At 39.1% G+C, this 72,089-nt stretch overlaps 3 protein-coding genes across 4 annotated transcripts; 2 read left to right on the top strand and 1 right to left on the bottom strand.

Moving 5' to 3' along the window:
* Positions 1-30,385: 30,385 nt before the first annotated feature.
* On the bottom strand, positions 30,386-40,301 carry sar1b (secretion associated, Ras related GTPase 1B). Its single transcript, XM_042432037.1, has 7 exons — positions 40,130-40,301; positions 37,125-37,200; positions 34,532-34,651; positions 34,220-34,285; positions 33,809-33,912; positions 32,884-33,015; positions 30,386-32,180 (listed from the first exon to the last, which is right to left on the bottom strand). The coding sequence occupies exons 2-7, from the start codon at positions 37,180-37,182 to the stop codon at positions 32,064-32,066; spliced, it is 597 nt and encodes a 198-aa protein (XP_042287971.1). The 5' UTR covers positions 37,183-37,200; positions 40,130-40,301; the 3' UTR covers positions 30,386-32,063.
* A 1,164-nt stretch (positions 40,302-41,465) lies between these two features.
* sec24a (SEC24 homolog A, COPII coat complex component) lies at positions 41,466-62,722 on the top strand. 2 transcript variants are annotated; one of them, XM_042431389.1, is made up of 23 exons: positions 41,466-41,842; positions 44,836-45,459; positions 47,781-47,960; positions 49,326-49,388; positions 50,396-50,562; positions 51,140-51,327; positions 51,646-51,748; positions 52,112-52,238; positions 52,783-52,892; positions 53,142-53,254; positions 53,507-53,625; positions 54,003-54,058; positions 54,394-54,600; positions 54,789-54,912; positions 55,494-55,652; positions 55,903-56,076; positions 56,170-56,280; positions 58,284-58,459; positions 58,718-58,855; positions 59,106-59,210; positions 60,225-60,317; positions 60,509-60,612; positions 61,328-62,722. In XM_042431389.1, the coding sequence occupies exons 1-23, from the start codon at positions 41,788-41,790 to the stop codon at positions 61,440-61,442; spliced, it is 3,411 nt and encodes a 1,136-aa protein (XP_042287323.1). In that variant the 5' UTR covers positions 41,466-41,787; the 3' UTR covers positions 61,443-62,722. The 2 variants fall into 2 exon arrangements, with proteins under 2 accessions (XP_042287323.1, XP_042287324.1); XM_042431390.1 differs by lacking the exon at positions 49,326-49,388.
* A 1,515-nt stretch (positions 62,723-64,237) lies between these two features.
* On the top strand, positions 64,238-71,010 carry camlg (calcium modulating ligand). Its single transcript, XM_042432345.1, has 4 exons — positions 64,238-64,579; positions 65,829-66,292; positions 66,581-66,646; positions 67,569-71,010. The coding sequence occupies exons 1-4, from the start codon at positions 64,429-64,431 to the stop codon at positions 67,758-67,760; spliced, it is 873 nt and encodes a 290-aa protein (XP_042288279.1). The 5' UTR covers positions 64,238-64,428; the 3' UTR covers positions 67,761-71,010.
* Positions 71,011-72,089: the final 1,079 nt, after the last annotated feature.

Raw genomic sequence — 72,089 nt, 5'->3', positions numbered from 1 at the left:
TTGGCAAACTTCACTGTTTGAAATCCTACATGACTACTACTGAGCATGTTTCTTCTCTCAGTATGACCATATGACCATCAGCACTGGGTTTAATAGTCTCTACTCTCTAATAATTAATGCTCATTTGAACTTCTTTAAGTTACCAGATGAGTGGGACAGGTCGGATAATAGTAGTCCCTTCTTGTATTAACTACAAGAAGGGACTTTCCTTTCATTTTCTCAGCCTTCTTGGAGCCAAGACCCCACCCATCTGGACCCAAATTAGGGTGAAATGAAGCATCAAAAGTGATCTTTAAGGGCTGCTTGAAGCAGGCCTCAAGAACAGACACTTAAAGAGAGGTGCAGGTCCAATCTACTTCCTCTGTTTTTTCTGTACGGACAGCTTCTAACCTGCCTGAAGTGACCACGCCAAAGAACAGATCCGTGTAATCAAGGCAGCATATTTACATCTTATCTACACACATACACATGCTCCGTCTCCGGTTTTTCAAGATGAGGAATGTTAGACAAGGAACTCTGCCAGCGCTGCCCAGGTCAGCTCGGTTTTAATCCAGTTTCCGAACCTTGGTCGACCCAGCTCGAGTTCACGGTTCAGTCAGAAATGCCGTAAGCTCAGGCACGGCAGCGCAATGTTATGTGACCTCCTCTACTGCAGGGGGCACTGTTAAATAAACTACACCACCACCAATAAACCCAACCTGGATTCTCCCAGATCTGCATTCACTGGGGTTCACATAGGAAAAAAACCTGTCGCCTCAGCAACAGGCTGGTCATTAAACACACACATATTAACCCCCTTCAGAAAAAGCCAAATGCTGCTGAACTGAACTTGCAACATACAGCTCACACACACAACCACACACACACAAACCAGAGCTGGTATAACAGGGTTATAATGTACAAGATGACTAGTTTTTTATGTATATGTGCGGTCCTGACTGCATCAGGAAGTATGAGTTTACTCAGAGTGAAATGCCCTCTAACAGCAGGAGAGTATTATTACTGGTGACAGCGAAGCGTCTCTGTCTCCTTTGTCCTTCAGGTGTAGCCATCGTAGAAGATTCACATTGTTGGTCCTCCACACATAAGGCTTCCTTCTCTTTTTCGCCATAGAGAGGAAAAGTCTGGAAAAAACCCTGTTTTGAAAGACAGGAAGTGTGCAGAATATTGTCTAAAGCTGAATTTTGTAAAACAGCATAAATAAAGGACAGGTGGAGGATCCTGGACTTCTATGTTGGCTACCGCTATTACAACCCCCATGGAAACTGACCATAACGACACATACAACAACAATAACAGCAACAAAGCTTGTGTTTCGAGGTGAGGACGCGGTGAAGTTATCGATACATCCCACGAATCCTCCACCGGGTGGTTGTTACCATTCATGTGTTGCTAAGACAGAAAAATGTAATGTTGGTTTCAATATTCAATGTTCAGAGTAGCCTGACTTTGTAGACAGTGGTATTAGACAAGGCCTCACATGTATGGCCTTAACATGTAGTAGCAAATGCTAAGGCTGCACAGTACTGGCAGAAAAAAAAGATTTTGGCTGAATTTCCTCCACAGAAATTTGTGGAGGTGTTTAAGTGAGATTCTGAAGATTATCTCCTGTTTTAAGCCAGCGCCGTGGTACCTTGTCAGGAAAATTGCCATTTTGATGATTGCAAATTAGAATTTTATTTTTTTTTCCACTAGATACCGTGCAGCCTTAGTAAACACAAACTGGTTATTATTCTATATTTACAGTGTGGCTTCAATGCCCTCTCCTTCCGCTTCGTAGATACTGTAGACTGGAGTCTTTTGCAGGTTCTTTTTATCAATATCCACTAGAATACAACTTCAAAGCATCGCTGTCCTCTGTGTGGTACGCCGGTGTGGGTGTTGGCTGACAGCCCAAAATGTGCTCTGATGATCTTTGAATATTGCAACTCTGTCAGGTCAGATATCCACATGATATGTGATCCGGATTAGGTTTTTTTTCTGTTTTTTTTTTTGTTTTTTTGTTTTTTTTCAGGGTTTAATCTGTAACATCAGTCAAGAGTGCAGCATCAGTGTCATTATCAGCAGAAGATCTGGTGAAATATTGGAGGTTTTTGTTCTTCTGTGCCAGCTTACCGCGCAATTAAGAGTGCATGGGCAAGACATTATGCGTAATGGATAAATATACAATTTTCTAAGTGATGAGCTGGTGCATGTGTCGGAACAAAACCCTCTCCTCCAGGTGTTGGCATGAATCCTACACCAGAGAAATAAGCTGGTGGGCATCGTAAATGTAATGGTAGGTCAGAAACACACCTACACACACATCCAGCGGAGCGCCGCATTCCATCTAGACTGCTGCTGAAAAGCTGGTTAAAGGCCAACACTGATTGCTGCAGGTAATTGGAACCTCGCCTACAATTCACACAGCTGCTGTCTACTGTACCGACACTGTTGTAAAACTCCTTGGAAAGACATCACTGCACAAGTAGGGCTGGGTTCCTCAGAACTTCCTCAGCTGGGCAAAGATCATGTTTAAAGCAGGAAGGCAGGTTAGGACCATCCACTGACAAAACACTGGTAAATTTTTGTTGTACAAAGCCATTTGTGCAACGCAACCATCTGTTTGACTTTCACAGAAAAACTAAAAATAGCTCCTCGATTCCAGGTGTCACACCAGGTGAATGAAACCGCAACCGCAAGACAAAACATGATTATTGCGCTGAGGTGGTTTTGAGGAACCAGAAGGGCATCAGGATGCTGTTCATAGGCTGTCTCTCTTTCTCTGTGGTTGCTCCTTCATCCAATAAGAAAGTGGTTTGAGGCTGTCGTCAGGTCAGTGAAGCCAGGATTGAACAATGCCTTCTTCTCACACCATGTTTTTTTTTCCCCCCACAAAGTGAGCATTCAATTAAGCAAGTGTGATGACATAAAACACCTGCTGGGCTCAAGTGACAGCTGTCATTATCCTTAACAAAGGCCAGTGGGATTATTAATAATACTGGATGATGTATATTGGATTTTAAATGTATCTACAACTGAAATCTCTAATTGTTGAATTGAGAGATGGCTCAAAATGACAGAGAACTTTCACTGTTTAATCCATTTGGAAACGCAGACTGACTTTTAGTCGTGTCATTGAGCGAGATCCACTGACTGCTCAGTGCTTCCTGTTTGTGATATCATTGTCTAGTCCTTGCTTTATTGTCCTACGCCAGCCATACAAACCCACCCACCTACCGACCACTGGAGTTTATACACATTTACAATAATGTATAATACTGTTCAACTACTACTACTACTACTAGACATTTTCCTTTTCCGTGTTTTGAAAAAGCCTTTGCAAGCTGTTTTTTTTTTTTTTCTTTTTTTTTTTTTTTTTTGGTAACGCTTTAGCTGGCCGTCGTGGCTCGTATCAAACTAGAAAGCTGACTCATTATCTGCTTCCTCTGTTTTTACTGGCGCTTTGCTCTCCTCTCCGTTACAGCAAAGTTATGGCTTCAAGGTCTCAACATCCACAACCCAGACACACTGCACAGATCGGAGGTTTAGTTATGCAAACACTTCTCACAGGCAAAGATGCTGTGGAGGCAAAACAAGCTCAGTTGTTGAGTTAAATCTGAATCAAAGAAAGTGATTTGAATCAGAGGGCTTTTTTTTCCCATTCATTCATGAAGTTGCGGCGTAGCTAACTGGCACACAAAGATTAACAGACGCAAATACAGCCGGTTTGAACCTAGAAGGTCAGTTAGGAGAACTAGCTTTCTACTATTTTCTGATATTTTATAAACCAAACAATTATCCAAGTAGTTGCAGCCCTGCAGAGATTACACACTTCTGTTGGAACAACACTTCTGTTGCTTGTTGCTCTTTTTTTTGTGGGGCTATTAATGGCTTTATTGGACAGCAACAGTGGCAAGATGACAGGAAATGAGAGGAAAAAGAGATGGGGAATGCCAACTAAGCAACTAAAACCCCTTGATCGGCACCTCCTCCACCTCTAGGCAACCAGGAAACCCCACAGATTATTTGACGATATTTCCTAAACCACTCATTTCACCACCCGACACTTGATTTCTAAGAAATACATAAATCACATTAGGGCTGCAACGACCAGTAATTTTCAGTATCGGTTAATCTGTGGATTTTAAAGTGTCTCTGGCTCCACCTACTAAGGTTCAACACAACCAGTCAGATCACTTCAGCCTCCAGAGCAGCTCCAAGAAATGTTTATACGACTAAAGCTCCCATCTGCACAAACTGCGCACCTTACTCTGCCTCCGCCATCTAACATCTTCCTCCTCCTTCCACCAGCAGCAAAATATCCTCTTCTGCTCCATCCTGAATCCCTTAAAAAAAAAAAAAAAAACAACCTCCCCTCCTGTTGTGTCCCTCCTGCCCACAACTCCTCCTTTCTCCCTTTCTCCTCTCCTGTCCGGTGATCAGCCTCCTTGGCCGGCACATGGCTCTTTTCAAAACGCTTTTGAAGCATAGGACGATCAAAAAAAAAAAAAAAAAAAAAAAAGAGAGAGAGAAAAAAAAAAAGTCAAAGAAGAAAAAGGGATGTCTGTAGCTTTAAGGACAAATAATGACAGGCACATGTTGTGGAAGTACGTGTGAGGAGGGAAAACATTGCACTCTGCATTGCTTTGCTCTGGCCTGGAGAGAGAGGGGGAGAGAGGGAGAAGAGAGATGGATAGAAAAGAGAGGAGAGGAGGGAGATGTTTACTGAACCGAAGCCAGAAAGGCAGACAGAGAAAGAGTACAACTTGTTCTTTCCCCTGCGTTCTGTTTGCAGCTTGTCCGCACAGTCAAGTTAACAAGCAGCTAATATAAACAACACCAGGCCCTTCCCTTCTCTATGCCGTCTCTCGCCTCCTCATCTCCCCCCCCACCCCCTCTCTCTCTCTCTCTCTTTCTCTCTGTACTTTCTCTGGTCTCAGTCTCTCCACAGCCGGGTCTCCATCCAAATATTTCCTTTACAAACTGTAACAATCGAATCAGGAAAGCAGAACGGAAACAGGTCAAATTTGCATGAAATGGCATGGACAGCCTAGAAAACGATTCAATTTTGTTGCAGAAATTTATTAACATCTACCATGACTTTCAACATAAATAACTCTCTTATTTGTATTCATACAAAAAACCAAACAGCAAAGATCAATGACAAGTCTTAAAAGAGAAGACTGGCAATATTCTTTAATTTTCCTTCTGGGTGACATGTTCCTTCATCATAATGAACATGGCCACTGCAGTTTATTTTGAGTCAATCCCACAGACAGAGTGCCAGACAGAAACACATCTTTTATTAAAATATGTTGACAGGAAGAAAATTATGAACTATCCCCTGTTTTATCCTTTAAAAATCAATCCACCCAAGCAAGTTTTTGGCTATCTAACTTGAAACCTGGATGGAAACATCGCTTGACTACGCTCTTTTTCTCCTCTTTCATTCTCTCACAACATAATCAGTCCAATTTCTCTGTTTTTTTCCACCCATTTACCGTTCCTCACTCACAATCTGAGCAATTTATTCAACTGCCCTTTACATCTGGTTTTACCATTAGGCTCCTGGGAGGTTCAGACTCTGCTCAGATGTATATCATTGCAGACAAATTGAGGTATAAATGCAACCAAGACCCACTGAAGAGCCAAAGCCGCTCTCTCTCTCTCTCTCTCTCTCTCTCTCTCTCTCTCTCTCTCCCTCTCCCACCGCTGGTCAAAGCTACATTTGGTCACATTAAATTTAAATCCTGCTAGAGCTACGCAAAGTGAACAGTTCACATGTTTCACAGTTTGAAAGCCATACCATAGTGCTGCTTGTCATCCTGCTGCAGGATGTAAATATAACAAAAGGTCGTGGGTGGAAATGTGTTTTAAGACGGAAAGAGTGATTTCAGTGCATGCACTGGAGACACTTTACTTCCAGGTGTAAATGTAATCTGGATAAATCACGTCTAGACACAGTCTGGATTTAAGATGCATGTTAAGACCATCTGTGCTGTATTTCTGTCTCTGCTCTCTCCCATTTGTAATTTCACCGCTCTTTCTATCCCTGATTTGTTTCTCTCCCCTGATTTTTTTTTTTTTTTTTTTTTTACCCATATCTGTCTCCCTCCCTTTACTGGTCTTCTTTGCTGTTTTCATAAACTGACTTCTTCTCTCTCTCTCTCACATACAAAACAAACGTTTATCTTCTTCCTCTGAGGCAAATATGTATTTATTTGCCTCCACTGTCCAATCTTTACTTCAAGCAGGGAAGGATTATGTGTTTTGATTACATAAATTGGGGAAAGTGCAGTCCCTCTGTATGCTTGTGTGTGTTTCTCTGATAATACTGGCTGTGTGTATGCAGACAGGTGTGTATGCTGTGTGTGTGAGTGAAAGCACACAGTTATCCTGGTCTTGTGTGTGTGTGTGTGTGTGTGTGTGTGTGTGTGTGTGTGTGTGTGTGTGTGTGTGTGTGTGTGTGTGTGTGTGACGAGAGCGACTCTGGGTTAAATGTAGTTAAAACTGTACAGCAGTTCATCTGCTTTCCCAGTAAGGTGACCGACCTTTGTTCTCCTAACCTCCTTTTCTTCCTCCTCCTCCTCCTCCTCCTCTCTTTCATTTACCTCTTAGACTTTGTCCATACCACTCCGGCTAAATTTTGAAAACACTGTTCACACATTTAGGTCATTGTCCTCTAATTCTGCATCCACAATGAAACAACTGACAAAAAAAAAATGCAAAATCAGCTAAATCGCCGCTTCTTCATCCTCTTTCAGTCAGCAAACAATAAACTGCATCCCAGCCAACATCTGGTCAGCAGTGGGACAGACGGTCTGGTTAAACCTCAGTCCTGTCCCTTCTTTCTCTACGTTAACACTTACACTTTGTTTTAATACTGATAAACTCACAGTTAAGTCATTCTCACTTAAATATTTTTCAGTTTCTGTTGAATTTCTACGCTGCGCTGAGACAAACTCAGACTTTATTTGTACAGCAGCTTTCCTACAGGTTCCTGCAAAAATCAAAGTGCTTTACAGGTGACTGACAACCTGATAATAAGATAGCACAAACATAAACAGGATAAGAGTTTGAGACTAGTGCACACAAGAAATAAAATGGTTAAAAAGTAAACCAACAAAATAGATTTAAAATAAAAAAAATAGATAAATAAAATGGATAAGAGAGAATAAAAACATTTTAAAACATGAATACAATAAATGATTAAATGAAATAAATGACGGCCACAATAATAACTTTATGTCCTCTGACAAAATCAGCAGAAATACAGGCTAATAACGACAGCTGTGCGGAGTGATTGGATATATTGACGTCTCACATTACTGATCACAGAGAAGGTTGGAGGCAACAGAAACTTTTTTTTTGCTCCTAACAGGCTTAGATCATCCAAAAAGTTAAGTTTTCCACATGCAAAGTGAAAGCATTCATCCACTCTGGTGACCATTTTCAGTTGAGTGAAACACCAGCTCAGAGTGGACGAGGAGCCAAAACGGAGAGAAAACAAAAAAGTGTTTTCAGATTCAGCCAGTTTACTGTGGATGTATCTGTGTGATGCATTTCACTCTTTCCTCCATCTTTCCACCGACTTTCCTTCCCTCTGATGCTTTTTGTATTTTCTGCTCCACTTCGTGTCTTCTTTCGCTCTTTCCTCCCTTCGTTCTTCGTCCCATCTTCTCCTCCGTGCAGAGCAGGCAGTTTCTGACACTCATAAATAACAAATAGAATTCTCGCTCCTGTCTCTCATGATCTGCGATTCACAAAGTTTTCTCCCTCAGGTTTTAAAAAAAAAAAAAAACATTATAAAACAAGAATTCAGTGGAGTTTTGGTGTTCAAAATTTCAGCAACTTTTAACAAGCAACTTTTTTGTTATAACTTCTCAGTACTTTCTCCTATAAGCACTTATGAATATCCTATTTTTATGTTAATCCGTTATTTTAAGCACTTATATGTCCTTGTTGGTTGAAATAAGGTTAATTAATCGAGCTGATTCTTGTTTGAACAGTCTCTCCCTTCTCTCTGCTCTCTCAAGACATTTTTTAAACATTATCGGGTGTCATTCTGCAACAACAAATTGTTTAGGCACTATTTGAATACCAATCAGCATCGTCCAATCAAAGCAGAGCTGGACACCAGCTTCTCCTCCTCCTCCTCCTGTCTTATTTGTCCTTATGAAAAAGGTGTTAAAATCTCTGCTGTCGTGTCCAGTTTCTCCTCTACTCTGCATCAGTTCTTCAATACAATAATATGAATGTTGCAGGAGTTTATCCTTCTGTATTCTTTGTTTCAAAGAATGTTGTGCCATTTGTTAATAGCAAAGAGAACTATTGAACATATATGAAAAAGAAGAGCTATTTTAAATTATTTTTTGGCTTTTTTTGCTATATTTATTTTCTTGTATTAGAATCTTCTTTGTAGGAGGGAAAAATCAAAAAATGTATTTTTCATTAGTGCGAAAAACCTATTTTCTTCCTTTTTGTACAATTTCGATGTTTTAAGCGAGACTTTGAAAAGCAATATGATGATGATGACGATGTTTCCTGTGACTGTATCTGCATGCTGTTTGTGTTGCCTTAATGATGGCTGCATCCCACTATGACCCCGCCCACTCACAACCTGTCTGCCCCTACCCTCCCCCCTCCCTCTCCCCCCCCCTCCCCAACTCTGACCACACACTCCCCCCTAACTCCCACCCTCATCTGGTGGAGTCCCAGTCCCATCTGATCCAGTCCAGACCAATCCAGTCCAGTCCAGTGCAGTCAATAAAGCAGTGCTTTCTGTGTACCCAAAACTCTCTGCCTCTCTGTTCATCACACAAACATACAAGCTGAAGTCTCACCGGTAAACTGACAAAATGCTCTTGTCACTCTTTTTAGTCCTGGTTAACATATATATTCATAAATAGACCTGAATTATCTTAATAATAAATATCTTTGTAAATTCAGCAGAAAAACTTAGGTTTTCATGCAGCAAAAGATTTTTGGTTCTATGGGTTTAGGTACAATATACTGCATGTGTAAGGTAATATTTCTATGTGGTTTCTGAAAGTTCATCTGTGAAACTTTTACAGATTTTTACATTATTCACAAACTGAAAATGAGAATACATGTCATAAGATTTCAGGCTAAATTAATGGTGTTTAGGGTGTTTTTACTGCTCTCAAATGTAAAAATGGGTCCAATTTGACTTAGACAGTATGTAAAGGTAAAAACATGAACAAAAATTACATTACCAAGACTTTCCCAAGAGCTGGTTTTTGACCAAACTAAACAAACTGCCAAGAAAGTCTTTGATCAGGAAGGCTGCCAAGAACCTCAAAACCACTTTGACAAGACTCCTGTGATTTTCTTTCTTTTTTTATTATATTAGAGTAACTTTACCAGAACAGAACCGCCCTTCACAAATTTCAGAAGTCAGCCTCTCCTGAAAAACAACACATGGCAGCAGCCAGGCGTCTGTCAAAAGACGTGTGAAAGACTTGAGAGCCTGACGCAAAAGACTCTGAGAACTGATGAGTGAAAATTCTAAACAATTCAGCTGTAGTGCAAAGTGTGTCTGTGAACCGGACAAAGCTTATCAACCCTCCAACACCATCCGTACCTCAAAGCGTGATCAGACTTGGCCAGAGGTCCAAGAGGAACAATGTGGGAATCCAAACAGGCAAATCTCGAGGAGAGAGCATGTTTGTAAGTGCCAAAGGCCTGAGAGTGAGGCCAACCATCTCTGCTCCAACAGGACTCAAACATGCTGCCAAATCAACGCTGGAGTGGCTTCACAACAAGAATGTGCAAGTCCTTCAGCAGCCTCAAAGCCCAGACTTGAATCCCAGAGAAAATCTGTGGAATGACTTCAAGATCGAGCCATATTGGCAAAATCTAAATGTGCCAAGCTGGTGCAGATGTTCCCAAGAAGAGTTGAAGCTGTGAATTATCACTGAATCAATACTGCTTTACATTTTTTGTCCCATTTCCCATATTATATTACATCAAGGAATATTTAAAGTATGGAGATGCATTTTAAATTATTTTTGAATCCAGGCTGTAGCATTATAAAATGCAGGGAAAAGGCTGGGGTATTAAATACTTTATGAAGGCCCATTAAATACAGACACTACTCTTGTGGGTTTCCCACAGGGCCTAAAAGAGAAAAACAAGGGTTGATTAATCGACTTCTCTTCTTTTTCTGTTTTAGTCCTCTTTTTAGCCATGCTAACGGAACAGCTCCAGGGACGTCATACGGTCAGTCAACCGCATCTAGACTGAAATATCTCAATAGCTACTGGATGGATTGTCATGAAATTTTATACAGACAGTTTTGGTCACCAGAGGATGAATTTTACTGACTTACCCCTCAACTCTTCCCCTAGTGCTATCATCAGGTCAGAATTTCAATTTGTCCAATACTTTTACTACTACTGTTACTTAATAGTACTAAATATTAAACCTCCTTAAAGGATTTGGCTGGTGATTTTCTATATTTTTCTTATTGTCAATAAATCTCATGTTTGGAGCCAAACCAACAATGAACTCATCCTACTTACAAGTATTGTGTGTGTATCCAGAGCCTAATATATCGTATTCCTCTGTGCTGTAGACTTTCGTTGTTGTCCAAAAACTATTAAAAACACATCAATGAGCCACTCCGCTGCACTGGGTGACACAAAAATTATAGTTGACTTTGTGCTACATCGTAAATTTCTCAGAGAACTTCAGTAAAAAGTCAAGAGGTTGTGATATGTAGCACAACAAGCTAGCAAAACACTGTATACGTAACGCATTTCCACACATGTGCAGTGTTGTCTGCCTTACATGGAACTACTCTCCTGAGACTGAAAATGTGATTGATGTTTTCAGTCTGTGGAGCCATTTCTAAACAAACCATTGTGCCCAAACTCTTTGTGGTGAAGGAACATGTCACCCAGTGCAGCAGTGTGGCTCGTTGATGTGTTTTAAATCATTTTACTGCACAGAAGAAAACAATATATCAAGCTTTGGATAAACACACAATACTTAATCCCCTAAGCAGGATGAGTTCATTGTTGGTTTTGTTTTGCTCTGTACATGATTTGTTGACAATAAGATAAAGCCGTATCCTTTAACATCAGCATGTTAGCATACTAGAACACCTCAAAGCACTTCTGTGCAGCCTCGCAGAGCAGCCAGCATGACTTCAGACTCTTGTTCTTGTTTATTTACTAAAGCTCCATTTTCTCTCATAATTTGACCATCTCCTCCTGACTCTTTCTATCTCACTTCTGACTGCCTTATAATCTAAAACCTTCCATTGTATTCAGATAGACCTCAACTCTCCCATCTGTCATCAATTCCCACAAACACACCCTGGAAACAAGCCATACAAACAGACATATTCAAAATAATGGAGATAAATTTAGCAGCACAAAGCAAAAGCACCTGGTTAGACTTCATGCACCTGGCTTTCCTCACAAAGCTCTCATTTTCATTCTTTTCCTCTGGGGAGCTTTTGAAAATCATTTTGTTTTGCAATCTAAATGTTATTTTTCCAGGCTATTGTCAAGGCTTAACGGGCTAAATCTGCTGCACAGTTACACTACTAACCCACTATCCGACCGCAACTTCAGGGACCTCAAAATGGAGCTTTGGATTCCATTTTCTCTTGCATAAATTTGAGGTTTTTCAGCTTCACAACCTCATCTGGTGTTTGCAGAAACAGCAGAATGAAGTTTCAGAGTCAAGTTTGCAATGGGGACTCAGGAGTACTTTTTCATCCACCTGCCATAGTGCCTGTTTTTTTTTTTTTTTTTACAAGCAGCAGTTATTTAAGCTGTGGTAGGCAATTTTTTTTAATGTGAAAATGCACCTGTGTTATCAGCCTAAATCACAAAGTAAGGCTGCAACACAGAAGAACATCACATTTTCTCCCAATACCACACACTCTGGTGTCTGCTATGAGCATTTGTTCCCCCACAGGAAGTGAAAGAATGAAACTGTCTCCTATAGCTGAAATCACATTAAACCTTTTGCTTCTTTTAGTCCCTTTGGATTTCTTTGGCATGAACATGGATGGATTGGATGGTTTCTTTGTTATGGAGGTTAGATTTCATAATGAGTTGAGTTTAAGTCAATTAAACATCTAAATCTTATAACCTTTGACATCTACAGTAGCTCATTACATCACAGGCATCAGAGCAACACTGAAACTGTACAGCATTGTACTGAACTCATAGATCATTTTGCCACAGAACAATTCCCACTTGCAAAAAAAATAAATATGTGACACGGAAAGTTCAGCCATGTTTTCAAAAAACATATTTTATTACATAGTTCTAGTGGTGTGCAGCCATGCAGGTAGTTTTGGTTTTATTTCACCAGGTTTTGAGATTACAAAACGACATCAACAGCAACATCTCTTACCAAAATCATTTTTTGGAACTACTTCTACTGAAGAAGCAGTCCCTCTGAAAACTCCTGACAGCAGGGATTATGGATTATCTGTAGTAGTAGGGGCACCGTTTCTGGAAACAAACACAGCTGTAGAATTTTTTTTTAATGCTGTGAGCACCACAAGCAAAATTCCATTCACACCACTGTATTGGGGTGAAGGTTTTGACAGATATCTCAAAACCTGAACAAATGAAATCAAAACCATCTGCATGATATACACCGTACTACTAGAGATAAGTGAAAACATGTGTTGGTTTGGTTTTTTTTTTTATTTGTTTGAGGTGACCATTTAAGGAACGTGTTGGGAAAAAACCCGAAGGACAAAAAGGGACTAATTCTCCACAGTCACCTCAACCTTTTATTATAAAACATTTAAATCTGACGGGAAGAATCTTGATTTAGTTGCAGTTGTTTAGTTTAAGTGTTTGAATCTAGACAGTTCATGTGAACCTCTCCTCTTATTTGAAATGGAGAAATGTGGCAATACCAAGTAATTTTGCAGGTTTGTCTATTAAATGGTATAATCAGTTACTTGCGGCAGCTTTCATGCAGTCTGTCGACTGATCTTTTATCCCCACGGTGCAGAAATTTAAGCTTGATTGACTGAAGTGGCAGAAACCCATGAGAGAAATCCACTGGGATCACCGGCTGATAACTGAAGATTGATTAAGTCTCTTAAACTCTGAAGATCGTGGATTTAATTAAAAAAAAAAAAAAAAAAAACTGACCATGCTTCCTGCACAGCCACTTCCCTCATTTGACCCATTGAAGGCTCACAGGATACCAGAACATTTTTGCTTCCCGTTAGATAATTTTATTTCACCAGAAATTTGTGCATTTTACTGGTGAATCACTTCTGTTTCCTGACCTGAAAGAAGGGATTTCAGCATTTCTCGGTTCCTGTCATTATATTATGCTTACAGCTAACTGTCTTCACATGTGTCAGTGAGAAATGCAAAGTATTATGGGTCATCAGCTAGCTCATTAGCCTTCTAGAAAAGACACATGGGTCAATGAGGAATGCTAATAAGCTTTGTGCTAGTCCAAACGATACAAGGCAGGAACTAGTTTCCTCCACGATGTGACAAGTGGCTGGCAAAGAAAAATGACAGATGAAAATTTAAAATGTCAAGGCATCCATTTAACAGCCTTTTCATGCTGGCAGCCAGTTAATCTGACACATTGTTGAAGAATCAATAGAGAACAGAAAGCCGTTTGGATAAACTGTTGGCAGCTGACATTCACCACTGTGAAACCGTGAAATCCACATCAGTTTCAGGACGTCCAGCAAACGACAGAGGAAGGAGGTGGGCGGCTCTGCCCGGGGGGGTTTGCACAATTCTTTCTGTTACAATCTGATATACTGTCCTTCACGCACACACACGCACGCACAGCGACTCCATATACACACCAGCACATCATCATAGTCCTGACACAAGCACTTGAACTCTCTTTTCTCTCTTTTTCATTCCCTTCTCCCGGGAGATCCTTATCGACTACAGTAACACATCCACACCAGACCAGTATTTTCACATGTCAGGTGTTGAAACCATCCAGTACAACAGCAGGCTGAAATGTCAAGAGGCCACTGGGGTTTAGTGTGTTCCTGATGAATTATAAGTCATCTTGCTCCTCTTAAAGCAACAAACAATGGACTCAGCAGAGGACTTGGCTTGAAAAGAAGAAGGGAAAAAAAAGACGCCAGACCCTGTGGACATGAAAGATAGTTTGTTTTTGTTTCTCTTTTCCAAGTCCGGACCACTCTGCAGTAAGTGACGCAGTGTTTCCCGTACGAGATTCCTTTTAAATACTTAGTAGAGTCAAAGGGGGGTGGAGGTGAGGTGAGAAAGAGGGATAGCTATGAAAAAATAATACCAGACAGAGAGAGCAAAGTCAGATTGAAAGACCAGTGTGTCTGCAAGTTTTAGTTCCGTAACTACAAATATATTTTAATATAGACACGAAAGATATGCAAATATATAAAAACACGGTCCATAAAACTTTTTTTGATAAAACCTATGATAAACTATACTGAACTGTTACTAAAAAAATGATGTAATCGTAGTCTTTCTGTTCCCATGTGATGCAAGCGACAGGAAAGGATTGAACTGAGAAAACTGAGGAACGCAGATTTAACTCCAATCAATTTATTTGCTAGTTATGCCAATATATCTATGAAAAGCTATGACTGGTCATGCCCTACTAAAAAAGACAGACAGACAGACAGCTTATGGTCATGATTCATTTCTGTTCAACATGGCAATACAGTTTGTGAGCAGATTGATTTGACATGTCGCCACTGCATTATCTCATAATAACAAACCAATTCGAGACGAAAATAAAATAAAACTAAACTTGGCATTCACTGTGACGGATTGCATAACTCAAGCAAGTTTTAAGAGTCTGTTAATAGATTTTCATATTGTATGGAAAAGGATTGTAACCAATAGATGCCAGGAAACATAAAAAAAACTACATTCAAATTTTTAAAGCACAGCATCATGGTCTCTCTGGTGCCTGAGCACTATAAATTAAAATGACAGCGTTTGAACATTTGCCTTTCAAAGCTCTGTTATTGGTGTTTTTATACATAAACTGACAGCTGGTTGTTTCAATGTATAGGCCTAATATTAAAATATTTAAGCTGTGTGATAATGCAAGGCCTGTCTATGGCTGTCTCATTTTTTCATTGTTCCAATTTTATTGGGTCAAAACCTTAAACTTGAATGGTTTCGGAAACAAGTCTCAACTTAACCTCTTAACATCCAGCGGGTCACTGGCAACCTGCTTAAGCCAGTTGTAAGCGGTTTAGCATCACACAGTAATGAGTAAAAGCAATTGGCACAATTTGGCCACTTTTGGAGAGGTTTGGGGAAACCAGTGATACCACAAACTAAAAACTCCCTAGCTCCTATAAGGTTAGGCCTAGAGGTCTGGAATTTTATACAGATGTGGTTGACAAGATGTAGAAGGTATGTGGTGATTTGCATGGTTCTGGCATAAAGCATGTCCTAGTTATTGTTATTCAAATATGACTAAAAACACTTTTTTGAGCCATATTTGAACTGATGTAATTTTGGTTGTGTTTTAGCCACATGCTAAAGATGTTACCTTTCAAATGAAGCCTAATGCATGCATTTTGGCCTCACAATTATTATGTTATAAGCGTTTCCATTTGGGTATACCAAATAGGTGAAAATTCCAAAAAAAAGGGTGGATGTTAAGAGGTTAAGTCAAGTTATCCAGCCACCACCACAAAGTCAAGTCTGAAGATATAATTTTGTGACTTCAGTCTGACCAGAGTCCAAGACTCAGATTTACTGTTACAATTCCTTCCTCGGTTCCTGTTTATATTTTGTTTCCTTTTCTCATTCTGCCTCTGACCCTGCCTTCAGACCCACACACTCTTCCCTTGGTTTTTTCCGTTTTCCACTTGATGCCCCCTGAACTTTCTTGCACCTGTTGCAACTCCCCAATTATCCTCACCTGCTGCTCATTATCTTATCAGCCCCAGTAGCTTATACACCTGTCCTGTACCATCCATTCCCTGCCAGATCATCAAAGTTGCATTCCAGCTGCCTGCACCAGTTATGCTGTTGTTCTGTGACCTGTTCCTGCCTTTACCTGTGGTTTAGACCTTCTTCCTGTTCATAAACTGACTGCTTGCTTTGCCTCTTTGTACTTGTTTGTGTGTTTGGACTGCCTTCTCAATGCTGGGCTGTAAACCTGTTATTTTTGATACTGATTTATTAAAGCCTCTTTTCTTCAACTTGTCCTGCACTGGTGTCTGCAACTGGGTCCTTCTCCTGTTTGCTTCCGTACACAACTGGCATTTACAGCTCTGGTTTGAGCTAAATACGCTCACAAAATTAAAAACAGCTTTCCCGAAACTACTGCACACTACCATAAAACAAGAAGGTGCTGGATGTGAAAAACAGCAATGAACAAGATCAAAACATCTGCACACTTACTTGCAAATGTTTTTTTTTGTTTGTTTGTTTTTTTTAAAAAATCTTTTCATTGTTAATGTACCAAAACATTGGATAAGATACTTCCATCTGTTTAGAAATTATGGGTGATACACACATGCCAGTTTGGAAACCGAAGTGGGAAAACTGGGTGGCCTTCATTACATAACAATACAGTCACAGGATGCAAACTGTGTTTTTGTGAATCTATTGACCATGACTTGTTTCAAAAACTAACTATCTTCTCCTTCACTTAAGAAAAAATATTCAACAAAACATTTTTCAAAGTGAGACTGGCTCTGACAGCCGAGTAACATCAGCACAAAGACGTACCTTCAGGAAAGAACATCATCAGTGCTGTTTACACAGCAGCAGTCACTGATACTGTATACATGCAATGTCTGGAAAAATGTTTACAACAAGATTCACAAACATACAGCAGTACATGAGACTAAGAGGAGAAACAACTCAGGGATAGTCTTTACTGTGTTTGTATACTTTGATTGACATAAACTTTTTGATTCAACTCCATGGTAGATCATCACCCTCTCTGTTATTATGACTTGGTTCAGTAATCTCTCGACAGGCGACAAGAACAGGTTGCAACATATAGTCAAAGTGGCCAGTACGAAACTGCCTGATCTGTCCCATATTTTCCACAGGAGAGTAATTTCAATGGTTGGAGTCGTTTTCCAGCGTCCTCTACATTCTTTGTATGGAGAGTTTGAGCTTCTCCCCTCCAGGCAGAGATTTATACTACCAAAGGCCAAGTCTAACAGGTTGAATAATTATTTTTTCTCTCAGGCCATCAAACTGTTAAATATTCATGACGTATCAGGTCTTGATGAGTTTCCCATGTAACTATTAGGGGGTGATGACACAACCTAGGTTTTATATTGTCACTGGATGTAAAGGTTTCATGTATTTTTTAAAATATTTTTGTATGTTTTATGTACCTTAGTCTGTGTGCTTCAGTCTCTGTGTGTTCTATGTTTTACCAGGCTGCAGGACAAATTCCTCTTCAGGGACAACAAAGTTGAAAGTTGATCATAAAGATGGAAAAAGGCCAAAATTTACTGCAACAGACAGGTTAGGTAGAAACTTTAGCCATATGAAGGACCACAATCGCTTCCTTTCACCTAATGCATGCTGGAATAGCACCCGGCTCCCCAATAACCCTGAAGAAGAATAAACAGATACAGATTAGAAAATGTGTTTGAGAGATCTACCATTATATATTCATTGTTAATTATTATGTGATCCATTGTGACCCTTCATTTTATTCAAACCATTACTCTCATGACTTCTGTATGATTCCTGGTCATATTATTTCATCATCACATTTCATTCTACACATAATATCATGTTGTTCTAGCTGGTAGATTAAAATATATATATATATATATACTCATACATTATGCTGTGGTTGCCTCACATGTTTCAACACGTCTACAGTGTGTAACGAATGAGTGGACAGGACAAAGAACTTACTATATATGTTTTTTTATTGGCCTTTTAGGTTTTAAGTGCACATGCAGTGAATCATACCTGAACAGAGACAATTTAACAATTGTGAATGAGGCACACAAAGATGAACTGAGAAAAGTGTCATTTCCAGGTTGAATTGGATGCTTTGACCTCAGTATATCTGCTTGCAAGTCTAGTTTCTTCAGTTTTTTTTTCTTGTTTAGTGCACACTAGCACTGAAGGAAGATTTCCAGACAATGTGTTGGTTACTGTTGTACAAAAGCAATCATGCCCTTTGAATATTCCTCTCTGCCATTATGTGTACTCAGTTTCACATTGCAGGTATTGCTTCACCTCTGTAGATAATATCACACTGTAAAGTGCTCTCTCAGGCCTTCTTTCCATAACAGTTATTGTCTTGCCATATTCCTTTTTCTCAAAGAGGCAATCACCTTTGTAGAAAAAGGACAACAGGATGTTCTGCTCAGATACAGCTGAGCTCAGATGAAGGGTAGGAGCCAGCCATCTAATGCTGCCTACAGTGAGTATACTGTTATAATTAGGAAGAGGAGGACAGAAGAATATGCACCTGAACCTCATTTGTAATCCAGCGGATGACTGTTTGTTTCCCTCTGGTAAATAATTCAAGTGAAATCTAGTTTTAAAGATGCACATGTATATAAAACAGCTCTCTCCCTGCAGGCATAATGTTGACTGAAGAATCTAAATCATCACAAAGAGAAAATAAAATCTGCCTCCACAGCCCACAGCGGTAAACACAACCCTGATACCAAACAAATGCAATGCTGTCAATTAAAAACCGATTACAATAACATTTAATAATGTAAGTCAGTAAGGAGTTGTGTGTTTCTAATACGGCAAAGATTACTGCCATTGTTGCATGAAACGCCATCCAAAATTTAACATAAAACAAGAAACATAATGGCTGGAGATCAGCGTTGCTACACTCTAAGAGCTTGTGAGCAAAACATTATCATCATGGTTAGTGATTTTGGTGATAAGGCAGATCAAATTTGTCATGCATGTAGGCAGTTTGTTTGACTAAAGGCCACATGACAGTCACAAACAGAGCAGAATAATCTTCCATAACTGATGGCTGATAATGTTATCTCTACACTGTGGGCTTTGTTGTTCTATCAACATAAATGTACAAAGCAGTGTAGAGAAGAGGAAAAACTACAACAAATCTTAATCTTAGTGAATCTTTTGGCTAAACTTGGCCATGGCCATTAGCCAGGTTATCTCTGTCTGTGTGTGTGGCGTACAGTTTAGTAATAATGAGTATTTGAAAAGAGATATTAGATAGTAGGTCTACACTGGCGCTGGCCTCAATTTAACTCAGATGACATCATTGTGTTTAAAAATCGGGGGCGGTGCTGCACAAATAGGGGCTTAGTGTCTTTCCAGCTCATAAACACACACTGAGCTGAATACAGTGGATAGCAACGATCAAAATGACAATGGGTCAGTGATTAGGTTCGAAGATGGGCCAGTTTTTCCCAGCACTGCTTACTGGGAGGCCAACGTTGACATCACAGGCACGGTGAAATCCACCACGCCTGTGATGTCTTTTGATTCATTCAAGAATAAAATTGGTAAGTTGTACCCAGTTTCATGTGAGAACAGATCATTACGATTAGTAAATGAGGGCTAATAAGAGTTACAGCAGCTCATGTTAATACTCATCAGGCAAACAAACAACTCGTATACATGAAGATATCCTTTACACATGTAATTGATGTCTTATTCCACACAATTATGGTTGAAGCAAAGTACTGTTATTGACATAAATCTATTCTGGTCAGATAGGCCATATTATGTTATGTAGCCGTGTTTATATGTTACAAGGTCCTAATTTTTGGAATTTATATGAGCCTTGTGTTTACATTGTTATTTGCCGTACATTTATGAGGGGTAATGTAAATGATTTGATGTAATCTATAAAAGGGAAAAATTCAGCTTTGGTTAGGTGACCAAATATTTATGTTGGAAGGCCAGATTTGGCCCACAAGCCACCATTTTCCTACCACTGTTGGAGGGTTTTCCATGGTGTTTTATAGCGGAGGTGGTCTTAATTTCAGGCGAGATGGACCGCCGAAAAAACAAATACACTTTTAATGAAATAACACATTAACCTTTACTTCACACAGAAAATGCCATATGTATATTTAATGAGTGTGACTCACTCAGGCCATCATCTACTAACTAAATTGATCACGAGACACATTAGAGTCAAGGTCTGAGTGGTTTACTACCTCAGATAAACTATTTTCTTTTGTTTTCTTAAAATAGTCTGGATTCCACATAGAGGTTAAAAAAAAAAGTTTGAACCTCCACACTGTATGAAAGAGAGGGAACTAAAGTTATTAAAGAATAATGAAGAAATTATTGTTCCTGTTTGCATCCCAGGCAGCTTTGGGAACCAATGTTTTGGACAACCAATCGTTTTTTGTCAGTCACAGCAAAAATGAATTGATTTAAAATGAAGTTCAAGGATGAAGATCTTCAACTACCTTCTTCTACTGCCCTCTGGTGGCATCATATGATATGATTTAATAGTTAAACTACACTTTCACAGAGCAATCAGCAAACAGCAAAACTCCCAAATGCAATAAACAGAAAACTATTTATATTGCAAGGGAAAAAATGCATAGAGCTGACGGCACAGATGTGGTAAAGAGGCAAATCTCAGTTATCAGCTTTCTTTACTGTTTCCCACAATACAACTGACCCACATGAACTCTGTGGTACAGTTTATTTTTGCAACATTAAAAGTTTGGATTTGAGAGTATGGGAGATTTGCAGATTATGTTGCAATAGTAGATCACTGACAAATATTCCGTAGTATCTTGAGACATTGACATCAATACTAAAAAAAGTTGTAATTATTTTGATGTGGCCTCCAGTCTTTTTTAAACATTATTTTCATCCTCTAATGTGAACACATTAAAATGTACAACATGTTATCCAACTAAAGACCGATTGACTGATACATTTTCTTATTTTTCAGGTAAGCAGCCATGTATTTACAGCCCCCAGTAGTTCAAAAGTCATTTGCTTTTTATTGTAGTAACACTTTATTTTACAGGTCCCATAATTTCTGTATAGTTTCCTAGGACGTTTAATTTCCTGGGAAGTGTCTCTAAAAAGAGCTACAGTATGTAAGTTGGTACCCGAGGACCCTTCCTAAGAATTTACAGTTACATATCAGCTTCCATTTAAATAATTTAGTAAAGTATGGAACTTATGAGATAAAGCGTTTCCCATATTTTCCGTACGTTTTACCTGCTATCCAAACCTAGTTGCATGTGGCCAAGATTACCTCAGTAAAGGATCTTATTTTCTCAACTTTAAGGTTACTGTATATAAAATAAACAACAACAACAGTAAGGCTGTCCTTCACTCCTTCTGGATTTCTGTCATACCAGTTATTTTAACTGTATTCACCTGTCATTGCAGGTGTAACAGCTAATGTGCTAGCATGATAGCAATGTGGAGAATAATCAACCAGGGACAGATTTTTACGTAACATCTCATGATTTAAATGAAAACTAGACCACGGCCAGATCTTGTAAAAACTTTATTCAGTAGCCGCTTTGCTTTTATACATCAGAGAATGAAAGTTAACTCTCCTTTTCCCCTTTCCCTTTCCCTCTGGGTTTCTTTGATGTGTTTTGTGTCTGTTTATAGAGTTAACTTAACTCTCTCTCCCTCTCTCTCTTGTCTTGTTTCTTTCTCATGTTTAACATTTATGTGTATACATGTAGCTATGTTTGCTGGTTTGTATGTGAGTCTATAAATGAGATGATATTAATTGAGCCTCTTGCATGCCTGTGTTGAGCGTGGGCGTGTGTATGTGTGTGTGTGTGTGTTCAAGAGTCTGGCAGGCAGCATTGTTCACAGCAGTAGTGAAGGACACATCTCCATGGCCTGTGCTGTGTACCTTTCCCTCCCTGCCTGCTACTATAAATAGCTTCCAATGTTTTTAGTTGGTGTGTGTGTGTGTGTGTGTATGTGTGTGTGTGTGTGTGTGTGTGTATGTGTGTGTGTGTGCCCTCGCTTTCAGAGATATTTACCACACTGTTGAGGAAGGTGAAAGGAGACACAGAGAAAGGACGGAAGAATATGAGAGAGAAAATGAGAGATAGAGGGAGAGGTGGTTAAATGAAATAAACAGACTGAACACCTGACCACATACGAATAATAACTTAAAGAAGAAGAAGATTTTTCTTCTTTGCATGTTCAAATCACCTTAGTATTGTCACCTAAAAACTTTATTGGAGCATATCCAAGATATCCATTGGCGCCTCCATGTTTTTTGACCTTGTCTTTATCTGTGACACTACTCTTGAATTTGTTTTGAAGTGTATTATTCCAGCAGATGGTATAAGGAAGCATTACGGAAGAACAGTGTTTGGCATCATTTTCAAGTTTTTTTCACCTTGAAGTTCCCCGGTAATGTGGCTGTTTTGGCCCATTTAAACCCACAGGGACCATGACTGGTGCTTTTAGAGGGACAAGTTAAATTAACCCTGAAACTTGCTTTAAAAATGAATTAAAATATTAATCGATCATCAAAATAGTCGCCTATTCATTTTCTTCCACTGACTAATCAGCTAATCGTACTGCTCAATGTACTTGAGCATAAACTTTGCACACTGTGTAGGCTACCAGTATATTTTTTTAAGCAAGAAGATGATGCAATGTGGTGTCTTGTATTACACCACCATACAGTCTGAATATGTTAACTTTGTCCTCGTTATACCTTTTCCTTTTTAGAAGACCTGTCTGACTTTTCAATCTAACAAACATTTCTTACTCACTCTTAGCCACAGCTATATAAAAATATACTGGTAACCTGATAGTTGATTAATATTTTAATTAATTTTTAGAGCAAAACCATCAACCATTCTCTGTTGCAACTTCTGCAATGTGAGGATTTTTTGCTTTTCTCTGTTTTATATCATTAAATTGAGTATATTTGGTTTTTGGACTGTTGGTTGGACAAAACAAGGCCCTGGACTGAGAGAAAGTGAGGGTAGCATTGTGACAAGTATTTTTCACTATTTTCTGACTAAATTAGTGATTGATTAATCAAGAAAATAATCAGAGGATGAATCTATAATGACAATCTTTAGTTTAGTTTATTTCATTTCACAGAAAAGGTAAAATTCCCATCCAAAAGTATCAGTGCATGTTTCAAATACATGACTTACACATCCCTGTTACCTCTGTAGTGAATAGTTAGCCTATACATTTGTCTACTCTAGTATTTACACATCTTAGTTAATGATTACAGAGCAGCTTAAAAACTAAACAAAGATGAAAATTCAAACAAGCAACTAGCAGACCATCTGCACAGAGTACAAACAATCAAGTAACTTGACTGTCAACCAATGCAAAATGAATTTTAAATTATGACTTTATAGTGTCAGGCAGCACTCAAAGCAACTTCAGTGTTCAAGCAAACAAGGCACAGTACATTGAATCAATATAAACCACACAGCAAGTATATTCACACACATACATCCACGGTGGGCCAACAACCACAAGTGCCACAAGAGAGCAAACAGGAACAGAGAGAAGAGATACATTTAGCTCATGTTATTTGAAGATGAAGGCCGTTCTTCTTTCCTTCATGGAGACAAAGCGGTACACACAGTTTCTATATCAAATAATGTCTCACTGCTTTGGTTTTGCACCTTAACTCCAGATATAGACCCTACATCCCCTCTTCTATGAACTCGACTCTGTTTCTATTAATTGTGAAGCCATAATGCGTAGCCTAACTTTTTTCACATGCACTGTTTATTAACAGTGGTGTGATGGCGACCACGTCCGTTCAGGTTGATACCACACAATCTGTGGTTGATACCTTCTCACTGATTAAAGGACATGAACCTGGCCTGAATTTGGCAAAGGTGCACTATCAGTTTGACCACACACACTGAGTCACATTTAAAACACACTGCAGTGCTGTTTCACACAAAGGAAACTCAATGTGTATGGAAGCAATTAATTGCCATAATAATTTGAATAATATCAACTGAATACCAAATTTTGAAATGTAATCACTACTGAATACGTAATGTTGAAATTTAATTTCCAATGAATTTATTGCACTGAAATATCTGACTTTGAAAACCATCTTTCTCAATTTAGTCAAATTGTGCAATTTCAAAAACTTTATTTCCAGTATATGCTTATTATAGGGTTCTCAAATTCAGATAGAAAATTCACCTGCCCAATATCCAAAAGCTATATTCAAGTCACTCTATTTCAATAAGCTCAATTCAGCAATTTCTAAGTTTTTTAGAAATTGCACACGTAGTCACATAATCAGACCACATAGTCGCAAATAGTGATAATTCAAATTATTATGGTAATGAATTGCTTTCACAAATATGAACACTGGGGAAGAGATGACAGTGATTATGAAATATACAACTGAGATGGAAACTACTAAGTACATTTATACAAGTAGGCTACTGGCCTTTTACTGGTATTTTTCACAGCAGAGATTTTGATTTCCTAGCATAGTTATAATTAAAATGTTGATTAGTCTGCTTCTCCTTTTAATGCTACTATGAAGCTCTACTCCACTGTATTTACTCAATCACATTGTTTTGACAGGCTACTAGTTACTTTTCACATTAAATATCCCCTCCAGATATGTTTTAAGACACATAAAAAATACTCTGCATTGACTAATAATTAGTGTCCACAAAAAAAAAATTCAATAATCTTGCTTTCCCAGGGGGGTCACATGTGGTCCAAACTTGTTGTCACAGGGGCAGTGGCCCCGCTGGGACCCGCCTCCTCAGCCTCAGTGTCCCCTGGTCGTATCTGTGAGCAGGACACTCTGTTCTCTGCTTCATGTTTGCTTTAAACTTGTTGAATGAAGACTGACTGTCATGCTGCTGCTTGTTATTCATTGTGACATGACTTACTGGCATACTGTCGCTGCCGTTTTAGTCATTTAGTTTGCTTTCCTTTTTATATAGTGTTTCTATTATTTTATCTGCCTCCGCTGTTTGTAATAGCTGTTAACGTGCCCACACACACTCTTTTCTCAGTAACAAGGAAGTACATGTACACGCTTCGTCTCTGACGTACTTCCTCACTCAAATTATCTGATCCAGGTTTTTATTTTTAGAAGATCCCAAACAACAAAAGAGTTTATTACGTCACCTGTTTGTGTTTTTATCTTGGTTACTTTTGCACTCTGTCCTTGACATCTCTGTCACTATGTTTTATTTTATTTCATCCTTACCGCGACTGCTTCCACTACGACTGGTGCTACTTATAGAAAAACTACTACTACTGTTACTACTGACTGTACTGCCATCAATGATTATATGCAGGTTCATCCTTACATTGATGAGACTGGGGAGGGTTTTTAAAAAAGCTCTCAAAACTCACCCTTTTAAAGCTGCTTTTAACTAATGTTCAGCTCTTAGTCCAGTTCTTTTTAAGTGAGAGTGTGTTGTTATGTGTTTTTTTATTCTCTTTTGCTGTTTGCATTTGTACTTTTAACACTGTGTCTTTCCTGCTGCTCTGTTGTTATTGTGTGTAACCTCTTTTTGCCAGTTCGTTATAGCTCTACGGTACAGCTCTGCTGGAGCTTGTAGGAATATAGTATCTTGTTCAAGGACACTTCAGCAGGGTGGCAGTCAGTAAGTCTAATTAAAGGATGGTTTCTCTACTCACTGCTGCCCTGCAAACAGGTATCATAAATGTAGGGACACTCAGTATCTTCAGAGTTTAAAGCCCCCTTCCACTCAAATATATATTTTTCTTCTTGTTCTTTCAGTTGGATGTTTGTGATTCACTGTGCAGAATGATCTAAGTGCAGAGTTTGACATTAGAAGGCTGTTTTCACATTCATCTGCAGGAAGTGGAAAGTTTCTCTGTGCTCACCTTAAATTTGAGTGCAAGGCACGTACTTACGAACATCATTTGTGACATTACAATTAGTTTGGAAGACAATCATGATCCAATACACAAATGTGATGTGGAAACTTGAAGCCTTCATTCACTGAAGTAGGAGATATCTTGTGTCCAGTAGTTAAACTTTTGAAATTAACAATATTTGCATATTCATAGATTCTGGTATCTGAAACTATTATTCAAAGCAAAGTATTTTTTATGTGTATTTAAGGGTGCCATTCAGTCAATTCACAGTTTACACCACAAGTCATTCAGTTTTTTTCCCCATACATCTGCATCAGCCAAATCCACAACCACACTGGTGGCCCCAACTGGAATAGACAGGTAATGATCACAAGACAGTTTTGTATTTAGTTTTTTAGTGTCAGTGACATTTGACTGTTTTTGACGGCGATGTAATAGTTATAGTTTTAACATAAGGTGATTCAAGTCCACTGCGTCTTGATTAAAATGAAGGACGCTGCTGCAGGCTTTAAAATATATATTTTTTGCCTCCTTCATTTCTTGCACATATTATCAGGAAAAAAGGGGCAGAGATTTGTCTCAAAGACCCATAATGACATGTGTGATAGTTCCATCTCTTATGAGTGAGAGAGTTTCCAATGTTCAATATTCTTAAATCATTACATCTGCACTGAGAGTCTTGATAAAGTGAACCTAATGACTGCAAGCACAGGGCCCATGGGCCTCATATGCTGAAATGTCTCGTGATTGAAGATTTTCACTCCATCTCAGTCTATTTTCTCAAATTGTACATTCACCTGATTTATAAGAATGGCTTTAAGTGAATAAAGCTGCGCTCGCAACTTTCGGTTTATAAATTGAAAGCGCCTCAGGAGTGTGTGGGCTTCAGCTCCCACGGGGAAAATTTCTTATGTCAGGTTCAAGCACTATAAATAAAGGTATTGATGTTTCCACTCACTCACATTTCTAGGAACATTTTTATTTCTAGATGTGCCTACGTTGCCATGGCTACAGTATATTTACACACAGAAAAAATTGTAAATTGATGGAGCTTCAGGTGAATATTATCTGTCTGCCGTGTTTAAGTATTTTTCAGTAGGTGTTGGTTTCAGCACCTCACAATCACAAACCTTCTCTGACATTCAAACTAAGAACTTGTGACATTTTCATATAATTAAATATCTCTTTTGCTCCTCTCTGTTGCTCATAGATGTCACAACATTCAAACAGCAGAGACCTATCGACCACTGGGAGCTGCCATAAATGTTGTTAGTAGTATTTTCAACAGCCCCAGAAGTCAAATGAACCATAGTTATTAGGCACAAACAAACTGAGCATGAGTGCATGTCTGTGTGTGTGTGTGTGTGTGTGTGTGTGTATTTGTGCTCTCACCATTTTGAGCTATTTTTCTTCAGCAAATTAAATGTGGATTTAAGATGAAGAGCAGCGTTAGGATTAGGTTGAAGGCTTGTTTAAGGGTTAAAGACAGCGATGCGGATTGATATAATGAGTAAATAAATAGTCAAAGGAAAACCCACATGAAGGCAAAACAAAGGTGTGTGTATATAAGGCAGGTTGTGGGTTTGTTAATGTTTTGATGTGAGATCCAAAAATAATATCAAACATTCCCATGATGACTTCCTCAAACTGTGTGTGTGTTTGTGTGCTGAAAATTTCCCCCATCTTATCTTCAACATCTCATCTTGAGCTGACAAAGCAAACTGACTACATTGAATATTTCCTGTTGCTTTTATGTCGCTGGTACGACCGAACACCTGAAAAAGTGCGTGTATGTGTCACATGTAATCAGAGATTGGTGTTTGTGACCTGACTTTCACCAGTGTTAGCTGTGTGTTGGTGTGTTGTACTGCTAAAAGGCAGAACTACATGAACAAAGAAAATGTGTCTTAAATTCATTAATGTTGAAAAATAACAACACGGAGCTCTATATCTCATCATAGGTCACATTGCGTTTGAGTGCGATACTACTTGGCATCTCAGGGCGAAACTCTGAGACACTTCTGCTTTTATGTCAGAGATAAATCACGAATGCATTCTTGATTGTTTTGACAACAATCTACAGATTGATCAAGATAAAGTTCAGTCTCTTATTTTTAGTAGAAATGTGTTTGATTGTGATGTTTAAGAACATTTTATCAGCAGTTAAACCAGATAAATAATCATAAGAAGGCTCCACACGTATCTCAGCATTTATTGTTAAGTGTTGTAAAGATTCTGAAAGTGCTGCTTTTAGTCTACTAATTTTTAATTATAACATGCCTCCTGGCCATCATTTCATTAGCAAAAACCAATAAATTCATCACTTATAAGAGCCCAAGTTGCAAGATAAGGTTGCACCCCTTAAGCTATCCAGCATCTCTTAATTTATAATACAGTACATCTTAAGAGGATTAGTTTCTTTAAAAAAATATATCAGGTGAGCATGTACCGTAGATGTCCAACCCCCTCTTGTGAACTTGTGTATTGTTGTGACTTGGTTGAGGTATTTCTTGAATGCTGATTGGAGGGAAGATGGGACATGGGAGTCAAAGTCACTGGTAATGGGAAATCACCTGCTCTGGTGTCTAGTATCCTAAAATCCTGTTGTGAGGGAGGACAAGCAGTTTCCTCTGCAGAGCTGACCCAAGACTTCACTGTGAGGTAAGACATGATGACACTGCTGCTTTATACACCTGTTCAATCAATTACTTAATAAATACTGCTATTAATACCACTGCAAGTGATTCATTTCCTTGTCCTCACATTCTTATTATCTTATTGTGGGTGATGACTGTTGTATCTGGTGCACTGCTTTGGAAATAACTTCATGTTAATATTATAAATTCTAATATACAGTCAGTGCAGCAACATATTGAGTATGTCTGTCTTTTGTTTGGTGTTTTGCAGACTCATTTTTTAAGAAATGTATTTTTATTACATATTTCAGTGTCTTGTTTTTCTCTAATCGTAATAAAATTCTTCCATCTTTTCCATAAACAACAGTCTTTTCTGTAACAACAGTCCAACCAGCTGAAACTCCTCCTCATCACATATACTTCCATCATGCCAAGTCAGTCTCCACCTGTACCGGGAATAGAAACTCTGTCCTGCACCCAGCAAACCCGCCCAGGGACACCCTCAGCACTGCATCCATACCATGGAGCTCCATTTCTGGGTGCTCATGGCTCCACAATCCCCTCAGATCCATCAAGCCAACAGGACATTTTCCTCAGTCACACAGGCAGTAGTAAGTCCATCCAGACTGTGCTTCAGCCAGGGCAGCCACACGGGTCACAAACCTGTTCAGACATTCGCCACCAACGTCTCGGACCTCAGCCCCAAAGCAGAGCCTCAGTCCCCACTGTGAGTGCAGCCCTGGAGGGGGGAGGCGACAGGGGTAAGAGTGATGGAGCAGCTCAGACAGAGAAGTATCACTGTGGGGTGTGTGGGCATCTGCTGCTGGCTGTTGTCCTGACTGTCTTCTCCCCACTGATAGCTGTGGGAGTCTGCATGGCTGATATCCTGACTGGAAAGTGCTGTGATGTGCATGGAAAAGACATAGACTTTGCAGATGATCTAATGTGAAAGAGAGGAGCTATGCGGGTGTTGTGTGTGTTAGAATGTGGCCGTTTTACCTTTTTTTTTTAATGAATTGTGTAAACATTACTAATAATTATTTTTCATAACATACGTTTTTAGACTGATGTCCTATTTTTAATGCAACAACAACCTCTGCAGAGTAATGCTGCAGGTGGGAGCATCGACAGTTTTTCAAAACTCTCCTTGATGCATTCATTGAACCTCCAACATTCAAGTATTTATAGCTGGCTGGTCAATATTACTGCATTCACAAGTTTTGTTGCTGGAAATGGAAACCTTGTAGACAAACAGTAACACCAGTACGCAATACACTGTGTAAATAATATGGTGCTTTTGCTCGATTCATGTATAATAAAGGTTCCTGTTCAGCCAAAAACTCTCAATTTTTTATGTAAGTACGAGTATGTGGCTGCATCCTGTTATATAACATGTGTCACTACAATAAACAAGTGTATAAGATCCGTGCATTTGCTGTGAAGTTGTGTGATTTTTGTAAAATACTAAAATAAAACCATTGGCTGCTTGAAATGTAAATCTAAAAGAAAATGCACGTGATGCTTAAGGAAACTCACTCCATCAATTTCATTATTGGGATAAAACCAATGGTGTGGGCCTTTCAGACACTGGCACATCTGTAAAACTCTAAATGCAAACTTGAACAGGAGAAAAAGAAATGTCTCCTGTTCAACAATACTGTTCGTCTGTTCTAAAAAACTCCTCTGTTGTCATTCATACTAAATATGATCCTCTGTGTAAAGAATGAAGCTCCTAAAAACACACCTTTACATGAGCACCATCTAGTGGCCTGATAGTGCAGTGCTTGTACTGAGGTACAATATAGAGTTAGTTTGCTTTTTACATAACCTTTACAGTTAACTGTATATGTGCTGCTTTGTAAGCCTACTCCATATTCAAGCTGTCTAACAAAGACATTTCAGCTGCTGTCAATTTAATGTCAAAGAATCAAATATAATCATCTCACCAAAGAACTGTGACCAAAAAAAAACAAACAAAGAACAGCCTGTGTTATGGATCAATGTTAAAGACTGTTATTCATTGCAAACATTTATTACATTTTTTTTAATGATGCAAACAACAGCAAGTCCCACCCCTTGTTGGAACAGCTCATCACGTTGTCATGAGGGAATGAAAGAGACACAAAGGGACAGGGACAGAAAAAGTGTGTATTACGCGCAATTCCATTGTTTCCTTTAAAAAAAAAAAAAACAAACAAACATGACAATCAGCTCTTATTGTAAATTTTGGCATCTTCTTCCAACATGTTGTACTGTCTGGAATAATGGTCATTAAAAATCAAAAGAACAAGGCATGCATAATAGTTTCTGGTAATGCACATAGATAAAAGGATACCACCTATAAGTACAAAATCCATGTACGGTGATCATGTACATTTCATATATATGGTCCCTTTCTTATAGGTGTGTTGGGCCTATCTACCTGTTCCCACTGTGGGACTGTGTCCTCCGTTATCTACGCTTGGTCACTAGATTCACCCTGTAAAAAAAAAGAAAAAAGTCTGTGCTGGAAAATACATCTGTCGATGGACTCCTAATATTGGCGAACACTAGATGTTACAACCATCTGCTTATTCTCCCTTCATCTTTCACCGCATGTTATTTTCAAGCTAGTTATTCCAAATTGTCATTGACTTAAATAGTTTTCTTTGAAGCAACTGACTGTTGTGCTATCTACACGATTTCAACAAACTTTGCTGGGGTTATAGCCAGTATTATTCTCTATTAAAAATCTCTTCCCATTTGCTTTACTACCACCCCATGCTTCTCTTTAAAAAAAAAGGGAGCCCACAGACTACTCGGATCCACTCAGTGCTACTGCGCCCGTGAGATAGAAGTCTGGAACAAAAGTATTTTAACTTCCCAGTAACTTAAAGAGATGGATCTAATTTCTGTCACATTAAGATAAATGCACTGGTTGATTTTAAATGGGTGAAACAGCCGCATGTCTATAATGGGGGCTGTATATGTGGCCACGTTTTATTTATTGAAATCATGTAAAAAAACAAAACAAAACAAAAAAAACAGGACAAACCAAAATGTGGTGATTAAATATAATGTTGAATTAATGTCTCTACTGTTAAAAAAGTGTACCCCAATGTATACAACTATGTTGCTCTGTCATTGCTCAAAATGAGTTGAAGAAAAGGGGGGAGAGGCATCAGGGATTGTTGATATACCAATGGAATCATGTACAGATTTACAGTTAGAATGCATCTATCATCACACTCAACAGATGGCAGGAAGGGAGGGAGAGAGAGGGCAGCAAACGACAGACACAATATAGAAAAGATTCATCCGTTTGAATTTGAACACCCTTTGCTGTAGAACCGATGCTATGTTACTCTCTTAGAAAAAGAAAGAGAGTGTGAAGGAACGAGTGTGTATGTCTATGTATGTGTGTGTGTGTGCACGCGCGTACAGGTATGAATGTTGTAAGTGCGGAACCAAGTGTTCGACCAATAAAAGTCTATTGGGATCAAGTTGTACTGGTTTCTCTGAAGGTGGAGGCAAACTTGTTTAACCGAACATGGGGCTGAGTATGATGGTACTGGTGGCAACGGTGGGCGTCTTGAGTGGTTGGGATTAGCACGCCCCCCTCCCCCCCCGATGGTGGTGGTGTTGTTGGTGTGTTACGGGGTTGGCCGCTTTAGTCGATGTACTGGGAGAGCCAGCGGAAGCCCTCGCCGTAGCCCTGCCTCTTCAACACGCTGCACATGAACACTTCCAGTGGTCTCGTGTTCAGCTCCTTCATGGGAATGTTGCCCTGAGAGAAAAGCAGGAAAAAGTTACACTAAATCCACGTTGTATCCACTCCAATCTGGGCCCTTGTTATAAGGACATTTAAGAAGAGAAATCAACTCTAGTCATGTAGTGTGCCTGAAGTTGTAATTTCCAAAAGAGATCAAGGGCGAGCTCTGGGTTTAAATGCATTTTTTTTGAATATGTAAATGTGCTCAAGCTAAAATGGAGAGTTAAGCTTCTCTCGGCAGAGAGCTACAGAATTAAACTGCTGTAAGACAATACTTTACCCCGCAAACTAAAACTTAATATTTGGTAGATTTCTTTTTAATGCTACACGGCCCTGATGACCCATTTTCTTAATTAGCTTTTACAACGAGTGATGAGTTCTCACAAGAAAACAATATTTCTGGCCGAGTTGGAATCGTTTTGATGATTTTTGGTGTTTTTTTTCTGTGCTATTCCCACTCATTTGAAGTTGGCGGGGCTCTGTTGGAAAAAGGTGATGTCATGTACTTCCATTTACCAATCAGGATTCAGCAATATATGATCAAAACAGTTGTGGGGTTGACTGTTGCTTAATTAGTTATTTTGACAACATAACTGAAAAACCTTCAACCTGACATTTCTTTCAAGGAAGTATTTATTTTATATACCCTTGTCTGACTTATAATAATTAGGATCAGATGCCCCTAAAAAGGGTATAACCTTGATGAATGTCCACTTACCTTGCCTGTCGTCTGTCCATACAATCCAAAAATTTCCCTCAGCCTCTCCTCACTGATGGCTTCTGGTCTGTCGATCTTGTTGCCCAGGATCAGGATAGGCACGTTTCCAATGGTCTCATCTGTCATTAATGCCTGGGAAGGTAGACAAGGTATTACAATGACGCTTTCATTTTTATCCTCATGATGATAAAAGGAAAAAATCTACCCTTGGATACTGTGTTGTCACAAATCATCAACTGAGAGACATTTAATGCCTTCCATGAGTGATTTTGTGAGCGCTAATGAATTTCTCCTTTAAATTGTCATTTTCAAAATTTTCCAGATTTACATTTGTGAAATGAATATGAACTGGACTGAATTGTATCTGTACATGTTAGAGAGCAATCGCATAGCATGATTTTTTGTAGGAGATGCAACAGTGCTGTGATGAGCTGTCACCTTATTCAACTTGCAAAAATGCCCTCAAACAGAGATCGTATTTCATGAGCTATTGCAAGAGCAGAAATTCATATCTTTGCCTCCGCTGCACTGGATTCCTCTTTGCACATTTATTAAAAATTCTCTCTGAAAGGTAAATGTAGAAAAAAAAAACAACCTAGCTCTGTTTCTGAGGGACTGACACTTACTGTAAGTCTGGTTTTAAATCAGCCACTTTATTAAAATGCTTGTAATTACTAATTTGTCATAATCTACTTGGATGGGCAGCATTTCTTCAACAGTAAAAAAAATCCACAGATTCAAAAGTATTAACAAGACAGACAAAAATTTTTCAAAATTGATTGTGAATTAGCGACTAACCTGCCTCTAGACACCAGCAAACGGATATTTGACCCAAAATGTGTGTTGTGAACATTTAGGAGATTTCCGCTGCCAAAAAACACAGCTCTACAACAAAACTGTGACCAAGCAGGTAGCAGGTACTTACATCAAGTTCTGCTTTTGATTCACCCAATCTGGTGTGGTCTGCACAATCCACAAGGAAGACAATACCATTTATGGCAGGGAGGTAGTTTTTCCACACTCTGCGGGCTGTGTGAACACACACACAAACACAAAAACAAACATGAGTTTCTCACTGTCTGGTCTGTCTACTTATAATACACATTATGCATTCACTGACCCTACAATGGTATATCTTATTGACCTCATGTTAGCAAGAGTGTTGGAAGGAAGGAATTTACTTTGTGCGCTCTCTGTCCCCACATGTGGAACTTGCCAGAATTAAAACTGTTAATATCTCAATCCTTTTATTTTCAGCAGTGAAAGAGTGGTATCAGAGCTTCACTAAAACATACGTCGATGAATAAAACTAAAAAAAAAATTAGTAAACACACACCTTGTGCGTGGCCTCCAAGGTCAAAGGTGGTGAAAGTCATGCCAGCAATTGTCAACTCTTCCGAGGCTGGAGGAGGGAAGAAGAGATCACAGGTGAAGTTACTGGCGCAAAAGAGTTTAGAGTGTTGGCTCACATATGAAGCATGATTGAATATATTACCAATACTATACTTATTGTCATATCACATCCGTTCAACAGTGCCTTGTTTAAAAAATGGCAAACATGTCTGTGGATAATCTGCATGGGTGGTTTTGAACACATGACTGAGTGTGCGTGGATGTGCATGTGTGTGACATAGTAGCACCAACTCACTTGGATGTAAAGTTGGCACATGCTGTCCCAATCTGTCATCTTTGAGCATGTGCAGTAGTGTCGTTTTGCCAGCATTGTCCAGGCCAAGAAATACTAACTTGCCGGATTTCTTGTACAGTCCTGAAAGGAAGCCAGGAGAATTTCAGAAAGGAAGCTTGGACACCGTAGATCGAGTTTAGATGGGCTACATTAAAATATTCAATGCTTAGTCTTTGGAAAACCCGTCTGCATTGAAGGTCTGACATGGCTTAAAAACTTAGGTTTGAAAAACAAAAATCAGTCTTTACAGTATAAAAGGTGACACTTGACTGTCAACTGTCAAGCTCAGACCTGTTCTCAGGCATGCACTAGATACTCAGTTCACACACACAGCTGCACAAGTAGAGTGCTCCACCTACTGATTTTGATATGCTCCGATATCTACTACACATTTAAATGAACAAAAAAAAGTTGCCCGAGTTAACTTATGCTCTCATATTCTCTGTTGTGTCTATTTGGAAAAAATACATAGTGATTGATTTGTAATTCCTTGGAGGAGTGGCGTTTGATCACTGATGAAAATACACAAATCCTCACAATAAAACTATCTACTTAAAATGCACTTAAGTGCTTTCTGCTTCAAAGGGAAACGGACATGATTTACACTTTTCAGTCCTCTCAGATTGGTGAACCGACTGACTGAATACAGAAGAAAAGGTTTCAACTAAGATAACGCCTTCCTCAACTTTCCTGTACTTAGAAAGACAAGATTATAAGGCTTTGTGTTTACCCCCCTCTGAGCCAACATAGGGATACCCAGTGGATTTGTGAATTTTTTTGACTGAGTCAGCTCTACTAGAAGTCACCATTGCTCACAGCACTATGCTACCTGTCTGACAGGCAGAACAGGATCGACAGCTTCGCAGGAGCAGCTCTGACATAGAAACTAGAACAGCACACTCTGGAGAGAAGAGCAGCTGGTACACATAAGATTTTCCACTAGATTTCAAATGGACACATTGAATACAGAGACATTTAAAAAGTCAGGGTGAGAAATCACGTCATCTTTCTAAGAGACACTTACTTTGTGTGTCTTTCATGTTCACATAACATATGCCATTTAGTGGATGCCTTTAGTTGAGTCACTTTACAGGAGAATGACTGCATACATCAGTAGCTTGTGTGGCCCGAAAGGTAATCAAACTCATTAGACAGCTTGTGTTAGTGCTCTAACCAAGGACCTAAAAACATCCATTTCAAGCTACACAGTAGCATTTAAAGGAATGGTGGCCACCAGCAATGACGCTGATTCATTCATTTCTTACTACATGGACCACATTACAAGAAACTGTGAAAAGGGGCCTTGTGATGCCTTTGATTAGGAAATAAACTAATGTGTTTTGCCTTACAAAGTGTTTAGCTGAGCAGGCAACATTTGTTGAAAATTAAATGAAATCATATAGCGTGGATCAGCCTTTAAGGAGTAGTGCCTGCTGAACCGTGTGTTTCAGATTTGTGTCTGCAGGTCACAAAGGAAACCAATACTTGTAGAGAAACTCTGTTTCTTCCTATCAAGCTTCTACCACAACTAGGATGGATTTCTAGGAACAAAGCCTACTATTGTGCACAATACTCTGAGCCCCGCTTTTCACTGAACACTCAAAGACCAAGGTCTAAGACGAGGTCTACTGGTCTAAGAAGACCAGTAGCTGGAACAATTAAAGTTGTTCTTGTGATCATTAAAGACATAAATAAGACTCTCACATCATCAACTAAGTTCATCATGTTACTTAAAGAGGACATAATATGCACATTTCCAAGTCTGTATATATATTCTGGGGCTCTACTGGAATATCTTTGCATGATTTACAGTTCAAAAGATTCCTTATTTAACTCATTCAGCCCCTTTACACAGCCCTTCAGTTCAGCCTCTTATCTGAAACAGGTCATTTTAGCTCCTGTCTCTTTAAGGCCCGTCTCCTGATAAGCCCACTCTGTTTTGATTGGTCAGCTTATGATAGGTTAGCTACATCACCAATGATATCTGGCCACTTGGGAGGCCACGTCAACAAACTATGAAACAAACTATAGTAGTAGAATTTCACTACTTTTTTCCATTCTTTACTGGAAATGTCAACTTCTCAAATACATCTGTACATGATTGAGCCAGAATCCGATCTGAAATATGCGAGTGGACAGTGCAAACAACACATGGAAAAACCTTAGCAACCAAGGCTATGGAACAGACGGAGGTGTATGGGCATGCGTGACGATCGACAGGGTAGAAAAAAACGTTGCGAACGAAGTGTTCAGAGCACATTGAAGCCCTGATGTTTGATTTGCAGGGAGCATTTCTACATAGGTTCACCTCAAGTATTGGAACGTTGACCATATTTAACTAGAAATCAAACGTCATAACAGTATATAAATAACAGAAAATCCCAAAAAGCGTGATAGGTCCCCATTAACATTTTAATAGTAGTTCACTGTGGTTCACAATAGGGTAACACCATTTTGATTAAAGACTTAAATACCAAAGCAGTCAAACCTTTCTAAAGCTTTCAAAATTGAGTTAATTAATTATAAGTTAGGATGTTTGATCAACAGTACTCACCTAAAAACTGTAGTACACTATTGAAACCGCTATAAATCCAATCAAATATGAAAGCCATATCCGGAGCTGTTCAATCCTGAAAAACAACAAATAGAAAAAAAAACAAAACACAAAGGTAAGCAAACACATGAATTCACACAGACATCCAGATGCAAGGAGAAACAAAACAGCTGCAATATATTATTTTGGCTGTAACATTCATCGTTAACCTACAGTGAGTGACCAAAATCTCACCAAGACCATGTGACCTGATAGATGTCATCTGATGTTTGTTCCTTTTTCCTTAACAATCCCTCTAAATATTTTAAAATTGTATTTATTTTTGTTATCCACCGAGTTTCCATTCCCTCGGACAGACTTTTTACCTATACTGTGCAGTGTACATCAAGAAACAAGTGTCAGCATTAATTTGAGGTGGAGGGAATCTCTGGAGGGGATTAAGACAGTCTCTTCATCCCCAGCATGGACAAAATACTGAAGCTGCAATAGTTTTCACAGTAGCAGCACTTAAGGGGCACCTTAAGGGCACACCTGTAAAATCTCCACAGATAAACATCGGATGGCAGGGAAAGGTGTAGCGTTAAACTTATCATATGATATATAATGCTAAGATTAAAATTTTTAAATGAAGATAAATTGATAAATTATTGCAATGTATGCATAAGGACACAAACGTTTTAACAGTAATACAGTTATTCATTTCAGTGGCACATTGTTGGAATAAATTATTATTATTTTTTTTAATTATTAAAATATTTATTACATGCCTAAAGCCTACAGGTGAAAGTACCTGAAAAAACCAAGAGACAAACAGAATATTATTAAAAGTATCAGACAACAGCAGACAGTAAGAACCAATGAGCACCCCTCACCACAAACGTAATAGAAGTGACGGCAATGAGTTCTATAAATATGCAATCAGCCAGATATTGGCAACTGCTGATAAGAACAGTGATTGGCTTCTACTGCAAATGATTAGCTTGTTCCAGCAGGAGTCTTTGGACAGCAGGCCAGAAGATTCAGAGCAATGATCAAACAACATCATCTCCTCAACAGGCAACATGAGGGTTTTGTTCAACAAAGATTGGAAATGAATCCTAAACTCAGCTTTTTTTTTTTTCTTTTAAGATAAACTGACCAGATTGCATTTCAATCAAAACAAAATGGATCTGAGATCTGCTGTAACTGTGTAAAATCAACATCTCTCTCACTGACAACATGCAACAGCTTGTAGCTTCTGCGTAGAAAAGCTCCTGTTTTGTTCATTTGTCATTCTCATTCACACAAGCTTCTTCTCTCCTCTTCTTTAGTAACATGTGATCAAATATCAGCTGTAAGTGTCATGAATATGAAAATCTGTGAAACAATGATTAGAAAAACAAACTTCCTCTCCATGTAACCAGAGGAGCTGCTTTTGGTTACGTCAAACTTTTTTTCACAATGAAACCACAATGTTTGCTAGACACAAACACTGCTTTAAAACTTCATCTCATCTTCTTTCTAATTTTTTTTTTTTTTTTTTACATCTGTGACAGTTTCAGAGGCATCAGAACAAGGTGAGCTTGTGCCGACCTCTAGCCCTGATTACGTAACTTGCAAACAACTCTAGGGCTAAAGTATAAGGGAGCCAAAGGTCAAGACCAGGCAAATACAGCTGAACTACACGTCAGCTGCTGCTATACTCCAGTCCCATATGCTCCCACGCCCGCCCCCGCTGGCTGATGTGTGGGCTACGTTATAGACTGATGCTCACACGTGTGGCATGATGCAGCTGTGGATGTGAAACTGTTTGACAGTTACGGACAGCGACCACAGTCAAATATGTGCTCCTACAAGACCAATATTTAACAATTAAGTCTGTTGCAATGAAAAAAGAGAAAGTTTGCTTTAAGGCAGCAGCCTTAACCTGTTTCACAGGATGTGTGCAAACTGATCAACAAGGATGACCTTAAATTGACAATAACAAAAAAGTGTGACAAAAATAATTTGTTGTTCAGCTCTTCAAAGCTAAACTCAACATCTCTGAGGCATATGTTACAAAATAAACCTACCAGATGAATAAATAACCTATACATTTTCTGCACAGGATTTTTTAAGAGTTAATAGGAGATGTACTAACTCAAACACCACCAAGTTACAAATTTTCATAGTTTTCTCTTGTTACAATTCACCCTCTAAACTATGTCTTCAGTGTCCATTTATAGTGTTATCACACTAAAAATAAGGAAGACTTGAAAATATGTTAATTATGTGAACATTATGAGAGTTATACTTGAGAAAAAAATTGTGTTAGCTCACAAATTAAGATGATAAGTAATAGACACGTTTCTCCCTGGAGACTTGGTGTCTATTAAATCCCATCTACATTACGATTTAAGCCAGATGACGTGAATAAATACAGATGTGATGAATAGTGAATCCATAATAGAGTGAAAGAGACACTCGGCTGTCAAATTAAATTCAATTATCATATCCACTGTCAACGCAGCAGCGACGTCAGCTAACCTTTAACGTTACACGATACATGGATATTAAAAGTTTCCAGCACTTCCAGAAAATTAAAACAATGCCCATGTGTCAGAATATCGACGAGTCATTTCAAAGTTAAACATATCCATGAAGTCTAATTTTATAAAAAAAGATTGGGTGAGGCCGGCTAACAGGCTGGCTAGCAGGAAGCCACTAGTTACGTGTCATACTCTCTAACCGGCGACGTTGCACTAGCTGCGTTGGCTAATCGGCTAATATCAGAAATACTTCGCCGAGCAATTGTGATAGAATGAGTATTTTCCATCCAGTGATAAACATAGATGTCAAAATGAATTTAAAAAGTGAGTCAGCTCCAGTTTATACCAATCTTAAGCCTTTAAGATAAGAGTCAAGTTAGCCAATGCTAACGTAGCATCGTTAGCAGCCGGGATAATTTTACTTAGCCGAGTAGCCGAAACGTTAACATAAAAGATGATTTTCTGATCATTGGGGAGGAAATGTATCCGAACACTTACCCGTTATTTAGGTGTAGATTAATTTACTGAGTGTGTTCGCTCTTCTAATCATGTAAATTGGTTTCCCCCTGGTCCACAGAAAAAATGCCAGGTCCTCCTTTCCTTTTTTTCGTGTTTTGTTACTGAGCCACGACACTGCAATGGCTGTCCAACAACTCCCCAAAAACTCTGCCCGGCCGCTTCCTGTTTATGTATCACAATCACCTTTCCGGCCGGAAAATAGAAACGAACCGATAATATGATCTTCTTATTTTATACAATCTCAACATATGATAAAAAATAATATTAAAATATTTCGTAAAATATTTCAAAGAAGGCAGCTGTGATTGATTTAAATATAGAATTTAACAACCAATCACAAATTTTATTAGCTAATTGCTATCTAGCCTGTAAAAGTCATAGAAATCATCTTGTTTTTCACTTAAATATCACTTATAAATATTGAAATAAAGATAAAGAAATCTATATAATAATAATAATAAAGTTTATTTATGTAGCGCTTATCAAAACAAGTAATTATAAAGTGCTTTACAAGGCAGAGATAAAGAGAACAAAATATAGAAAACAATGCCAGATACACACACACACACACACTCCTACAAATATATCATTGAAACAAATATAAAATAAAGACTATATATAGTAAATTAAATCAATAAAGATTATAAAAAATGCTTTAGGATAAAAGTGAGTTTTCAAAAGTCACTTAGATATTGAATTTGCAAGTCTGAGATTCTTGTTCCATAACAGTGGTGCCCTGACAGAAAAGGCTCTGTCTCCTTTAATCCTCAACCTTGCATTAGGAGTTTGGAGGTTCCTGTCAGAGGAACTCAAACTTTATGCAGGTTGATAAGGGGAGACTACCTCTAAGATGTAATCCTGGGCCAGGACAGAAAGTGCTTTAAATGTAATAAGTATGATCTTACAATCAATTCTTAAACCAACTGGCAGCCAGTATTGGGACATTAAACAGGAGTAATATGGTCTCTTTTCTTGGTTTATTTTAAAAGTCTGGCTGCTGCATTTTATAGAATTCGGAATCTGTAAATTGAGTTCAGATTTATGCCAGTTGGGAGGCCACTGCGGCATGTATGGTAGATTCAGTATCTTTAAATCTCAAAATTGAACGAAATCTGGCAGTATTCATTCATTCGATGACTTTCTACCGAATTTCACACCAAACTAAATGACCAAATTGTTTTATTTTTTTAAAAAAGGACACTGCTTGTACATTAAATCTGAGTTTTCTCTCTTGTTTACGGTACGTCGGATTAGTCGAGAGCACAGGAGGAAATGCCACGTGTACATACTGCGCATGCCCGACGATTTTTACGTCGCTCCTGCTGGGTGATCCCAACTTCCGGTGAAAGAGGAGAAGTGCCTCACACATACGATTAACTCTGACAAGGCCCGTCGTTACTCACCCGTGGGTAGTTGTGAACGGGGGTTTCGATAACAGCCATGGCCCTGTAATCGCCAACAAGTCAGCTAATTAACTTTTTAAGCAGCTACGAGACGCCGCTTTGACTTAAAGGACACGTCGTCGAGTTTGAACGTTACATCGCGACTGCCAGCTAGTTAGCTCGCTAGCTAAAGACGCAGCTAGCTATTCGCCAACCAAGCAAACCTCTAAATTAGAACCTGGTGTATATTTCAAGATGTCAAGTGCGGGATTTAACTCTCAGAATGGGACAGGGCAGGCATATGCGAATGGTGAGTAAAACTTAATTTACGTAAACTTCACACAAGGCTAAGTAGCTAATATTAGCTTAATCGGCTAACGTTGTCTCTATAGCCGTTTGCTAACTGGGATCTACCTGGCTTGCTTAGAAACGCTGTAACTTAACGTAACCAAGCACGAGTGAGCTGTCAAGTATAGCTACGCCAAGATAACTACAGTTAATCTTGCCACGTTACTGAATTCAGTTGGAAAACGAGTTTATATCGCTAAGGCAAACTAACTATAACTGTCTTGCTAACTGGATTTAGCCAGTGTTTGTTAACTTTGGTTTGTCGAGGTGGCAAACCCATCAGGCTGACAAACTGAAAAGTCAACAGGCACTATAAACCTTTAAGACAGGTGATGGGCTGTCCCATCCCCCCTCCCTCCATCGTCCTCCAGTAAACATAAACGGTGATGTTGTGATGTCGTAGCGACAACTTTACAATTATGCATCCCGAGAAGCTACTAGGTTAGCCGGAACTTACCCCTATCACATTAATTATAACATTTAGTGTGTTCTGACTTGTCCTGTAGTTTCATTGCCAATGAACAATCTCGTCTTTAGGTCTGTTAGTTTCCTCACAGATTTTCATCAGGCTAAATAACTCTAGCGTGTTGTCGTTCTACGTTTTACTGTACATGTGGCACATTGGGGACGATCCAAATATGTTTCCGAAGATGCTTCTTCAGACTCCTCTACTTAAGTTTAAGGTTTCTTACACATTGCTGTGGGGTTTCCATGAACGTAAAGGAACAACAATCTAAACACACACAGTGACAGCTGACAAAAGTGCAACTGAGGGCAGCCTTCATTAGCTTTCCTTATCAATGCCTTTGAAGGAGCTCTCTTATACTGTGCAGATTAAGCAATTGCAGCTCGAGTTTATAATCCTGGTTTTCTAAAGCTGTAGATAAACTGAACGTGTCTGAATGTCTTCATTATGTTCTCCCTAATATTATTCCTATCTTACTTGTATCAGATGAGTCACTAAAGGATGCTGATCCAGCTCTGTTATTTAGAGCTCTGATCAATCTGAAAACAATGTCTGTCTGACAGAAGAAACAAACCATGAAAATTAAAGCCTGATGGGATTTTCAGTACAATGTGTGTAAAGTAATCATTATCATGGGATATCTGTAATGTGAATGACTAATTCAGAGATTAAGTAACTTTGTACCTTAAAATGATTAAGACCTACGCCATTTACATATTTGTCACATCAAAATGTTTCCATGTCATATGTAGTTTCTGTAACTGATGAACATACAGTAACCCACTGGAAACTTCACACTTGAGCAAGTCTGATTTATATTTTCTAGCTATGCCAAAAAATCACAGAAGATGATCCGGTAAAAATTCCATTATTCCACTTTTCCTTGGAAAGTGCTTCCATCTGAACAGGAATTATAAGTGTTAAGGGTTGTAGTTAAAGTTTGATGGTGTTATTTGAAGATGTGTTTATGACTGTTGTAACACACTTGTCTTTAAAGGTCCTTAATCTCTCTTTAAGTGGAGTTATACTGATTGACTCCCTCAATTCTGGATTTTTTTTGCTAATGTTTACACTAACTGAGCTAAATGAATTGATTTGTTGAGATTGGTGGATAGGTCTGATCCCATATAAGGCTCTTTATGATTGGACAAGAGCTGTGACTGACCAGAAGCTTTAGTTCTTAAAATTTCCCTGCTCTCAGGAAGGACAAAGATTTGAGGTGGATTATGTGCCTTCATCTATCTTTGTTCATTGAGAAGAGTTGTTCTCTAATCCCTTCTCACTCTGCTGACTTAGCTCTACCTCCGGTGGTGTAGTGCAGGACTAAGTGGATAGTAGTGAATCTGTTGGTATTATGCAATCATTTAGAGTGTAAAGAGGGATACACTCACTGATGGTGCAATTTAAGCACTGATGCCTATCAGTTTCTTGTTTAGGTAACACCTTTATTGATATAAATTGCCACTCCAACCACACTTTCTTTTTTCTGCTGACTATTAGATTTAAGATCTATTTTTGATGTAAGCAAGATGATGCAAGATGATCTACTATTTCAGAAAGAGTAAATCAATTCCTTCTTTGATTTTCAGTAAAATACCAGAGTTCTTGGTATTGATATGTGGCATTTAGGAAATTTAAACGCAAATGCAACATTTTAGTGTGGTACCTGAAAATTTTACACCCCAAGCATTCTTAATTTAAAAGCAACACTTATTTATTATTTCTTATCAGTAAAAGCAAAGCCCTGTTTTGTTTCTGTGATGTTTTACTGCTGTGTTCAGTAAAGAAAGGCCAGACTTGGCTCAGAGATCCACACTCACTGTCACTGAGGGCAGATCATGATTAAGGTAAAGAGATTACACCCCACGCTGTCAGTTCATTGGTCATTTGGTGCACCTGAGTGGTTTTCACTGGCTGTCGTCACTGCCAACACAGTAACACCTGCTTTTCATATAGCTTTTTGTATTGTGCTTCAGATTTAAACCCGAGGATTCCCTTTATTCAAAAGACACTTAAGTCGCAAACAGAAGCTCTTTTAGACTCTGAATCTGTAACATTGCTGTCTTCATCCCTCTGTTAAGCTAATGGATTGGCCTTTGAGCTTTCACATAAGGCTACCTTACAGTAATGGCCCATAATGGTTCTGGTCAAGCATGACAGGACTGTAACCTGGAGAGCTGCAATCCCTGTGCAAATTTTGGCATCTGGTACTCAAGAGGGAGTCCAACAGCCCTCTTTTTTTCTCGACACAGTGGCAGTGATGCTGGAGAACAGTTTGAAAGTAATGACACAAGGAAGAAGAGCGTTCAACATGTAAAACTGCCAGAACATCTACAAACATGTCTGAAGGAGCTTTAGTGTCATTTTAGTAGATAAGTGTGTGTGTGTTGTTTTCGGAATATAAATATGTAATAACTGAACAAACATCAACCTGTTGTTTTGACCTAGATTCTCTAACATGCCTATATTTTGATTCCTCTGGTCTCCAGGTCCATCACAGAACCCAGTTGCCATGCAGCAGCTGCCAGGGGTCAGCTATGGCATGACTCACCAACCAACCTACAATCCAATGCAGGCCAAAGCTCCCGCACCCCTCGGCCCTGGACTCTATCCCTCTGGGCCATATCAGCCCGTTCCCCCAGTCAGCTCCTACCAGCAGGGCCCACCACCATCTTCCTACCCAGCTGCTCCAGGCCAGCAGCTGTTGACAAGGCCTCCAATGGGAGTTGCTCCATCCCATACTCCTCCTCAGTCTGCCAGCCCCAGCCCTGGTCCAAGGCTTCCCCCTGCACAGGCCACACCTCCCCCTCCTGCTGTGTCTTCTAGTAACTACTACGCAAACCCCCAGCAGCAGCAGCAGCAGCAGCAGCAGCCCATGCCTCCAGCATGGCAGTACAACACATCACCCCCACCAATGGGGCCACCCTCTTCTATGAGCGCATCGCCCCGCGGCCCTGTGGCAAATCATGTGAACCCAGCTACAAGTGTGAGAGCGCCACCGCCGTCATCAGCTCCTTACAGTGCTGCACCACCAGCGCCGGTGTCCCTTAGTGCCACCCAGCCACCAGGCCCAGGGATGCCCCCCACCTCTTTGCATGGATACATCCAGCCAGGTACGAACATGAAGGCTCCACTGAAAGCCACACTTGTATCAGCTACTGTAGCATCCAGATGCTAGATGGCGAGGGTATGCTAAAGCGTATATCTTGAATGTATTTATTATGTTAAATGTTTAAGTCTCTGTGTTTTACCTGGCTGTGAGACAACATATTCCTTGGGGACACTAAAGTTAAAGTTGAAAGAAGCACAGTACAGAGGGGACAATTCGTAGTTATAGAACAATGAGTTAATAATGATGCAGGCACACCTTGGGCCAAATCAATAAAAAGATGAATCATTGTTTCTAGTTTCAAATCAGACCAGTGAACCTCAGGCTATTAACTTAAGAGTCCCCATCATCTCATCTGTCATTTCTTTAAAACACACACTGTATTTTTTAAAGTATCCACCATACTCCCCTTCCAATAACTTTTCTATTGCATGACGGATATGTCTCATCTCTTTTATGTTCATTGTCTTGAATAAACGACTGACATGTGCTGCAGATATGATTATCTTGAAATGCTGATATGTTGGAGCTGGACATTGCCCTCTGTTCCTACACTGAACATGTTGGCTGGGTGCCTCCTCTGGATTCCTCCCAGGCACAGAGACTCATTTGCTCTGAATTTGTGCAAAGTTCAAAGAAGAATTTTATTGTTTCCTATGCGACTCTTCTGTAGCAGCATGACGTGGCTGTTAGGGCAAGTCAAAATTGAAATTTCAGTTTCTGGTATAGGTTGTATTCCTAAAATTACTGCTTTTTGCTGGGGATATTAGCAGAAATGCAATCAACTGTCTCATGGGCATTTGTCCCATTCTCATAGTTTGATTCATAGTAGTTTGATTTATTGCTTTGATTGCAAAATATTCCAAGAGGGCAGAGAGTTTAACATTTGTCTCCCTGGAGAAATGTGTAGCTTGTACTGTCAAAAACAAAAGACGGCTCAGAGTGAATCTCAGTATCTTTGTCAACTAGTCATGAACATTTTCTCTGGAGGAAGTGGTTTTGTTAAGTGATGTGAAAACGACAGAATTCGGTTGTGTAATCTGTGGCCTCGGTGTCTCAATAATGTGTCAAAGTATTATGTAAATTAACCTTGATTTTTTTTTTTTTTTTTTTTTTTTTTTAAAGCTATCTTTAGTGCAGTACTTTTGAACAGAAGCAGAGGTCACATAATCGCTGTTTACATTCACACCCCCAACAAGAAGAGTCTGCTTGATTTTTAGAGACCTTTCCCCCAGCAGCACCGTCAGGACAAATCAGTACAATGGTGGCAGTGAACATAACATCTAACTGGCAAATTATTAGTCGATTATTGTGGACTCTGTTGTATGCAATAAAATGTCACATATTTCACCTCTGACCTTGATAATGAGTGTGAGTGAGCTGTCAGAGTGCTGATAAATTAATCAAAAAAGCATAGTCAACAGTGTGCTGTAAAGAGGATTATCATTGTAATCATAATCACACAGCTTTATCTCAGTCTAATCTCTAATCTAATTAAGACTATGCTGTCTTCCGTTCCTGGTATCATAGATTTCTCATTATTTGTCCTAATAATTGGCAGTTGCCATTTTCTGTCACTGCTGTATGAATAATCAAGCTGTGCATGGTATTACACAATTACTTACACCGTTCCCGAGGGGCATGTATCATTTAGAGAAACAATGGCAATGTGTTATACCTCATACGCAAAAGTAAACATATTTGCCGCCTTCATTGATCAGCGATTTGATCAAAGAATTTATTTGGGTTGAGACACATCTGAACTGACTGGTTTGTCAGAGATTGATATCGTTCTGTTGCTGCTCTGACATTAGCCGGCTGTGGGGCAATATCTCCACCAGTTGTTGTCACCTCTAGTCAGAGCTTATAACGTTAGAGCACTTCTGTGATGCATCGTATCTGTTGTCTACATGATCTGTGGCAACAACACGCTCGTGTTTTACATGACACAGTAATGTTGACATCATTTTAGAAGTCATCACTCTGTTTTAATTACCTCACAGTCTCAGCTGAAATGTTGTTCCTCTCATGTGCACCACAAGAATGAAAAGTGATTAATACACTGAAAGATAATTACTCAACAACTTTGAGCCATTCATTAAACAAAAATGCCAAATAGTTGCTGCTTGTAGTTTTTTAAATTTGAGGATTTTCTGCTTTTAACCTCTGGTTAATTGTGATAACATGACCCACTATTTGCCACATTTTATATACTAAATGAGTAATTGACTAATCAAGAAGAAAAATATAGAAATTATTCTATAATGAAAATAATGATTTGTTTCAGCCCTAACAATAATCACTGTTGTTGGTGTGTTTCACCAGGCACAGCACCCCCACCAATGAATCCCATGCCTCCCCACACATATCAACCAAGCAGAGCTCCCTATGGGCCCCCACCTACAGGACCCCCACCTACAGGCCCGCCACCAACCATGAAACCCACACCGCCTCCCACTGGACCCCCAATGGCCAATGCCACACCTCCACCCCCAAAAGCAGATGGTAAGTTTTTAGTTTTCTTTTTAATCGTGGAAAAATTTCATTGTTGTCGTCGGGTATGACAACTTGTAGAGGCATAATTCTTTATACTTGTTTTATGGCATAACTTTGTATATTTATTTACATGTCACTTGATACGGCTGATACGGTGTTAACGGCCTGGTATGAGCTCAGCAAGCTGAGACTAGCAACTTATTTTGAGAGCATTGCCGTTGAAATCAATCCCACTGGACAAGAAAAGGAAGTGGAGACTTCTGTGAGACAACACAACCAGTCACTTAAGGTGGATTTATAGGTCTGTGTTGAGTGGTTATGGTGTAGCTACAGAACATATGCCTAAGTATAAATCCACCTTTTAGTATTTCAGACTTACTGCAGATGTTTTAACTGGGTTAGCAAGCTTGGTTAAATGTTGGAAGTCAGTACAGCACACTTTCTCCACAAATTCAGCAAGTATAATGTGATGATAATGGGACATTTGTCGTACAAACATTATGTGAGTCTGTGTCATGTAAACACGCTGTAAGTGATAACAAATATTATATCACTTTGGGCCAGGAACTGTATGTCCTTCTATAAGCCAACCATTTTTGTTCTGATCAGCTTCCGTTGTTTCCCTCCCTTCCCTCCTTCCTCTCCATGCCAGCTCAGTGTGGGGGGGCTGTCAACAGCACTCAGTCCCCCACTGAGCACGACTGCCAGGAGGGGGATATTGAATGTCCAGGTGTGGCTAAATCTATCTGTAGCTGTTAGATGTTGTTTCAGTGTCGTTGTACCCATCCTGTCCTCTCTGTGCTGCTGTTCATTGTGTCTAGGGATGCACTAATTCTTTTTTTCGTCCCTTAATTTGACGGCAAATACGAAGCTCAGCTGATGCGGAGCTCTAATATTGTTACTTCTACAGAACTTTGCAGAAAATAAGAAAATGAGTCGAGATATTAGACAAGACGCTTTGCTTTGATCTCTATGACTTGTGCTTATGTAGCTGGGTGTTAGTATTGAGGAATCTGTCAAGTATGCTGCTTTAGACCAGGAATTTCTTAGTATCAGTGCATCCCTGGTGACATATATTTCTTGTCGGTATTTTATCTTCCTCTCGTCCATCCATTCTCACTGTATCTTTCATATGACCTCTGAATAAATGTGTCTAGATAGTGAAGTTTCTTTAAAACACCATACAACAATTTCCATCATTACCATTGTTAGTAATGTCTTGTAAAAGTACCCCTTTGTCTCCATCTCATGTGTATCTTGTACTGTAGTTCAGATCGTTCCATATCCATCACTTCTGGTTAGCACACTGAGATAGAAAGAGCAAAAAAGTGTCACTAAAATTATTCATATCACATGTGGTTTGCTTTGGAACAGGAACTGTGGCTGGAAATGGCCCACAAGCATCAAACAGCTATAATCATGTTGACAACAAAATGGGTAAGGTCATTTTCTGCCACATCTTGGAATCTTTTCACACCAACCACATGTACAATCTAGGTTTACTAAGTAGAATTTCATAGCAGCTATAGACTTACAGTAAATGAGCATCGTCTCTTGGAGGAGGCAAAACTTTTTTTTTTTTTTTTTTTAATGTCTCTTAGTCTCTAAAGTGTTTCTTTACATTTTATTTCACAATCTTTAACATTAAATCATTTATTCAACACTCTTCAGAATCTTAAAAATCAAAAAAATATTTTTCTGTATAAATACACAATGACTAAATGTCACAAGATTAACTTCTGTCATGCTATAACAGATTGTCTTCTAATTTCTTCAGGTTTAAAGGATAAGTTTGGCAATACTCAAATCTAGCAAATCTAAAGAAAAGACCAAAATCAATATTTTCCTGTGTATCAAAGGCCTGATAAAGCTTATTCCTCTGTGCCATTGAGCTCCTTTGTTGTCCAAAAACTGTTCAAAACACGTCAGTGAGCCACTCCGTCGAGCTCGGTGTCATTACCATGAACACGGCTACTGAAGTTTATTTTGAGTAAATCACACATACATTATTACACTTATCAGAGCACCAAATATGTATTCATCTGCAGCTGACAATAGTTTCCACCAAATACACTCCTTATACTTGTTTTAGTAAAGTTTGTTAACAACTACAGTGCCCAGCTGTTTCAGAAATTACTGAGCCATGTTAAAAAATAAAACTTTCTTGTTTTTAAAGATTTGTTTTTAGTAGAAAAGAATGGGTTTGGCTCTGAGTACCACAGACAGGGAAGGGAAGTCAGAAAGTGTTGCGAGATGGAGTAAGCCATTGTTGTTGTTGTTTTTTTTTTTCATGTTGTTTGTTGACTATAAAAAAAAAATACAAAATATTGTTTGTCTTATCCTGTAAAGAGGTTCATTTTTACTTTTTTCACTGATTACTGCTGTTCAGTGGGTTTGATTCCTTGTGTGAACTAAATTCATTTTTGTTCCCTTTTCTTCCCCAGCTGGCCCACCTCAGCCTGGACCGCCTGGTCGGCACTTGGGCCACTACCCTTCCCTTCCCCCTGGGTACCAGCAGACCCCTGCTCCCCACAACGCCACCTCCCCGATGCACCCTGCGATGCAGGCCGCCACGCAGCCTTACACTCAAGCACCTCAGCCATACCAGCAGGTGAGAGAGGTTTGTCCCAGCAGCCCACTGACTGTGTGCCAGTGTAACACCATGCTCTGCCACCTCTGTCATGCATTTGTTTTTCTCTTAACACACATGCAAAACCCTTCTGTCTGTGCAGGCTATATGGAAATGTTAAGCTGATGTTAAGATATAACTTCTGTGTATTTGTAGGGTCAAAGTTGACAAACAAGGAGTTAATTTGACAGTATGAAGGAACAATTTGCTTAACTAATTTTTAATTTTATGCCAGCAAATATCTTTTTTAGGTGCCAGACTAACACATGGGTTTGCAGATATATCTGACTGTTTTTTTATTTTATTTCTCTTTAAAATATTTTGTTACACATGGGATGGTAGCCAGTGTCATCCACCACTTTAAACAATAATAATATTGCATTTAATTTTGGGTGCACTATAAGAAAAATATTCTGGAGGAAACATAAAATGTTTGATTAAATGCTAAGATTTTAAAACAGTCATTCATCTGTAAATCAAAGCATGGGTTACCTTTCATGCTAAATAATTTGTGTCTCGCAGGTTTTGGTTAAATGCTTGTTGTTTTTCCTTCTCTCAGCCACCTGGTGGTCCAGGGCCAGCCCAGCTGAGCCCATCCTTGGCGGCCATGAGCCTCCAGTCCAGCACCCCAGAGGCCCTGAGAGTGGTCAACCTGCTGCAGGAGAGGAACCTGCTGCCACCAAGTCCAGTCCCTGCCCCAACACCCTGCCTGCCCCAAGATCTGCAGAAGATTAACTGCCACCCAGAGTAAGCCATGGTGGACTAATATCAGCAGCATGTGTCTGTAGTCTGTCTATTTTTGCCTCGTAAGTCACTGTGTACAGTGAATAACAAAATGTTAGCTGTGGTTAAGTTGCCATCTGTACATGCACTGTATGTATTTTAGATCAGCATAACTTTGAACTTTTGTCCCTGCATACAGTATTTTTCATGCATGGTAAAAAATGATGTGTTCATCCATTCATCTAACCCAGTCACCCACATATCACATTGGTACACGAGAAATACCAGAGATAACATGATCTCTGGATGCAGTTCAAGTACTGTGTGTTTGTGTCTCTCCAGGGTTTTCCGTTCTACGCTGACCAGCATCCCTCAGACCCAGTCTCTGCTCAATAAAGCCAAGATGCCACTGGGCCTGCTGCTCCACCCCTTCAAAGACCTCTCGGTAAAAAAGCGTCAAGTACACTCAGTTCAGTATTAACTAAGTTGGGGTAAGGGATTAAGAGGAACATGGTAAACACAGCTGAATTTCTCTTGGAGAAACTAAATTTTCTGCCCATGTTGGTGCGTAACACGGTTAGAATAGGATTTGACTAAATGTACCCCTTGGCAAAATCTGTCAGGATGAATTGGCGTTTGTTCCTGTGGTAATTGAGGACACAGACAACAGAGACGTTGCACAACTTGGACAGCAACAAGAAAGTCTTTATTGAAACGCCAGTTACAATGAGCTGCAAACAAGAAAATGAGTTTGCCTGGAGGCACTTCTCACACAGGGGTTGGTTTTGTTCTATGGTTTTCCTTGCAGCAACTTCCCGTGGTGACATCCAGCACCATCGTCAGGTGTCGGTCCTGCAGAACATATATCAACCCCTTCGTATCCTTCCTGGACCAGAGGAGGTGGAAGTGCAACCTGTGCTATCGGGTCAACGATGGTAAGAATAGGGGGAGGAATGATGGAAGAGATATATGATCTCTTCCACCAGAGATATCACCTGAAAGTTCCCTCATCATCTGAAAGAGCTGCTGTCAGTGAGGACACTGAAGGCAGCTGACAAGTGTCTAATCTATTACAGCTTAGCAACAAAATGTATTTCCATTAAGTAATAAATGGAGAAAATGACAAGTCCATCTCTGAGACTGTTAACCTGGTTGAAATAAGAAAAAAGAAAGAAAGAAGACAGCTACGCTGCTATATGATGATTTATTACAGTAAATACCTACATAAACACCTTCATGTGAAGTGGATAAAAGTCTTTAGTATGATTAAATAAATAAAGTTTGTGTTTATTATATAGCCCCATGTATTCCACAGCTTAAGTACACAGTTTTACCTTTGTGACTGTGGACCATCTTTGTATACAGTCTATGCTGTGGATCTTCACACTCGCCACCGAGTTACAAAGTACACAGCACATTATTTAATACTAAAACCTCACTTGATGGTGTCTGGTTGTGTTTCTGTGTCCCTGTCTCTAGTGCCAGAGGAGTTTATGTACAACCCAGTCAGCAGATCGTACGGAGAGCCACACAAAAGACCTGAGGTCCAGAACGCCACCATCGAGTTCATTGCTCCTTCAGAATACATGGTAGGTTGCAACATACACTATTGACGAATTTGTACCTATTAAAGATGTGAGCAGTTATCTATGTGCTCAGTCTATTGTAAATGAATAGCTCATTTTCATAAAAGTGCTAAATTAATACTAAATTTTACAGTTCCTTACTTAATCTTGTGTGGATGGAAGAAATTTTACAGTAATCTGTGTGTGTGATTGTGATGGTGTGTTTTTATTGACCTTGTGTTAAGCTACATGTATTTGCCCTGATTTACCCAGCTGAGGCCACCACAGCCTGCTGTTTACCTCTTTGTGCTGGACGTATCCCACAATGCAGTGGAGACGGGCTACCTGAATGTTTTCTGTCAGTCACTGCTGGACAACATCAATGCGTATGTACAACATTTAATTTTCAGTTATTAGAGATGTTGAGGAGATGTCGGGCCTTTTTTTTTTAATAATTCTACCAGTGCTTTAAAACTATAAGAGGACAAATAAACAAACGTGTAAATGTTTGAGGATTCAACAGCAGTAGTATATTTTCCGACCGCTAGGTTGAAATTGCGCTCTGAAATACTCTGAAACTGAAATAGGTCATCCTCTTCGCCTAAGTGCTAGTTTATTGAAGCATGTGTGTGTCCTAGGCTTCCTGGAGACTCGCGGACAAAGGTAGGCTTCATCACCTTTGACAGCACCATCCACTTCTACAACCTCCAGGAGGGGCTTTCCCAGCCTCAGATGCTCATTGTATCTGACATTGAAGGTGAGATATAATACAGCAACTTGACAGCTGTTTGTGCAAAACCATTTGCAAAAATGTGGAGCTTATAACTACATAAGGTATTAAGAGATCACAGACTGTTTGGATCACCAAACTCCATAACTGGCGTTATGTTTTTGGGAACTGTTATCTTCTGTCATACTTGAAACTCAAACACTCAACTGGATCCAAATTTCTTTTATTTCTTTCATTTATTTAATTATTAATGTCACCACAAACTGTGGCTCTTTCTTATTTTCTTGAAATGAATCACTTTATGATAGCTGCACTTTTAAAGATTAGTTTCATAACTATTATAATATCAGTGTGTTTGTGACTGTATTTTATGTGTCTAAATGCTACATGTTTGTTCTACACAGATATCTTTTTACCAACACCAGACAGCCTTCTAGTAAACCTCAATGAATGCAAAGAGGTAAGAAACTTGACCTTGATTTAAAGCTTATTGTGAACATGACTATTCAATAGTCCAAAATCTCCTCACTTTGTCATATTTCTGAATTTTAAGCTTAATTTTAGCCATGTGTTTTCTGTTTCTTTACACTTTATAGGAAGTGACAACTACTGTATATTTAAGATTTAATTTTGTTTATATCAAAATAATAGCAGCCACACTGCTGAGTGACACCCTGACCCCGGTCTCTGACCTCTTTGCAGATGGAAGAAAGATGAAATGACAAAACTAAAGTCTCTCCTCAGGGATCAAAAGTGTCACAAAAATAAGACTCCCTCTCTATATTTGTCTTCCAGCTTGTGCAGGATCTTCTGAAGAGCCTGCCAACTTTATTTGAAAAGACCATGGAGACCCAGTCTGCCCTGGGTTCAGCTCTGCAAGCAGCCTTCAAGCTGCTGTCGCCCACCGGAGGGCGCATGTCTGTTTTTCAGACCCAACTGCCTAACCTCGGTGTGGGGGCGCTCCAGTCCAGAGAGGACCCCAACCAGCGGGCATCTGCCAAGGTAAGAGATCTGATGATGAGGTTTCTCCAGGACATCAATGAGTTGTGTGTCGGAAATCTGTTTTGTAGCTTTTCAACTATAATTAGATCTTAAAAACATGTCAAATTTCAGATTTTGAATTCTTTTGGATTGTCAATTTCTGTTCATATTTTGAGCTCATTGTCCTACCTGGTGTGTTTTTCTTTCAGGATATCCAGCACTTATCCCCAGCAACAGACTTCTATAAGAAGCTGGCTCTGGACTGCTCTGGCCAGCAGGTTGCTGTTGACCTGTTCCTGCTCAGCGCTCAGTACTGCGACCTGGCATCGCTTGGTGAGTCCTGGACTGAATGGATGGGAGATGGAGGATAGATGAAAAGAGGGAAGGAGGCTTTACTGGATATTTATGTTTGTTTACATATCTAGCGCTCAACACAGGATACTTTGACCTGACATTTCTCAGCCAGATTTTGCCAGCAACCTCAGATTTATAATTTACCATCTGGTGGTTTCAGTTTGGTTATATGAAGCCACAGGGTGAAATTATTTTGCCTGTAAAGTTAATGGAATTATGATTTAATGTAATAGAATGGCTTTATACTTATTTTAGACTCATAGCAACCACCACACAAATGAAAAAAAACTCTTGGGAAAGAAAAGCATTGGAAATGTTCAGTAGAATAAGTGAAAAATGTTTTGTTTTTCACAACACATTTATATATCATATCATCATAGTGGTAAAAAGCCAGATACAGACACAAGAAGCATCAGATTTTCTTTTTTTTCAATACCAGGTGCAATCACAGCAGGAGAGAGATGGGGAACTGGGTGTGAATCTATTTTAATCATGTCAAATAGAAGACTATTAGCATCTCATCTTTTCATTTCTCCTCTTGTTTACCTTCTCTCTCCCAGGCTGCATATCCAGATTCTCGGCAGGGAGCGTTTACTACTTCCCCTCCTACCACCACCAGCACAACCCTGCTCAGGTGGAGCGCTTCCAGAAGGAGCTGAAGAGATACTTAACCAGGAAGATCGGCTTCGAGGCCGTCATGAGGATACGCTGCACCAAAGGTCTGCTGGCACCAGATTTGTTTGTTTTGAGCAATGACTACATTACTGCTTTTTTGTTATTTGTTCATCTTATTATGATTAATGCAGCATAATTTTAATCATGAACAGTCAGGATTGGATTACCTGTTGCCCTCCCTGTAAACGATAACAGTGGCTGACTACTGCGATAAACTTAATGAGCAAAATGTTTTCACTTTAATTGTTTTGCAGTCGAGTGTTACAGTTTGTCTCTCTCTCTGTGTCTCCGCAGGTCTCTCCATCCACACGTTCCACGGAAACTTCTTCGTGCGCTCCACAGATCTGTTGTCTCTCCCGAACGTGAACCCAGACGCTGGCTTCGCAGTTCAGATGTCCATCGAGGAAAACCTGGACGACATGCAGGTCGTCTCTTTCCAGGCTGCACTGCTTTACACCTCCAGCAAAGGTACACATAAACAGACAGGATAAGAGGTTTAGTCAAAGCTATTATGAAAATCTCTGTCTGTTTTGTTAAAATAATGTGTCTTTTCTCTTTTAGGAGAAAGAAGGATCCGTGTCCACACCTTGTGTCTCCCCGTGGTTAATTCTCTGTCAGATATCTTCGCTGGGGCCGATGTTCAAGCAATCACTGGACTGCTGGCCTGCATGGGTGCGTAACGTGACACTTTAAAGGGAGCGCATCAGATTACTTTTTTAGAAGGACATTGTCACTGGGAGTTTAAATACATATAAAACTCACAATACTGAATGATGGGATTCTTAAGTTGAAAAATGCATTGTTTTTTCAAGAAAAACTTGAGGAGCAACATGTTCTGATGCTGTGCATGATGATTAATTGTCACATCAGAGAATTCAGATTGGGAAAACCTGCAATAGTATAAATTTTTTATTACCCCCAATTTTGCAATTGTCCATGTATCACAACTCATTCTTTCATTTATTTAGTCAATTTATGCATCCCTAGTTCTTACCTAATATTTGTTATAATTTTGTATTTACAATTTATGATTTTTAGCTGTTTCCATCCCTGTTTATAGTTATTTTAAGCAGGAGCATGAAGGCATTATAAAACATGAAGTGTTCAAAGAGTTTTGTCTTTATGCCTGTAATAATTTTGTGGACACTCAATTACATCAGATTACCAGAATGTTTTTAACATGAATATTTTATTTCAAACGAGAAGCATCAGTTCGGTGTGTATGTGTTTGGATTTAGATGTAGCAACACTCTGAAATTATTCTTCATTGTTGCACTAAATAGTCTTTTGATTGAATTGATAGGAAATCATTGCAAAGTTTGCATCCACTTCACTGTCATTACCATCGACAGATGGTGGTGAGTGGCGACAGCTGTGGTCGCCTAGCAACCATCACATACTGAGCACTCAGATCTGTGCATGCTCAGCTCATGTTCACTTACAACATAGACACTGATATTTTCTACTCTTTAAAATATGGTACCAACAAGTTTAATATTTAATTCATTTTAATTTCATCATGAACGTCAGCTGGAGGAGAGCTGCTGTATCTCAAGTCGTCAACATTTATTCAACACTACCACTGCAAATGTAAACTGTTAATGATGTTGTTTGTGCCTTACTTCAACTGATAATCCACAGCTGTTTTAAACTGATCATTCAAATCTACACAATACAAGACTGAAGTCTTACAGAATAGTTTGACATTTTTGGAAACACTCTTATTTGCCAAGAGTTAGATAAGAAGATGGATACTAATCGCATATCTGTCCTTTTTAAATATGACATCAGGAGCCAGGAAATGGTTAGTTTAGCGTAAAGAATTTTAAAAATTTAACAAACAAATCCACCTACCAGCACCTCTAAAGCTTTTAATCCATACACAAACTGGAATGTAAAAAACTTGTGATTTTTTTTATATGGGGTTAACTGGGAGACTATTTCTTGGCCAGGAGCAGTGATTCCCTGGAGTCTTCACTGGTTGCCTGGCAACCTCACAATGACGACAAGCTAACCTGCTGATGGCTATAGCTTCATATTCAATGAGCATATATGAGAGTGGTATTGATCTTCTCATCTAACTCTTGGCAAGAAGGCAAATATGCGTAACTATTGTAACTAAAAATGCTTAACTATTCCTTTTTAAAATGGCATTGAAATTTTAAGATGTATAGGATGTCATTGCTTTTAAGCCAGTGTTATCCCAAACTATAATGTAGCAGCTATTTAACATTTATTCCTTATAGATTATCATACATTCATAAATCACAAGTTTATTACTACTAGTTACTTCACAACTTCAGCAACAGGACAATATGGTGGTGCATTGTCAGGCATTAATCCACCTGATTAACATACATGAGGCAAAATATTCAGAATACTTTTCAATATAATGCACTCCAGGACACCACCATCCACTACGACCTCAATAATAAACAAAAAGTATAATTATCACCCTTCTGACAATGTCAACAAAAGCTGAAAATGGATAAGCTTTGTAAAAGTAGAATTTATGGCTGAGCTGTTGTACTGGATCTTATTACATTGCACAGGTGTTCATTATAAAGTGGCCGTTGAGTGTGTGTGTGTGTGTATATATAATACACACACACACACACACACGTATAATAATCCTCTTCCTGATGACTGGAAATGTGTTCTCCCTTTCTCTGCAGCTGTGGACCGTTCGGTGACGGCCAGTCTGAGTGACGCCAGAGACGCGATGACAAACGCTGCCATTGACTCGCTGATGTCGTACCGGCAATCTGTGTTGACCATCCAGCAGCCTGGCCTGTTGGCCCCGGCCTGTCTCAGACTCTTCCCCCTCTTCATCCTCGCCCTACTCAAACAGGTCGGTGTTTTGACAATATCCACTCGTTACACAGCAACTGCACTCCAACTCTCTGTTTTACTTTAAATTTCTACTTGTGTTTCTCCACTGATTGCTTTTCCATCTCTGTCTACACTTAAACTACACTTGAACTATAATGATCCAACATTTTTCTGGCCCTTAAGACACTGCTTCTACTTCCAGGATCTAGTGTTGGAAAAATAAACCATCAAGCCTTGATTGATCCGGTTTCGTGTGTTTTGTGTGTGCACCTTACAGAAAGCTTTCAGGACGGGCACCAGCACCAGGCTAGATGACCGGGTATTTGCCATGTTACAGCTGAAGTACCAGCCGCTGGCCTACTCCATGCTGATGATCCACCCTGCTTTGTACCGCATCGATGACCTGACCGATGAGGTGAGGAGGATGAAATTTCCCTTCACCGCCTGCACATCTCAGCTAGTGGATAGAGATGCTGCAGCGAAAAAAGTAGTGACTCTGGATAAAGTTTCCTCGAAGGCAGATGTTTAGAGGAGGCAAAAGAGACATTATTTATGTTATTTGGTTTATAAATAAGACATTTTTTTTATTCCAATATTTTCCACAGTTATTAAGTGTGTGTTACTGAGTAATAACCTTTTTTTCCTTCTCTTTCCTGCGTCGTCAGGGAGCTTTGAACATCAACGATCGGACCATCCCTCAGCCGAGACTGCTGCAGCTGTCTGTGGAAAAACTCAGCAGGGAGGCAGCTTTCCTCATGGATGCTGGAATGGTGCGGAGCATTCAACCCCAGTTTTAAAATGAACACTCATAACAAAATATTATAATGATTACTTTTATCATAGGTTAATCTGTTGATTATTTTTCCAAAACAAAGATGTTTTGGATTTAGCTTCTCTATAACTGGTCTATAGCTGTGGGTTATAGTGTGTGAATTGAGTGGTAATATGGAGTGCGCTTTTTGTATGCAAGTACATTTTGGGCTATCAAGGCTATTGGTGTCAAAATCAGTCCGTGCCTGTATGATAACATTAGTGCAAAACAGTAGCTCTGTAAGCCTTACCGATACTGATGGAAGATGACATGATCAACTAATTATTTTGAGTCAAATTTTTAAGAAAAAAATGTCAAATTCTCTGATTCCAGCTTCTCAAATGTAAATATTTTCTGGTTTCTTTAGTCCTCTATGACAGTAAACTGAATATCTTTGGGTTGTGGACAAAACAAGACATTTGAGGATGTCACCTTAGGCTTTGGGAAGCAGTGATTGACATTTTTCACCATTTTCTGACATTTTATGGACCAAACAACTAATCGATTAATCCAGAAAATAATAAAGAGATTAATCGATAATGAAAATAATAGTCAGTTGCTACCCTATTGTAGATGTCCTGTTTTATTTTTGACCATGCACCCATTGAAAAAAGACAAATTATACTCTGAAATAACAACAACAAAAAGCATCCATCATAAGTTTTATAATATTCTCAAGTGGCTCTTTTCTTTTTAAAGCATTTGTCCTGAATAGGCAACACACGAGAAGTATGTAAACACATGTTACACAATGAAGTAGCAGAGGTATCCAGTGTGGCTTCGAATTAAAACATCAGTACAAGCTTCTGTTTTTTTTAATTTTTATATATATATATATATATATCTTAATCAAATCTCTCAAATTTAAGCACCCAGTAACGAGGTGTGCAAGTGTTCACAGCAAGAGCTCTCAACACAGTACTTACTATTTATTTGTAATTGTATTTAATATATTTCTGTTCTGTTCCAAAAGGTGATGTATCTGTGGATTGGACGGAACTGCAACCCCAACTTCCTATCACAAGTCCTGGGAGTTCCCAACTATGCTACCGTGCCTGAAAACATGGTAGGAATGTTTCAGCAGTCACATTTATAACACCGCTTTAACTTAAATAACCACCAAAACACCATCAAATTACTTCCTTCTGTTGTAGTCATCCCTCCACTTTGCCTTTATCTTGATGTATCTGATCCACACTCATGCTGCCCTCCACCCTGCTAATGAAAACTTTACTGTCTCTCTCTCTCTTCTCTTAGTATCTGCTCCCAGAGCTGGACACTGCCGAGTCGCAGAGAACCAGAGCTTTCATTGGTTGGCTGAAGGAACAGAGGCCGTTCTCCCCCTCCCTGCATGTCATCAGGTGGGCAACAGACAGACAACATTTTGGTAAAGAGTGGAAAGAATCAAGGAGAAAGAGTGAGGGGAAGTTAAAATCAGCCAAGAACTGCTGGTTGTTCAGTTCAGTTCTAAAGTTAATCTTGTCTTCCAGCCTCTATGGTAATCTACTGGTATTTAAAGGACCAGTGTGTAAGATTTAATGGCATCTGACAGAACAGAATTGGCAGAAATAGAATATAATGTTAATGAGTTTGTTTTAATTAGTGTATAATTTTCATTACCTTAGAATGAGCCCTTTATATTTACGTGAGGAGCGGGTCCTCTTCCACAGAGCCTGCCATGTTTCTACAGTAGCCCAGAACAAGACAAACCAAACACTGACTCTTTAGAGGGCATTTCGCATTTTTTGTGGCCACCGTGGGTTCTCCTACACGCTTGGAAGGGGAGGGGAGGTGTATTCATTTGATTTCACTCTGCAACCTCACCGCTAGATGCCACTAAATCTTAAACACTGGTCCTTTAAGTTCCCCACTTTTCTGCTGAGTGGCAAAAACCCTGTGGGTGTCTGGTAAAACCTTGAAAGTTGTGGCTTTATTGATCAATTTACACTCAGTGTAATTGAATGGTTGAGGTTTTGTTTCTGTGGAAGTGTAAAATTTCCTTCATCAGCACTTTGACATAAAATAGCAACTTATGTCTCTTGACTTACATTACATTTTGTCATTTGACTTTCTCAGGGACGAGAGCCAGCTGAAACCCAGCTTTATGCAGAACATGATCGAGGACCGAACAGAGTCGGCCCTGTCGTACTACGAGTTCCTGCTGCACCTCCAACAGCAAATCTCCAAATAACCCTCAGTGGGACTGTGAGACGGGGGAATACTGAAGCAAGGATGTGCATCAGTGTATGTGTGTGCGTATATGTGTATATATATATACATATATACATATATGTGTGTATGTGTGTGTGCGTGTGAGTGGAAGCAGTAGGAGGCTGAGGTTCCCTCTTGCTCCATCTCCAGCTGTGGTCCACCGTCTCTCTCTGACAAAACCTTTTCTGAGCTGAACTGTTGTAAAGCGTCACTCAAATCAAACTATGCGACGGACAGGTTGAGGATGGAGGGACGAGAAATCCATTCTGATGCTTATTTGGCACTTTTTACCCGGCTGAAGCAATGCATTGGAAGGAAAAAAGAAGCAAGAAATCCACGATGATGATGATGATGATGCCGATAATTATGTGTATGTTAATGATCGAATGAATCAGTGTTTATTCTCATAGAACAATGCTGTCTAACTGAGGTATCGTTCAGATACAGTCCAGGCAAATGGTTGTGTGAAGTGTGTTTGTTCACAAAGCACAGTCGTCTTTACTAAAAACGAGTCATATGTATGTATGTATCTATGTATGTATGTATGTATGTATGTATGCTTAAGACTAGGTTTATGAGGAAGGCTAGTATTTCTGCGCTCAAAGACTGTTATTGGGTGTCACCAGGAGTATTTGTATACAGAACACCTGAGCTCTAACAACACTCTAATATCGTACCTGAAGGACAGAATGTGTGATTTTAATTTCTCAGTCATTATATTTGTGTGTGTCGAACAAATCTGTCATAAAAGGCAGAAATGTTAAAAGGTGTTTGAAGGTGGACCGACCTCGCCGTCATCTGCTGCCTTGAATGTGTGGACTCGGCAGCAGAAAGTCGTTTCATTGGTCTGATCTGTCCTTCAGAAACTCTCTGTCATCCTTTTGTCTTTCTGGACATTCAGAACACCTCTGACGACATTGCTGTTCTGTTTGTTAACTTTTTTTTTTTTTTTTTCTCTGATTGTTTAATTTATGAGACTCCCAATCTGATTAAATTCGATAATTGCCTTGTATGGGAACTCACTTTTATTATTAAGCCTCTGTTTAAATACAGACTCTATATATGAAATATTTTAATATAATAGGATATGGGAAATTCTTTAACACAGACATAACAAAGCCATTGTGATCTTTTAATCATACTTATTGATACTTGTATATTGAACAGAATGCGTTATATAAAGGTGAAGAAATGCTGATAATTTTAGTATAAACATTAAGGTGAATGACTAAGAAAATAAAATGTTTGGGACTTTTTAAATGTAGTTCGTGTTTTGGTGAGTGGACAGCGTTTATTCAGTGGAAACAAAGACTACAGAACAGAAAATGGACCAATTTAGTCAGTTTTGCTATTGACTGAACTTGAATCAAGGTTTTTGATTTGGTCTGATTTCATACAGTTTGTAATCTATGTATTATATAAGCAAGATGTATTTAGAAACAGACAAATATGTTTTGGTCTTCGTGCACAAAATTGTCTTTCATATAAAACTGATGAAAATAAAAATAGCCTGTGTTTGTACATAGTAAATTGCGGAGGCGTGGACTCAAGTCACATGACTTTGACTAGAGTCAGACTCAAGTCACGAATCTTATAACTTGACACTCGACAAAATTAAAACAGACTTGCAACTTGATTTGGACTTTTAACACCAACAACTGAGCTGTGACCTGTGACCTCACTTGGATTTAATTAATGGATAGGATCGAAATTAAGGAAGGAGCACCTCTCCTGCACTCCAGTTTATAGTTAGGATTAATGTTTGCCCTCAAGTCTCATCAAGTCAGCACATGAGCCACTAAAAGTGCCTTTCTGGTGAGACATTAGAGCAGAAATGAATAATTTTAGGGCTCAGACACATCCTTCCCATTTGAGACAAAACCTCAAACATTGTGAAACTTGGTGCATGCATGTGCACAAGTAGATTAAATCGTTTTTGTGCATATGCATCATATATACATCCCCAAATCAGTAAGTCTGCCTATGTTGACATTGACTTTTTTGTTTGTTTTGTTTAGATTTCAGGTAGATAGTAAGTAACTAGACAACCATACCTTATTTAACAGGTTAAAGGATAAGTACACCGTTTTTCAAGTCAGTCTTAAACCATCAATCAGGTGCCCAAATGAACATTGAAACTGGTTTTGCTCACTGTAATCATTCCTCCTGTTCATACTGGCCATTAGAAGATCCCTTCCAAATGTGCTTTCAACGTAAGTGATGGGGGATAAAATCCACAGTAATTGCAAAAATGTATTTAAAAGGTTATCTGAAGATAACATGAGGCCTCAACTGTTGGTTTCAGTTGAGAGAGAGATGAAAGAGATAAAAACACTCTTTAAAACTCTACTCTTTAAAAAAAATATATCTTTAGAGTGAATCTGATTATTGATTGAACTGAATCTTCTGTTTAAATGGAGGATTGTAACAAAAAAGTGGGAATCTGGCAGTGAAAAGACAGTATCTTTGAAATATATTGACTATTTTTGATGGCTAAAGCCTCATCCTAGCTTCAAATAAACTTTTAAATACATTTTTTTTGTATAAAATGAGGGCTTTGGATTTTTCCCCCATCACTTACATTGTAAGTGTATGGTAAATGGATTTTCTTATGGTCAGTATGAACAGGAGGAAATGATTACAGCAAGTAAATTGTAGAAATTGTAAATCAAATTGTGAATGTATCCCTAAGGCGTCTGTTTCCTGCAAGTCAGCGCTGAGGGCTGTAAAAACATACAAAACGTCTTTGTCATTCTCAGCGGTGACATCATCGCTGTGCGTCCTTTCTTTCCCAGAGGTGATATCATCGCCGTGCGTCCTCTATTCAGATAACGCTCGTTCGGGTCCACTCCGTCATGTTTACCGCTACCGTTTAACACACAGACCTGAGGCTGTTTGTGTTGTGGTTTGAATGTACTGTGAATCTATACGTTGTAGTTGAGGCTAATTTATATATTTATTTCAACATGGAGTCTGGGGAGGCCGGAGAGGAGAAGACGGGCTCGCTGTCCGCGGCGCAGAGGAGAGCAGAGATCCGGAGGAGAAAGCTGCTGATGAATTCAGAGGACAGGATGAACAGGATCGTGGGTTTCTCCAAAAACGAGTCTGAAAACAACGGTAACTGTCTGACTTTTACCTGCTTCACGTTATAACGTTACATCATCACTAATCATATTCATACAATTGAATAAATAGAAGTAACCAGCAACCACCTGATCCTAACTGCAGCAGCGGTGGGAAGTAACTAAGTACATTTACTCAAGTACTGTACCTAAGCACAGTCTTTATGTACTTGTACTTTACTTGCGTATTTCCATTTTATGCTACTTTATACTTCCACACCACTACATTTCAGAGGGAAATATTGTACTTTCTACTCCACTACATTTATTGACAGCTTTAGTTATTGTTCAGATGCAGATTTGACACAGTGGATAATATAATAAGCTTTGTTAAAGAAGAAACCAGTCGTTTCCAACCTTTTTGGCTTACTTGACGTCTTACAAAAAGCAGTGTGTATTCAGGGTCACATTTCAGATGTCTATGAGTTGTTAACAGCTCCACCAAATAGGGAGTTTTGCTAATTGCAGTAATTTTTAAGCAAAATGCCAGATGTACTGGTTCCAGCTTCTAAAATGTAAATATTTGTTGATTTAATTCTGTCTGTGGTAGCAAATTCAATATTGTTGAGCTTTGGACTGTTGGTCAGACAAAACAAGTGAATTGGACACGTGATCTTGGGCTATGACAAAGTGTGATGGCTATTTTTCACTATTCTCTGACATTTTTTAAATTCAATGTATTCATCCTGAAAATAATCAGCATATGAATCAATATGGAAATAAAGAATTAGTTTCAGCCCTGATTTCACGCTTGCAAGGATCAATACCAGATGTTTGACAGCTACTGTAAGAGCAAGAAATGGTAATGCTTAAAGTGTCCATTTAGGCTTGCTAAGTGTGATAATACATGAGTAGCTTATGGGGCTGCAACTAACAGTTACTTTCATTATCAAATAATCTGTCAATTATTTTCTTGATTAATCGATTAGTTTTTTGGTCCATAAAATGTGAAAAAATAGAAAAAATGTTTCCCAAAATCACAGAAGATAAAATAAACTAGAAAATATTCACATTTGAGAAGCTGGAATCTGAGAATTTGGACATCTTCTTCTTAAAAAAATGACTCAAAATGATTAATTGATTATCAAAATAGTTGGTGATTAATTAAATAGTTGGTAACAAATCGGCTAAATGAAACTGAAACCAGACAATAACTTAATTACTCACTTACTCACTTAATTAATGGACTAATCCTTTCAGCATTAGTGAAATGTGATGTCACTGATGTTGTCTTACATCCTCAGCGGGAGCATCCCGGCGTCCAACAGAACCCCGCTTCCACCTCGATCTCGACAGGACAGAGACGTGGTCGCCATCCTCATCTTCCCCGAGACCATCTCCCTTCCTGTCGGAGGCTTCGGTACTTGGCAGCCACTCCCGTAGCGCCACCCCGGAGAGGAGGGGCTCGCCTCTGCCAGACCTCGGCGAGCCGCTCAGCAGTACTCTGGATGACGACCTCGGAGGGATCCGACAGAGACCCAGGGGGGAGCGGGTGTCAGATGACCTCAGCGGCTCCCCGCGCCGAGGCCTCCATAAGTACCTGTCCCGTTTTGACGATGCCATGAAACTGCGGGGTCAGCTGGCCAATGAGAAGCCGGTCCAGGACGGAGGGTCTGACACAGAGGAGTTTGATCCCTTCAGAGTCTTCAGGCTCATCGGCAGCATCCTCCTCGCTATTTTTGTCAGGGTTTTCGTCTGCAAGTATCTGGTGAGACTCACTATAGCTGCTGCATTTCTGTGAGATTTGCTCTTCGGTCATTTTACACGTTAACGATGAGCTTTCACAACTACGAGCTCAGCTAACCAACATGCCACGCATAGATTGCAGGTTTTGACATTGCATGTGAATTATAGAGGTTATACGTAATACCTTTTGTGTCAGATATTTATTTTGTGGTAATATTACATTAATGTTGATGTCTCTGTAATAATACATCTTACTACCAGAGACATGACGTTGCTATGGTGATGTGACTCTCATATTCTTTCATTCTAGTCAATATTTGCTCCATTTCTGACTCTCGAACTGGCCTACATGGGGTTGTCCAAATACTTTCCAAAGGTGAGTTTGCTCTAGATAGTTTTTACAACCTCTTTCCCATTTTTTTTTTACAGATGAAAGTACTGTATCCACACATACTGTATGTACAGAATGTAAATAACATGCAGACAGTGTGGATGCAGTTTCAGAATACTTGACACATACTTTTCAAGAAGAATTATTTTGTAACGATTGATGTCAGCAGCCACTTTGTAAGTGTCAGATTTGACATTATTTTGGCATTACTTTTGACAATAGTTGGCTTCCTTCCACATATGACCCATTTCTGTTGTTGTGACTTTCTTATGCTATGGCTGACAGCCAGGTCACGGTAGCCACAACCATATCATTACTGGCCACACCCACAGTGAATATCAATGAAATCACTGCAACCTGGGGAGTGATGTAGGCTCATAGACCTGTTATTTTGAATTATACAAACACTTTATTTAAACATGATAGTTACCAGCTGCAGCTTTTAAAAAATCAGTATTGCCCTCTGTAAGATTCATACTAGCGATGGAAGGATTATTTGATCAAGAGAAAAATAGCTGACAACAATTATAGCTTCATCAACTAAAAGAATATAAACATTTTGGGAAATATGCTTATTCATGCTGAGAGATAAGAAGATTGAAACCACAAGTAAGATATAGTTTAATAGTTATATTAAACAATATATTGCTTGTGTTATCAATGTAGATGAATGACTATAGAACTATAATGGGTCTTTAGTCATATATATATAGAAAAAAAGCCAAATATTTGCTGTCTCCAGCTTCTCAAATGTGAATATTTTCTGCATTTCTCTCAATTATACAATTGTAAACTGAATAATGCAGAGCTTGTGATGGGCATTTTTATTGACAATCAAAACTGAGAAAGTAATAATTATTTGCAGCCATATGTCACAGTGTTTTTTCATATACTCCTGTCTTTCCAGGTAGAGAAAAAGACCAAGACCACTGTGCTCACTGCTGCCCTGTTGCTCTCCGGCATCCCCGCTGAGGTCATCAACCGCTCCATGGACACCTACAGGAGGATGGGCGACGTCTTCGCCGACCTCTGCGTTTACTTCTTCACCTTCATCCTTTCTCATGAGATCCTGCTGCTCATTGGTTCAGAGACTCCCTGATGGACCAGCAGGACCTCAGTAACCCCGCCCCTCTCCTTGTTGTCCCCTCCCTCTGCCTCCCAACACAACAAGGCATGTTCATCCGCGTCGGCTGATGTGGGTTTGTTTTTTGACGGTCTGGAAATGAATCCTTGCTGCCTTCATGATCAGGTTCGCGCGTCAGCAGGACTTGTGCTCATTACTTCAGCGCTTCAGGATTCTACGAAAGCTTCATGTGACCAGAGAGTCCAGTGTTTGTTACAGATCTCCATGTTACTTTTACTCTGGGCAGAAGCTGAGAAACAGAATGACTGTATGTGTTTGTGTGTGAAGAATGTACGGTGGCATTTATTGTGCTGGGAGATATTCTTTTGTCCGGTCTAAAACAGAAAATGGTAAATGTCATACTGAAGTACGGTTCATACAACAGTACGGTACTTTATCAGTTTGACATTACATTGGGCAGCCACAGATTCAATTTGACTTATGATCAGGAAACACTGGAACTCCTCAAGGGCTGGGCGATGTCTCTGAACTAAAAGAAATTCCAATATGGATGCATATTACAATATGGCAAAGGTTATAGAGATATTGCGTTGTGCACATCTCCATTATGATATTAAATATTCCGACCAGTTTGGCAGCGCTCCAAAAGGTAAAAGTCGAGTCTCGCAGCATCCAAGTCCGAGTCTCAAGTCTACAGCTGTGGGCAAATATATTACAGATCACATAGAAAATAATCCAACTGATGTTCAATGCAGTGGACTGTCCTCCACAGCATTACATCAAAAAAAAAAACTCTTTGCATATAAAACAAAAATGTTAACAACTTGGATCATTAGTTATAAAACTGAACAGCAAACTCATATAGTCAGCACACTCACTCACTAAAACCTGTTACAGAGAAATAGCATTAGCCACTATAAGCTAACGGTCACATCAGACCAAGTAATAGCTGCATAACCGCTGAGTGTATTGAACTGACCAACGATGTGTTTTATTTCTTATGAATACAGCTTTTTTTATTTGTAAGAGGAAGAATGTGAGGTTAAACATGACACAGCCTTGCTTTAAACAACAGAATTTTGTAAAAAAGACAACACAAACTGTTCATATTTCACTTAAATCAGACAACGGTTATCACTCAGCCTTGAGTGCTTCTAAATACTAATGATTTCCAAAGATAGTGCATAAGCTGGGCAGGGTGTCATGTTCTCAGCTAGTGTCTGTCTCTTTTGTGGGGCTGCAGTGAAACCAAATCTGCCGGTAAAGTGATGAAAACTGCTAGTATACATCTATATGAATGCCTTTTTGTCATGTGAGTCAGCCCTGCGGTGCATCAGGCAGGCAGAGTTGGGGGTCAGTGCATTTCATCAGTTCACGACATTCAAGTCCTGGATCTAAACTTACCCAGTTTATGATTTTTGTAAATAATCCAGCTCCTGAATTGACTTAGGTGTAAATGAACTGACCGCGACCTTGGAGTGAAGAGGTTTATTGAGGTTCTTGATCCATTATGATTGACAGCTGATGATCAAATTAAGCAGAGGGCTTAAGACAGAGTATCATCAGAACCGACAGAAGCAGGTGGCTCCCTTTTCCCTCATACAGATTACCATCGCCTCTGCTGATTTTGTTACAACGTCTGCCCACCGAGCTGTAGGCTGCATTGAGGCTTTGCAATTGTGTCACAAATGGCAGCTATCGAACCACTGGGTGTCAGCATGGAGGTCCAACAACAAGTTTCCTGTTAACAAAGGATTCATTACAGAAGAGGATTAGGGCCATTTGAAAAAAAAAAAAAAAAAAAAAAGTGTTCTGAGATCAGTTTCAATATTCTGAAAATTGGATTTCTGACTTCATTCTCAGGATTTTGCCTTTTTAAGTTTGAAGTGTTTGTTCTTTTGTGAATTCTGTGGTTACATTTTTCACATTTAGCCCTTCTCTCTGCCATAAGCCACAGCTGCACAAGGACCTCCAACATGGCTGCACAGTCACCTTTTAAAACTTTCTGTCCAGAACAAGAAGTTCATGAAGGAAATGCAGAGACAGCCCGGCAGTCAGCATTTATTTTACACATTATTGATCTAATTTTAGTTGAAACAGCCGTGAGATCCGTTAAGGTTCCATCGGAAAGTGCTGACAACTGAATATAAAAATAAAACTGAGATCAACAGCTTTGATTGCGGTCTTATATCTTGACACAGGGGTGACACAGAAGGCTAGAGAGGGTGAAACTACTCTGGATAAATGAAATAAATGAGTATGAATGGATTGCAAATAGTAAATTTTCTTCAATCACATCAAACTCGATGCTAGTTAATTTGAGAATATAATACATGAGGGACAGTTACACACTTGACCCTCCAGCCTTCTGGTTATTTAAGGATTAAAACAATAGTTTGAGTATTTAAGAACATTTTTTTGTAGATTTGTAGTGCATCAACTGAAAAACTGAACTTTTTCAATAGAGCAACAGAAGTCAGTTCCTGCTGGCTCTAATTGGTGTCTTTAAAAACTTGAACTCTCTGTTAATCGGTGGATATGAATCACGTTTTGTTTGTGTTGTGACAGATTTCCTCTTAGGCAGTGCTTAAAGTTATATTTTCTGTCGTGATCTGTCATCCAGTGTTCAGAAAGGGTCCACCTATATCACGAACGAGTTTTCCTCCTTCGTTTAAAGTCGTGAAGTAAGAAGAAGCATTTCGTCCTTGAATGTGGAGTGTATATTTTGCACGGCTATGAGCTTACAAACGCAGTAAACTTCATCATATATGTACGTGTAATGTGTGATTAATGGGAATGTTTTGGGTTTCACTGGAAGGTACTGTCACTGCAGTTCAGTGCGAGGCAGTGGGAGTTTTATTTTGTTTTCGAGTAATTCTGGTGACATGTCCCGCTTTGCTTTGTTCAAGCCTCATTCATACATACTTTATATATATAAATACGTATGTATACTCTATTTCTGTGCTGTTATTTTCTCGCTCCTCCGTTTTAATTTCATCCAAATTAATTTATTAATGTGAATATTTTTTTCTCATGTAAATGGATTGGTGTGATTTATCCTAAGACTTGTCTGAATTACTTGATTGTTTTTTTTTTCGATAATGTTTACAGAATAACTGTTTTTAATGGCTCTTATCATATCTGATGTAGTTGAACTTCAGTAACAAATTTAGTGTTGAAATGATGTAAAGAGTCTCTGCTTAAAGACATACACAGGAATGAATTACCGGACAGTTCATACCAAATAAATACTACTTGTGTGACACACCCTGTTTTGACTCACCTTCTTAATGTGCAATATTTATTTTATTGAATTTATTGATTTATTTACCAGAGACAGGGCACATTAATAAACATTGCAAAAGCACTAGAATCAGTCAAAAGGCTTTTTTTTTCATCTGTTGTCCCTGGACAACAGATGCTGCTGCCCATAACCTCAAACCCCTGCTGTGTTGATGCTGTGTATCACAGCTCTGTTAGATTTATTACAGGTGACAGTTTTTGAACCCATCATCTTCGATGAGAGAGTGGAGTGGACATCACGTTCCACTTGAAGGGAACAGCACTGTCTTGTTTTTATTTATTTATAATCCTAAATAAGCTACCATTTTATTTATCATCACTTTTAAGACTTAGAAATATGGGATACCATACAAGTTCACAAGAATGCATTAGTTTGGATATCACTTATATGAATAGAGAAGTGGGAGAAACTGCATTCACCTATAATGCTCCTCGCAGGTGGAAAAAGCTTCAGGACGTCATTAAATTAGACAAATTTTTATCCCTAGAACATTTTAAGATTTGTTGGATGATGTTTTATATATTGAATGTTTTTCTTAATGTGTCTGTTTTATCCCTGTGTAATGTAACTATATTACTGTTATTTTCTTTTTGTTCTTTTGTAATTATGTAATTAGTTCTGGTTGATGTAACTATAGATATATATGTATATGTTATAGAGGTGAAGTCATTAATCCAAAACAAATTAAATATGTGGTAGTGTCACACACTTGAATGAGAAAATGTGTCCAAACCTCTGACTGGCATCATACATACATACATACATACACTGTATATCTATGTATACACATACACACACATACACATATGCATATAGTACATATGCATATACACACATATACATACATATTCACAGAATGGAGGAGTGTGTGGGGTGGAGATTACAGTGGTGTGCCTTCACAGCTGTTTTGTCCTGTTGTCACAGTTCTTGTTGTAAAGTCTGATTTCTTATGTATGTACAGTATATACAGCCTATTCAAATATACAGTAATGAGTGAAATGTAAAACAAAATACACATTTTGTATTTTAAACAAAATAAA

This window comes from Thunnus maccoyii, chromosome 13, assembly GCF_910596095.1.
Source record: "Thunnus maccoyii chromosome 13, fThuMac1.1, whole genome shotgun sequence".
Classification (NCBI taxonomy): Eukaryota; Metazoa; Chordata; class Actinopteri; order Scombriformes; family Scombridae; genus Thunnus; species Thunnus maccoyii.
The sequence above is the reverse complement of the archived record's forward strand: the minus strand, read 5'-3'. Positions and strand labels throughout refer to the sequence as shown.

What these genes read in the sequence shown, in the direction of transcription:
- sec24a (XM_042431389.1), top strand. Translation starts at nt 41,788, where the DNA reads ATGTCAAGTGCGGGATTTAACTCTCAGAATGGGACAGGGCAGGCATAT. An exon ending in CACCTCAGCCATACCAGCAG is followed by an intron (nt 50,563 to 51,139) that starts GTGAGAGAGGTT and finishes TCCTTCTCTCAG; the next exon opens with CCACCTGGTGGTCCAGGGCC. An exon ending in GTGCTATCGGGTCAACGATG is followed by an intron (nt 52,239 to 52,782) that starts GTAAGAATAGGG and finishes CCCTGTCTCTAG; the next exon opens with TGCCAGAGGAGTTTATGTAC.
- sar1b (XM_042432037.1), bottom strand. Translation starts at nt 37,182, where the DNA reads ATGGCTTTCATATTTGATTGGATTTATAGCGGTTTCAATAGTGTACTA. An exon ending in CCTTGGAGGCCACGCACAAG is followed by an intron (nt 33,913 to 34,219) that starts GTGTGTGTTTAC and finishes GTGTTCACACAG; the next exon opens with CCCGCAGAGTGTGGAAAAAC. An exon ending in AATCAAAAGCAGAACTTGAT is followed by an intron (nt 33,016 to 33,808) that starts GTAAGTACCTGC and finishes CTACCTTCCCAG; the next exon opens with GCATTAATGACAGATGAGAC.
- camlg (XM_042432345.1), top strand. Translation starts at nt 64,429, where the DNA reads ATGGAGTCTGGGGAGGCCGGAGAGGAGAAGACGGGCTCGCTGTCCGCG. An exon ending in TTTTCGTCTGCAAGTATCTG is followed by an intron (nt 66,293 to 66,580) that starts GTGAGACTCACT and finishes CTTTCATTCTAG; the next exon opens with TCAATATTTGCTCCATTTCT. An exon ending in TGTCCAAATACTTTCCAAAG is followed by an intron (nt 66,647 to 67,568) that starts GTGAGTTTGCTC and finishes CTGTCTTTCCAG; the next exon opens with GTAGAGAAAAAGACCAAGAC.